Source organism: Phasianus colchicus, chromosome 3, assembly GCF_987193195.1.
Source record: "Phasianus colchicus chromosome 3, bPhaCol1.hap1.1, whole genome shotgun sequence".
In the NCBI taxonomy this organism is placed as follows: Eukaryota; Metazoa; Chordata; class Aves; order Galliformes; family Phasianidae; genus Phasianus; species Phasianus colchicus.
Genome location: NC_143438.1, coordinates 66,642,364 through 66,714,452, shown reverse-complemented (window position 1 = coordinate 66,714,452; position 72,089 = coordinate 66,642,364). Strand labels below are relative to the sequence as shown.

Genomic DNA, 72,089 nt, shown 5'->3' with positions numbered 1-72,089 from the left:
TCCTCACTGAGTTCATTTTCTGTGTGTTAGTGCAGGGTGTACCCACAGTCTCTGACTGATCCTCTGCTTGTCACCACTCAGTGTTAATGGCACCTTCTGCTTTTTCTTCAAGCAGCAACCTGACAGGCTTAAATGTAGATGGAGGGTTTTCTCCTTGAAAGACGTATGAGCAGATGATCCCACCTGCAAACCTCTACCTGGAGAATTTCTCTTGGGAGTACCTCACTCCTTTCCCATGTGTTAGAATTTGTAGTACTGTATTGGTACGTGGTGTATCCTCATCTGGATTTAGCTCTGCCAGAAGTGCAGAAAGAGCTCGGCCCTGTGGGAGAAGAGTGCTTTGTTTAAAGAAGGGCTCTCGGGCCAATTAAGGAGTGGCATTGACGAGAGGCTGAGAGGGCTAGGCTTTCTCGGAAGGATTGCTGTGAAGCTGGAAAGAGTGGGAGGTTATTCAAGTGTGTAACCTTGTTTTACCTTCTTTCCCAGGCTGCAGGGGACCACTGCTAGAGACAAAATGCAAAACCCTTGGGCTGCTAGGAATATATAGGTGTTATCGAGATTATCGATTATAGCGTTTTACGTATAAACATGAAATAAGAGGCTGTAAAATTCCAAACCCAGTTTCCTTTTCACAGTACGTATTGTCTCCTGTTTAGTTATGCCCTGCCCAGTGCTTAATAGGTTTTTATACTAAATTAGCGACTCCTACGTAGAAGATTACTACTGTGCGTGCAACTTTAGATCTTCTAATAAATGGCAACTTTTCTCAGCCCTTTAATGGTTATTTCACTGACATTCGAATTACTTTGCTTGCCCTTACATAGCTGGCTCTTCTGTGTAGAAAGACCCCTGCAATTGCTTCTGTCTCACCGTCTTCATCTTGAATGAACTTCAGAAACAGAGGGCAATAAAAGTTTAGATGCTGTGTTTATACTCAGTCTTATCTTTCCATTACCAGTGTCAAAAGTATTAAAGCACTAATCTTATTCAATTCATGCAATACATCTGTATTAACTTTTAGAGACTGAAAATCCACTGACTGCTCCTTAGAAGCAGGTGAATGAATTCCAGGAACTCAGGAAAGCTAAAAATTCAAATGGAAAAAGCCTGACCCAGAAGCTGATGCATGGGGATTAGAAGTTCGGGGCTATATTACAACTTGTGCTGCTCAGTAAGTCATGCTTGGCAATCGCTTAGCCGTATCTGTTTTGTCAGCTGTGAAAAAGCAGTGGCATTGCTCGTTCTCTTTTCTTCAGGACAGAGTGGTAGCTGGAAGTTTTCTATATAAATGACAGCTACTGTTGTTTCTCAAAAACTGAAGTTGTGAGACATTCAGCTATTTTTATTTCCTACAAAATGATGGGTTTCCAAAGACAGACTGAGAGAGGCAAAATAAGCTTACTCCTATAGATAACAGATATCTCCTGAGCACCAAGTATTTCCTTGTTTACCCTATTAAAAACAAACAAACAAACAAAAGCCAACAACCAACCAACCAAAAAAACCCAACAACCCCAAACAATCCAGAAGCGAAAACGTAACCAGAGAGGTGGTAGAGAAGAAAGAAAATGCAGATATGACTTGATCCCATGACCCCTCCAGCTCCTTAAATTGCTTTGGATGAACTGCGTCTGGCTGGAAATCCTCAGGCGAGCATTTTGTGTGGGATGTAAGACGATGTGGTATTTTAAATCAGCAAAAACTATCTTCCTATATCAAAGAAGCTGGATTCGAGTGCAGAGTAAATTTAAGGAGCTGGTAAATACTGCATAAAGCCAGATACAAAGCTCTGGAAATCCATTCTGTGCTTTGGCATAAAGGAATAGCTCATCAAAGTGACATTTTTTTGCTTTTGGAAAGAAGCTGTCACTAGTTCTTAGGCCTATTTCTGTTCAGCACTCCTGTCTTACACTCGTAGCATGACAGACTGTATTAGGATCATGCTAAAAAATGATGAATCCTGACTGTTGCCCTCCTCAGTCACACGTCAGCATGTGAGTCCCCAGGTGACAGGAGCCTTTCTAGGCTTACTTAGCAGTGGGAAGCCTGCCAGGTCTTCCCTCACAACAAACAAGCCCGAGTGAGCACAGATAAACTGAAATCCTTCTTCCTGTTTTATATTGTGTGCCTGTTCACAGCCATTCCTTGCCAGAAACTCCCAGTTTGGATTGCAATATACTCCATGCTGAGCTGAAGCCTGCAGCAAATCACGTGCAGGCTGTGGGCTTTCTGCTGGGAGGCAACAAAAATGATTTGCAAAGCCCTTTTCTGGGGTGTTACATGAAAGGCTATAGAGATGGACTGTGGTACTTGCCAGGTGACTCAGTGTGCTGAGGCTTTTGCCCGGCTTGTAAATAAAAATTAGGCCAGTCTCTTTCTTCTGGAGCCAGAAGATGAAGGCATTAACTCATGCCTGCAATATAGTAGCATGACTGCAGTAATAAATGTTGAAATGCCAGTGTCCGGTAAGATACAGGCATTTGAAGGTGTCTTTTGGGAATCTGAAGAATTCATCTGAAGAAAGTCCTTATGAAGGAAGTGCTTGGGTATTTTATGTCATACTCACTCATACCATCTTGTCCAGTCCATTTTTTTCTTTAGCAAATTCATACAAATTATTCATACAACATGAAGGCATAGACCAAATGGCTTTGCTTTGACCGTGCTGTGTGCAGCCTGCCCAAGCCTTCCCAGGACCCCAGAGTTCAGAGGCAGAGGTTGTTTTCCAGCTGTGCCTTGTTCTTCAGTATATCACGTAACACAGCTGTATAACACAGCAAGAATTCCCCAAGTGCCTGAAACAGCTCAGCACTTGGGGGCATTCTGCCTTACTTACAGAGCCCTCAATCACATTGCGTTCCTTGGACCTTTTCAGAGGCTTTTTCAGGCTGCTTTCTTCAGGAGAAGCCTCCAGGAAAGTAAAGGGAATAACTGGATGCAGTTCTGCACATTTCTGTGCTCCTGCCTGACAGGGCGGCCCCAGCACAGGAGGTCTCTGCAGATCACTCTTATACCTCTGTGTTGGAAATGCTTCTGGGAGGTCTCCAGACAACCTTGTATTTCTCCAGGGTAAGCTGCAAAGTCAAGGAACAGACAGTAGTAATGGCTCAAATGCTGATGGTTTGTGCACTTCTCCGTTTTGCCCTGCGTTTACAGAAGAAAGGATTTTGAAGCAGAAAGGTTGGTGGGATAGCCTTGGGGAGAGAATGGCAGAGAACAGGAAGGAAGGCTAATGTGGATCAAAGGAAAACTGAGGCTGTGAACAGATGAAGAGCTGAATTGTTTGCATTGTCTATTGCAAAGGTACGGAAACAACTGTCGTCAGATGACAAAATAAGCTGCATGCTAGTGCTTAAAGAGTTTGGAAAGAGGAGAACAATAATCTCAGTAAATCACAGTTTTGTTCAGTAAGCCAGAATCAGATAAACATGCAAAAACTGTGGCATGTGATTTAAAACCAAGATGGTGCTGAAACAAATGTGTATGGATGTCTCTATCAATTTTGATGGGCAGTCTCATCAGCTAAAGGGGAAATAGAGGTGGTCATTCCCAGCTGTAATAATGCATCATAGCATGATTTGATGATTGTATTTGTGCAATCTGGTCAAGCGAGTGTAAGGAAGTGGAAGAATTGAAGTGTGGTCTATGAGTGAGAGTGGTTCATGGGGCCCAACACAATGGGGAATTTGATGCACTGGGATAACTGGTACTATCTCCTGATCACTGGCAGCCATTCCCATGAAGTTCTCAGCCTTACCTGCTTCATTCTCAGTTTCTGATACAGTGTTTTGGGACACATTTACTTATCTACATAGCTATGGGATTTCCTTTACCATAGGGTGAACAGTACAGATCCACGTTCTACTAGTGAAAAACTGGATCTAGTGAAAGAGAGTATGGAACCATTTTGGTAATAAGGAACATCCAGTAGAGAGAACTCACAATTGCTGACTTACTTCATGTTATGCATATGCTATTTATAGTGCAGATAATAACGTGGTAATGCTAGTTTCTATTATCACCAAGCCTGTCTTCTTTATCAGGGAGACCATTTCAGAGACTGAATTTCAATATTAAAAGATGAAATGAAAAGAATTGTCACCTATTATTGTTCGGTGATGGTTATGTAAAAATGTGTGGGATTGTATGGTGATTTAAAATTGTAACGAAGGGGACTGAAGTGTGTGCAGTACGAACTGTTTCACATGCTACACAGCAGGCAGATTTTTTACTTCATAAGGAAAACATCAATTTGATTGAACAATGTGCCCTCTATAATGTTGTTGCCTATCTGTCTGTAGATTGCCCCTTTGAATTTCTCTGGGATTCATTGCGTCTTCTGTTAAGAGGAAATTATCAACAACAAGAGGAAATCCTGTACTAGTACTGAATAGTCCTTATTTTAAAGGTACTTCCCTTCTTGTGGGAATTGTATATAATCAGAACAACACTCCATAAAACCGACAAATTATTTTAGAAGGAGACAGGTCAGCCTTTTATTTAAAAGGTCTGACGTTATTCTACAGAAGAAAATCAATTGTTAGAGTGGATGACATTCTCTGTGAGTTGCCTGTGCTTCACAAAGGTGGGGCAAAGTTTAGGGCACTGGTAACAGGAAGTCTGAGCTCCTTAGAGACGTGTTTTCTGGAGCACGCAATGACAAAATTGCTGGTTTTGTTCGCAAAAGTAGCAGGAGGAGTGATAATGATTAAACTTTATCCTCTTAAGAACTTACCTCGGTGGGGATGTGAATGGTGCACACACCCGCTGGACAGAAATAAATATGTTTTAGTTCAGTGGGAAAGGGGGTAAGATGCATTGGGCAGCAGTGCTGTGATGCCATGCAGAACAGCTGCTCTTTTGAGCTCCCTTGCAGGATGTTCCTGAGGTCCAGCCCTCTGTCTCTCAGTTGTGACGGCATGGACCTTCTGTCCCCACATAGCCAGGGCAGGCTGAGCAGGAGCACATGCAGCCCCCACCTGCAGCCAGGGGCTGGGCTGCTGTACCCCAAAACTTGGGGCATCACCTCAAACAAGCACACTGATGGGCACGGCTGTAGCTCTAAAGCTGAGTTGTTGTCATAAATCCATACCTGTTGCAAAAGGGAGATTTGAAATCCCACAAACTCCCCTTGGTCTAGCCAGCTGCAAGTCAAACACGTATTGAAAAAAGTTCAAGCTAAATCTGCTACGGAGCTTAAAAATCTGCGGGTTGTTGTTCTGTTAGGCAACATCTGTCAACTTTTGATCCCTTCTCTGGGAAGTAAGGAGGCTCCCTGCTTCTCCATGGCGCTGACAGAGGTTGTAGGGCTCCCTGCACAATGCCTTGGGGCAACCTCATCCCACCTGTTTATCAAACTGAAGCCTCATTTCCCAGCCCTTCAGCACAGCAGCAGCCCAGGTTGAAAGCACAGCTTCAGTGGCAGAGCTGGCTGAGAGCCACCGGGACCCAACACTGGGAATTCCCATGGTTTGCCCCCAGGGACAGAGCTGAAGGAGTGACGCATTAGGTTTCCGGTTAGAAAAATCCCTGCCTTTCTTTTTGCTGTTTTACACAGCATTAATACCCTCATAATGTGCTAGCCAGACAGTCTGACTTTGTGCATTTTTTTAAGCAAAAGGGAGCTGTAATGAAATTGTTCTTTAGCTTTCATTTTGGCTGTGTTCTTTCAAATGAAAAAAAAAAAAAAAAATCCCTTCTTATTCCCAGTTGTTATGCTAGGAGTACAGCCATCCCTCCACAACATTGTTATTGCCTTGAATGAGATAGAAACCCATCCTGTATTGAACAGTTGTTGAGAAAACTGTGATTCAAGCTTTACACAATGAAATGCCTTTTATATCAGAGTCTATTGGGATACAGCCTATTTAGCTCAGCTATCTGCACTGCATTAACTTTTATATCCTAAAACTCCCATCACAAAGGAGATTTTTATGAGATTGTATTTGACACACCCCAAATGAGATTCCTTTAATAAGTATGTCTGAAGCCTCTGACTGCAAAAGGCTAGGAAAGACTTTGCCAGAGGCTGATGCCAGCTCAGATTTAACTTTCTGGTGACAGTATCTACTCATCTCTTATTTGGATGAGAGAAACTATTGCAACAGTGCTGTTAATCCTATAGGACAGTGAAAGATAATGAAGACAAATTTGTATCTACAACCTGTACACAGCATCTAGTCCCACTCTGTTATGAGACTGCAGAAGTTGCAAAATGAATTGTAATCCAAAGGAGTAAGCAGAGTATGAGTGGAAAGTAGGGAAGCTTTTTGGAATGAAACCTGACTAAAAAGGGTATTTTTTGTGAATAAGCCTCCTTCTCCCCATCTCCGTGGCTTCTCAAACTCAGCAGCCCTATACTTGCATCTCCAAAGTGAAGTGATCTCTGTCATATCCCTAGGAGGTGTAGCACTATGTTTGGGATAGAGAAGCAGGACTCAAAAATGTGAACCTGAAGCAGCTGGTTGAGGTCTTGGCTGACGTGGAGGGACCTGGTTAACTCTTCATTTTTTTTCCCTTAGTACTTCTGCAGCATTTGCTGGACTGAAAGCACAGCTGCTCTTGACTTTCTGGAAGCCACAGATAAGGAGTACTTCTTCAAATCAGGCTCAGTTAGTCTCCATGTCAAAGTTCAGACAATGAAGAACACCAGCAACATTTAGCAAACCTTTTCCTAGTCTCCCATAGCACTTGTGTAAAGGGAAGAAACAAAATAATCCAGTTCCCGCAGCACCAGTCAGTACCCTTAACAGTAGGACTGTATCTCACACTCTGAAGTCTCCTAACACCTTCAGATATTTCAGTGCAGCTAGTCCTGTTCACTACTCCCTGATGAAAGACAATCCAGCCTGCAGTTGGAATGGAACCAAGTTTTTAGGCAAAATTAATAGTCCCCTTAGATTCATTTTTGTGTATTTGACTTCACGACTCAACACTGTATTTTTAACACAGCCTTTTGTGTATAATGTATGAGGTCTTAAAAATTATTTGAAAGCACAGATTCCTCTGTAATACCTCAAATCATCATGCATATGGTCGTTAGTAGTAGGGTTGAAGGTCTTGGATCTGCTACTTAGATCTCTTCCACTGAGAGGGATAACTGGTGACACAGGTAGGTTATCCTCATGTGGACCAAATCTATAGCAGAATCTAAGGGTGACGGAAGTATCTTTCTGAGGCACTCTTTACTATGATGATGGTGTACACTGCGCTGCTGAAGGCTCCATTAGGATGGCATAGATTGCCAATGTGGGACAAGGCCATGATAGGAACATAAAGAGGCACAAGATGGAATCCCAATGGGAAACCTTGCAGTGATAAAAATGTCTGAGGTGGGAGTCCACAGATAGAGTGCAGCTTTGGGAAGGAATTCAAGTTGTGAAAAGAAGCTGGTTGAGACTGTGGAAAGAGGTTAGAGTTGAGGAAAGGCTTGTGTGTGAAGGGAGAGGAAACTCCCCTCCATCCTCCTTATTTGCTAGAAACGTCTTAGCTATTAGCAATACAATGTGGCTCATAAGTAACTTGGATATGTGAAGTAGGGAACATGAGAGATAGGATCACAACGGCTGGGCTGAACCCTTATTTAGAATGGCGTTGCTTCTATTCGTGAGATGAACATAATTACCTGGATGAGAAACTGGCAATAAAATTATTTTCCTGTTGCACAAGGTGGCCCAGATCCTGATGTGCTGCTGGTATGGCTGTGCTCTTACAGTCTTCACTGGACATAAGCAGTATTGTAGTAGACTTTATTTTTTCCCTGGCTAATTTCTTGTTTTCCTTTTGTGGCCTCTTCAGCTCTACTGCCAGATACCAGCAACAATCACAAATATGTAGAATTAAATAAACAACTAGATGCTTTGGCAAAGGATTTCTGCCTACACATGGTTCAGTTACCTCAAATAGCCAATCTGTATCTTTCACTGGTGGCAAGAACTTATTCAAGAAGTGAACACGGAATCCTTATAACCTTGGGGAAATTATCCCTTCATGATAGTGTCTGGAGACAGCTTGTAATTTGGACAGGAGACCTGTTTAGAGATTCTTGATAAGAGAGAAAGACTAAATCTCTTTTGGGTAGAAAGAAAAACTCATTTCTGGAGGACATACAAAACTTTGTCAGTTATGTCTATGCTTAGGGAGAGTACAGAAAACAGAACATATTAGTGTCTCTGGAACAATTTTGGTTTATGCTCTGGCTTTCACAAGACTGGAAGAGGAAGGCTGTGAGACAGCAGAGCAATTGCTGTGTTTAGCTGGGCTGCCTATGGGAGCAGAGCTGTGCCTTTGGGGCCGGGTGTGTTGGCTCTGCAATAGCAGTGGAGCTGTTTGGGTAACACTCACATATAATTTTATGACAGAGAGAGAAAATAGGTTTCTATAGAAATAATTTTTACAACTCTGTTGATTTAACAGAGAAGGAGAGTGCAATGAGAGTGCTTTTGTTCCAAAAAGGACTTTATAGCATACATTGTCTCCTGAAGTCTCAGTGGCTTTCTGCAGATCGGGGCTGGCTCTGTTTGCTTTTCCTTCCTGTCCCTCTAGGGCCAGCAACTGTGGCTGGGCCCAGTTCTAACACATAGAGCACAAGGGAAAGAGGATTTCCTTAAAAACCCAAAATAAACCAAAAAAGCTGTGCAGAGTCTTGGCAGAATGCATAGAAATTGAAAGTTCCAGCCTGTTGTTTTCATGGAGGTTAGAACCCTATTGCAGTCCATGGGTGTCTTTTCCCCCTAGCTGTGGGATCAAATGTTACATGGTCAGAACTGCAGAATAGTTATTTCAGTGCCCCTGAGCATGGAGATTTCCCTTACAGAAAGCAATATAGTGTCAGAAAGATCATTATTTTCCAGAGTTGTATTGGCATCTCTATGAAACAAGAATGCTACACTTCTGCAAACACCTATACCAGAAAGTTTGTGTTTCTGCTGATGAAATAGTCACCATTATTTGTTTTAACTGTTATTAAAAATGGAAAAATTGTACTGCAAACCCAGTCTGAAAAGTAAAACACAGTGAAAATTGTCACTCCCGCTGGCTTACAAACAAGTGTATATAGAAAGTAACAGCAGTTGTGGGCATCACCGCAAATCCTCCTCTTGGCTGCTGAACTTACTCTTCTAATCTCAGAGATAACAGCCTGCGCATCACATGCAGGGGATGACACGGTGTGACCTTAGAGTTTGAAGACGTGTGCGTCTCTAAGGTGTCAGGAGGAGCAGAGAAAGACCAGTGTTACATTTTTTTCCTAGCAGATGCTTCATTCTGGACAAATCATTGAAGAAGTGAGATACGATTCAAATCATGTACACTACTGGTGTTGAAAATGAATCATGGCACTTGAATGAGGCATTGAACGTGAAGTGGCAACGATGCTTTGACTATAGAGGAAGCCTGATGGCAAAACACAGCATTGCTGGCTCGAGGATTTGCATCAGTGCTGGCTCTCACATCATTAAATGACAGAAAGTGAGCCCATGTCCCTTGGAGGGAATGTTTGCCATCTACTTCCCTCTGTTGACTGAGTTACTGAAGTACACTACACTTGAAGTCAAAGCTCGCAGACAATGAGGTAAGATTGAAAGGCAGACAATAGGCCAGATTCTTGGCATTGATGGACTGGTGGAGCTTTGCTGAAAATATTACCATGGCTCAGGATTGGCCCACTTAGCTCATAGTTCAAGCGGCCAACTTTGTACAGGGCCATGCTCTCAAAAAGAAAAGCCATGTCTTATGTGTATACACATTTGTAGGTTCTTCTACCTCATCTTTTTATGTCTAAATAATAGCCACCCCAAGTCTAAACTGGCACTTGGCAAGAAATAAAGGAGGAAAATGAAGCAGAATTACAGTTTTCTTGTTTCAGATGCAGTGTTTCAGGAGAGCTCCAGGACTATTTCTTTCTGTTCCTGAAATATCAGTACACTCACACTGGCTAAAAGGCTCTGTTTCCAGTTCTTCATAGAGTGCTATGGACATGTAAAATGCATTATGGAGAGATACCTTTATTGAACTCTAACAGCTTGTTTGCACTGGTATCACACTGGTGTGCCTAATAACTATTACACTCTGCCTTAACCACAGAGTATATATTTCTCTCTTTCGGGCAGAAAGAAATGGCAGCAATGAGTCATGTTTAACACTTATGTCATTTGACATGAAAACCATTTCCACCAGAGACTAGCAAAGCTCTGGTTTGTAGTTTCTTTTGTTTTCTCACCACTTCTCTGGCATCCTCCTATGTGACATGTTTCAGAATGCTAAAAAGGATGCTCAGAAGGTGTAATATCTACATTATTGATTTTCTGCTGACAGAAGATTGTTACTCTGAGTATATTTCAGCTCTTTCTCAAGCATCCCTTCAAATTTGAACAGATTTGTGTTTGCCTGAGATGTTGCAAAACAGCATGCTTGTGCTCAGAACCAGACCTCATCCATGACAAAGGCACAGCCGTGGCCTTGACACAATCCTTTCTTGGGCATATAGATGACTTTCTGGTGTCCCCTGATTCAGTTAAAAGAGCAGCACAGGCTCTGTACTGCCTTTTGAGAAGTGAACCGAAGGGCCACATCTCCTGCTAGACACTTGTCAGAGCTCACCCTGTGCTGAGACGCTACTTCCACAGAGAGAGCTTAGAAATACTGTGGTTCTCTTTAAGAGAAGGTTTGTAAATCTCTTAAGACTTTTTGGCAACAAGATGTGATCATCTGTCCGTCTGCAGAATGTATTGGCTGGCCAGCTCATAGTGGTGGTCAAAAATAGCCCTGAGATCTCCTGAACATGCCAAGGAATGCTGCAGCCCTCTTGGAGGCCTTTGATCAGAAGCACAGTCTCATGATTTGCTTGGCTCAGCAGATACATGCTTTAGGACTCTGGTTCTGGCTGTCATCCCCGGGCCTCATTTATTGTTATCTTTACTTCAGGCCTATTCTGGTACACACATATACCAGCAGATTAGCTGTTCAAAGGTCAGTCATTTCTTAGCACCAGGGCAAACCAGGTCCTTCTTTCATTCAGCTCCTATCCTCACTTGTGTTATTCTGCTGGGATCCTACTAACCGTAAGTGACATGGGGTCACTACTGAGCTCTGCTGCTTCCAGCAATTTCTCCTTGTCCCATCGAATGTTCTGATTGATATGGCCTTTGGGAGCACGCTGAAAATGCACATCAGTAAAATGGGCCAGTATAAAGATTCTTCAGGTGAATCATTTACAAATATCTTCAAAAGGACTGATAAAGAAACTCCGGTAGAGTTCTTATGGATTGCTTAAAACTGTGATGAGTAATCTTTGCTGTTGTTTTCACAGATTCCTAACTAAAATCTATACATATCTCCCTGCCTTCAGGGTTAGCACCCAAGACGAAGGTATACATTAGACATGCTGTAAGGCTGTGGTTTGATTTTCTTATCTGGTGAAAGATTATTTTGTGACTGGGAATACTGTAAAGTAGGCAGTGCCATCATGCTTTCATAATGAGACCAATGCTGCCTGCATTTGGCACAAAAAGAGTTGCTCTTAATACACACACTGCTCCTTAGGTATACCATTGAGATGCAGGTCTCAATGGAGAGAGACCTGCTTGTAGTTCTTGCACCAAATCTGCTATTTTGATGACTTAATTTATGATACAAGGATTATTGGACTTGATAACCTCAAGGAAAACTGGAAGGTATGTCATTTGTGACAGAGAATGGAGAGGTACAACTCCTGAACCAAGTCCCACACAGGGTCACAGGCACTAAACCTTATAACTTCTCTTTCTTTGTAGGTGGCCAATGACAGTATTTCCTTTGCTGGGTCTGTGTTTTTGTTTGTTTGATTTATTGTTTTCATTTGGCAGTTAGATACAAGTATAATCCGAATACACGTGATGAATGGATGATTGCCATAGTTCCAGTTTATTAGCAATGTACTTTCCATTTTAGGTTATGATGTGGCATCTAGGTGAAAAGAGGATGTTATCTCAAGGGCCATAGCATGTGCCCTATTTGATTTACTCCAATGACTCTAAATGTTTCCCTTTCACAATGACTCAGCTTTTCAACTGTGAGATCTTGAATGACATATTTGGAGCTTGATTCAACATTATGGAACAAATTCCTGTTGATATCAGTGAATATTGAGGTCAGATTCTTTATTAGCCATGCGACGATCAAACAAGTGACCACACATCTTCATTGTTACTTCATCCCTTCCTGTGATATTTATTATTTTTTTATATATTTATAATATTTAATATTTATATATATTAATTTGTTATATATTAATTTTTAACTGTGCTTTTTAAAGCACGGTCAAAATACAAACATTTATGAGTGAAAATATTTCACTCTGAGGATGTGTTTATTTGTGGCTACTGTAACAGTAGCAGTTTTTCTTTGGAGTAATAAGAATTGAGAGAATGTTTCAACATCAAAAATTAATTCAGTATTCTCTTATGGATGAAAACATGAACGATCAAAACCGATTAAATGCTAATATAATGCAGAACATTTGCAGCAGTTATTAACAATGTCCAATCAAAGTATTTCTTATATGTTCATAACACCACAGTTATTTCATTACAACCCACACATTCCTCTTTGAAGAATACATGAAAAGGGACTCAGTTTAAGTAAAATGATGGCTATATAATGAAATTGTGATTTATGATAAAGAAAAGGAAAGAAACTTGTCCTTAAGCAATTTTGCAGATCCACATCTGTTTTTTGAGAGGCAAAGTTAATTCTTCAAAAAGTAAAACACTTCTTCAGTTTGACAACAAGTATTGAATTCTGTGCAAATCCTTGTGTGTGACTTAAACAGCTTTTCATAGGGTAAGCATTGTACAGTTTCAAGAGGCACACATGAATTAATGAGGTCCAAACACTCAAAATTATGTGTTGCCTTGTTACGTTGCTTCATCCCCTCATGCAAATCCCAAAGAATGACCTTCATTTGTCATGAAACACTCTTATCAGGATTTGTTAGTATTGTCTTATTTTACGGTATGATGAACTAAATACCCAAGATGGGGTGAAACAGACATGCTTTAGAAAATGTCTGCATTTTTCCTTCTCTACCATGCCTCAGGAGAACTCTTCTTCCAGAAATATTAAGCAGTTTGTAGTAAGGTGGGTCCTTCCTAAGACATTCAGTAGTCCTCAAGAAATTCACAGATTCATGTTCACCTGGCTGCTCTACAAAATGAAGCCCAGTGCCATGCACAAACTTGTTCAGAGAATGAGTAACTTCTGTGAGCAACTTGGAGAATTACATGGAGGACTTGGGTTGTGAGAGAGGCCTGCTTAACTAAGGTAGGAAGCATGTGAGTTATGTGAAGCATAGGTAAAAAAACATTAGTGACACTTCAACTTCTGCTTTGAGTTGCCCTGATTCTAATACCCTTCATAGGAAGCCTGCTTCCATTGATTTTCCAATGACAGCTTAAAATCTCAGGCCTGTGTGATGGCAGGACTTGAAGGCAGGAAATTTGCACCTGAATCACCTACCCTTCTGGCCTACTGTTGGCAGCAGTGGCTGTTTTGTGTCTTGCAGGTATCACAGAATCATAGAATATCCTGGTTTGAAAAGGACCACAATGATCATCTAGTTTCAACCCCCCTGCTATGTGCAGGGTCACCAACCACCAGACCAGGCTGCCCAGAGCCACATCCAGCCTGGCCTTGAATGCATCCAGGGATGGGGCATCCACAACCTCCTTGGGCAACCTGTTCCAGTGTGTCACCACCCTCTCTGTGAAAAACTTCCTCCTAATATCTAACCTAAACCTCCCTTGTCTCAGTTTAAAACCATTCCCCCTTGTCCTATCCACCCTCATAAACAGTCATTCCCCCTCCTGTTTATACGCTCCCTTCCAGTACATGAAGCAATGTGGCCTTCAGATCATGAGCAGATCATTTCTGTGCAGGACTGTTGACCGCTTCTTCTCTTCTTCATGAAGAATTGTTTAGAGTGGTCCCTTGTTTGAGAGTGATTTTTTCTGATTTAAAAAAAAATATATAACTATGTTAAAATAATTTTATGATTGCATATGGGGTTGCTAATACTTCACAGACTGTATTACTTCAGTTACGAATCATACTCAAAGCTTTCTCCAGTACCCTGCAGCACTAATTGCAGCACTTGATATTGAAAGTCTACGTTTATAATTTCATAGTAGGATTTCTTAGATTTAGATGTAATAAAATATCTGCAGTTACTGATGTGGTTACCTCACTTGACATGTAGCAGCTACCCCATGCAATGCAATGAATAACATGAATATTCATGGAATCACCCACACAGACATTTGCCTTCGTATTTCCAAAGCCTATTGCTTCATCGGTGTGATTTATCTCCCTCTGCAGGCATTTTCTCAGAAACTACCCTCAAGATGGTAAGATTCATGAGTTTACCTAGTTCTGTGGAAGTCATGAGTTGTGATAGCTCTTCTCTAGGCATTCTGATATCTCAGATTCGTAGTCTTTTTCTAAGCATCTGCATAAAACTACAACTGCTCTAGCTACTTGTAGCTGTATTTTCAGCCAGCCCTTATCTGGCCAAGTGTAATAGATATAATTTCATACTTCATTTCTGTTGCTTTCCTTTAAGACTGCTGTAAACGCAGTGGTCACTAGAAGAACGTTACTGGCTTCATAGTAATGGAAAGATGTGAAAGCAAGTTTTAAGCCTTTTTTCTAACACAAAAGCTTTTCTGTGCTTCCAGTCAACTACAGCTTCTAACATAAGACTACCAGAAATTAAATAAGTCATCTTTAACACCAGAATAATGAATAAATCACTGAGCAGAATAAGGAGAGAGACTATGTTTTCCCATGTCACACAAACAGAGAAAGATTAAGTTTATGGGTTCTGCTCCTCTGGGATTTGGTACTGGGGTATTTGATTTCTGCCACAAAGGAAGGAAAGCTCAATACTGCATCAGCAGAAATGCATACACTGCTCGAAACACTGTGCTTCTTTTTTAATCGTTCGTTTTTGTTTACACTTCAGATCTGCGCATCATTCAGTTACAACTGACAGCACTGTGCTGAGTGTAGGACTTCAGAGATACAAAATGCATAGGAGCTCTTTACCATCCTGAAATACTTGCCTAATTTCTAGCTTTTGTCCTGCCTTTAAGCCCATTAAAAATAGTCTGAAATGTGGTGGGAAAAAGAGAGAGAGAGATACAGACTACACCTATATGCTTTATTCCCCTGGGAAGCAATTATCTTTGTTTTAAAAACTTCTTGCCTTGTTCTCTTTGCCAGGAGACTCAGATGAAGGCTACATGGAAAATAGTTGCTGCATCTGACCGCATGTTGGTCACTGTGTGCTACAGGACAGGGCAATTTTCCCTCCGCTATAACAATCCAAAAGTTTTCCATCTACTTCTCCTTTAAAAAAAAAACAAAACAACAGAACTGATGAGCTTCTTGAAGATGAAGCAGATAGCAGACAGCACTGTCAAGTGAAATCAAAGACCTGTGCACCTGTGTGGCTCATGTTCATGGGTTGTTATGGATACCAGAACTTTTCACAGGCCTCAGACATATCAATAAAAGAAAATATCCATCAGGGATGCTACATACTACATGGATACTACACTGATACTACACAGTTCTTACTCAGGCAGCTTCAGAGGTGCAGACCGCTGGAGGCTGGAAGCGTTGCCTGAGCCTGCCCTGTCTTCAGACTCACCTGTGGGCATCTATCATTATCCACCAACTGTGACCAAATAGAAGCTGTGACCAGAGGGACAACCAGTCTGCTGCTCTGGGAAAAAAGAGTCAGAGTTTGGTGCAGGATGAGGTGTTGCCTCGGCTCCATCTGTGCAGCTGTGGTGGCTCTGCCTGCCCTCCGTGGGGACGGAGCAGAGCCCATGAAGCTGCGCTATGGCAGCTGAGTGCTTGTTCTGGCGTGCCCTGGGACTCCCACTGCAGTCGGGAAGCTCCTGTGTGAAGCTGGCTGAGCTCAGCCAGCTCTGAGCCCACGCCAAGGAGCTCAGGGCTGTTTGGATCCATCCTCCCACATGGGCTGCAAGGGCCAGCAGATGCCTTAGGCAATGCAAAGGCCTTTCTGTAGCCAAGTCTGCTTGCTACATCTATGAGCATTAAACATGTCTCGACATGGAGGCCAAATGGTGCCAGCAGCTCATGTCTGCCTGCATACCTGCCTGCCTTCAGAAATTATTTTGAGCTCAAAGCAGAAATAGCACACCTGATTTTACTCTCAGGACCCCAGCTTAGCTACTGTGGCCCCTTTTCCTGCTGTGTCCCAGTGGCAGCTGGCAGCTGACAGCCTCCTCCTCCCCTGCAGCACCCAGGAGGTGTACTCTCCTTCCACTCCAGCTGTGTTGTAGGATGTAGCTGAGTGCATGGGTGCATGGACTTGAGTTGACACACTGTCCTGGGCTGAGTCAAGCTCCCTCCAGCACTGATAACAGGTCCTAGGAGCACAGCACAAAGACTTGAGCTGGCTCCTTTTAAGGACATCTGAAGCCTAGCAGAAACATTTAATTCATGAGCAGGCTGTTTTATGAGCAAGCAACTATGCTGCTCCCAAACCTATCCCTGGAGGCAGAAGACTTGCATTTATCTGGCACTGCTCCCAAGGTAATACCTACAGTGGGTAGGTATTCAGGTAATTGGATCACTGTTGACTGAAAGCTGTTTATATGCCACTGTAATCCACTGCTTTTTCATCAGTTGCAAAGGATGATATGTAAAACACAATACATGATGAATCTGGTCACCTCTCTGTCATCCTTTACCAGGCCTCTCCAAATTCAGCTATAAAGAAGTTGATATTACACTTAAAAGATGTTTATAATATATATAGCATCTTTTGTGTTATATATGTCACCCCATTCCATTCCATTCCATTCCATTCCATTCCATTCCATTCCGTTCCGTTCCGTTCCGTTCTGTTCCGTTCCGTTCTATTCTGTTCTATTCCATTTCGTTCAAAACATATATACTCAAATCCAGATTTCAGTACAAATAATATTGCATCAGTCTTTATGATGCTCTAAAGCAGGGCTGCAGGATATAACACACAGCTGGAAAAGTATCTCAGAGCAAAAATCACCACACATTGTTACATGTTAAATAATCGGAGTTTGCCCTCTTTCGGTCACAAATAGTTGTACAGGAGGATTTTCATGAGCTTGTGGATTTTATGGAAATTTTCATATAAAAGACTATTTGACAAACTGGATATTTGAGAAGTTTTTTTTTTTTCAGAACATATTTTGTTATGGCACAGTCACATTCTAAATTTTGTTTAAAAATCTGTTTCAACCAGAACAGATAAAAAAAATTGGAATTGTTTTCTTCCTCAGCTGTTTCCTTACACCAGGCTTACGTGGGTTGTATCTGGGATAATGTTTTTCCCATACTCCATCTTCAGGAGCTGCTCAGGAGCTTCCTTTCCTGGGACCCATTTGACCAAAGCCAACGTGTCACAGTAGGAAGACATTTTCAACATCCATGTACTGGATGGAAAGGTAAGCTGGCATCACGCTGTTGGCTTGATGAAGTGAAAGTTTGCCCAAGTAAACTATCAAACATATGCCTGCCTTCGTTTATTGTGGACAATTGAAGGATTAATTTACCATTATTTTTCCCAGTGGAAGTTTTAAAGCTCAGATACTACTGAATACCCAAGGCATAGGCATCTTCTTGTACATCAGATATCTTCCTTATCCATGGGAAGTACACAGCAGACTCTTGTTTCTACAGCTCACAGAACCTTGAGTTGCTGTAGGCTGGATTTTAGGCTTCTCCATCTTCAGTCCTGGTTCTCAGTATTTGTAGAGGGAGAAAAAGAGTTCAGTATTTCTGAATGGTGACAGCTCTAAGGATGACAAGTCTCTTGCTTCTGCTGGAAGTTGAAATCTGCATTTCAAATGTCAGAACTGTTCCACGGGTTACTCCACCTCTGATTCATGTAGGCTTTTGGTGCTGGCTTTACTTCTTCTTCCCTGTATTTCTGAGGTTGCTTTGTATCATCTCCTATGACTCTCATCTGGGATGGCTGTTGAATGTCACCCATTTCTTCCTAGATGTTTGAAGTCGCAAAAATGTAAATATTCTGACAGTCACAAGTTTCTAGTGGTACTGTTGTTGTGCCACTGTAATGCCACAGTTGTAATGACTGTATGCAGGCTACTCCTCACTCCACACCAAAATGCCAAGCCCTTTTTGGCTTTACATGTTTGTGCCACCCATGGTTGTGCCACACATTACACCATTAAATCTGGAAAGGTCTGGGATCAGCCTTCAGATTTCAGAGCCACCATTTATTTACCTTCATCTTAGCTTAATGTGGGATAGAATTGTTTTCTTCAGAGCCATCTGTTATGATGCTGTGCTTTGGTTCTAGGAGAAAAGCAAGCATATCAGACACTCGGAAGAAAACAACTGCATCCCAGCTGAAACTAAGAAAACCTTGTTTTAAGACCTAGTGTGAACTGTGAGGCAGATGAGCTGAATATCCTTCAGAGAGAGATCCGTGCAATCCCGAGTACTCAGGTTATCCCTGTTCTTAAAACTGACCACTGCACGGCACTGTTGCACCACTGTCGCTGCAGCACCAGCCCCGAGAGCAGGAAAGCCTCTCAAATTCTTCCGCTCGATGACAACAGCCCCCTGCTGTATGAACAGCTCAGAACAGGGCACGTGCTGCAATGTGGGAGCAGGTCCTGCCTCTTCCCATGCAGTCCTCTTTTCCTCTACCCAAAACATGGTGAGAACATAGTGTTCGACGTGATGGGATTTGAAAACTGTTGGATAAGATAGGTGCTTCATGCTGTGTGTGTGTGTGCATGTATCCTACAGCAAACCCATCAGGACCAAAGCAGGTCTGGTTCTGGGGGTGGCATTTGCTAAGGACCCTCCTGAACATGGACACCTTTGTGGGGGAAAAGAGATTTGTACCATGGAAACAAGGTAGACTGCCCTGCTTGGGCCCTGCACCACAGGTTTGTCCTTGGCTTGTTGTCCTGCTAGCTATGCAGAGCAAGCAAAATAGGGTCTGGAACACAACTGGGTCTTGTTGAGTCAGAGGGCAGGAAGAATTCAGTATGTAACTTGCTGTTAGGAAATTAAACCAGTTTCCAAGAGACCTCAAATCAAAATCCTGAACCTTAAAGGCAAATATAAGCTTGACTGAGATTCCTTTTCACTAGGGCTTAAAGCAAAACACAAATTTTGAAGACTTGGCAATGCTGAAGCTTGACATCCAGTTTCAAAGTTTACTGTTTGACTTCTCTGCCAGGCTTCCTCCTAGTAATTTTGCCTGAAAGACAAGTAATTTAGGCTGCAAAACCAACTTGCTCTAACAAGTTGGACTGCTGCTCCCACTCTGAGATACAGAGTTCCTTGCGCACAGGGCTGACCTTGCAGCATTGTGTGTGGATGAGTTCCTACAGCTTTTTGACCAAAGGCCAAGTCTTCCAGGGACATAACTTGGCTCCAAAATAATACAGGCAGCATGGGTCAGAAACCAACTGTTCAGATCTGGAGCTTCTGGCCCATCTCTCCAAAAGAGCAATGACTCCAAAAGAGCACTTGCATGACTTTAAATCAGAAAACTAATCCTGAAGGTAATTTTTGATTAACTCTCTAAATGCTGTAAATGGAGCCAGATCCAGCTATATATCTCAGCTCTGCAGCTCAGCAGATCTATTTTATGTTTTTCAGTAAATCCTATACATTAACTCCTTTCACCCTGAGAATCAGTGTGTTAGTACCCAGAATCTTAATGCAGTTATGGATGTATGTGCTCAGGACAACTTCATTAACTTCTCTTTCTTGAAATTCCTTTTTTTTCAGTACCGAATCAGGCTAAGGGGTGCACATACATGTACCAATTTCTTCTGTAATAACTTAATGCTAGAGTCATGTGCATAGGTTCAGTTTATATAGTAATCTTTAAAAATAACCATCCTAAGCACTGGAAAACACATAGCAGGAGCTAGACCTGCATTAGCAGAGAAATAGACTCGATTTATTAATAGGTCTTATTGAAATCTCATTTCCATGCTTTTATGACTTTGTTAGGCTTTCACCTCATACAGGCACATGCCAGAAGTAATGGAGCGAGAGAAGAGACAAGCCCTTTTTCAGTTCACAGAACCCCAATTCTTTATTAATCACAGCTTGCTCACAATGACATACAGGAAAATAGCACTAATGAAGAGTAGAATATGCAGGCAGCAACCTCTGGGTGGGGGGCAGGGACAACTTCAAAACTGCAGCTATTTTGGGGACGATGTGTTAGGTTTCATGATACTGTACTTGGCACAAGCACCCTGTCTAGTCATTCCTGCTTCAGCCCTCTTAGTCATAGAATCATAGAATCACCAAGGTTGGAAAAGACCTCCAAGATCATTCAGTCCTAGCTGTCGGTCACTAGGGTTGGCTAACACTGAAGAATAAAGGTCATGACAAATGGAAGTCAGCAGTGTGGAAAAAAAAAAAAAAAGGTAACATCTGGTTCACGGGTTCCCAGTGAAATATTTGATTGCCTCTTTTACTGTTACACATGTACTACAGTAGCATCAGAGAAGTATCATAGATCATGGCACCTACAAATAAAGCCACTTGATGCTATCTATTAGTTGCTTCGTTAATAAATTTTCAAGTGGTAGATTAAGCTCACTTTACAATTAGCACTTGTATGGCTGTTTGGCATCATTTAGAATTTGTCATAGCTTGATGGTTACAATGTGCCTTTTAAATTCATTTCAAACTGATACCACTTGCTTTCATCCAGTTGCAAAGCTGTTATTTGTTGCCTCTTGCTTCAGAAAGCAGAAGCACCGAGTAGTGCACATGGTGATTTAACTTCTGTTATACAGCATGCTACAGAGTCCTGTAGCGCGAGTTGCATTTGAAGAAACTACATTTTAAGAGTCTCTTGTCTTGGACAGCTGAATGTGAAGTCACGACACCTGTGATCTAGTCACTGTTTCAACAAAGCTCATTGATGGCAAAGCAGTCTAGGTTGTTAGGCAATGACTGGTCTCTAGCACCATAGAACTACTACTGACCTCGTGGTGAGTTGGAATGAAAGTCGCAGGGAATGGAGTTAGACATGAGGTGCTTCAAATGGACAGATCCAGCAAATTCAATCGAGTGGAAATAGACAACATCAGAAGCCTGTTACAGGACATGTAAGATTATGAAATAACTTGCATAATGCAATACTTGTATTTTTTAACAAAAATGTAAGTATTTACAAAATAAGATCCAAGTTTTTTAAACATCAAGCAAATCATTCTGCAAAGAGACCGCATTGGTTTTGTTTTATTTTTTGTTTCTTTTTTAAAGTTTTTATTGAGTTCTTGATTTTTTTTTTTTTTTTTTAAACCATGTCATACATTTCCCATACTGATATCGCATGATCCATAATAATATAGGCAGGGGGAGTTTACTAATGGTGGGGATGGGTCACATCCACCATTGCTGTTCTCAGCCAGACAGTTCCACCTGGAGCTCCTTGTTTCTACGGACCTCTGCAGCATGCCTCTCCTGGAAAACATCAAGAAAGGAAAAATCAAACCTTGTTCTCATCCTGCATGCCAAGGGAGGTTCCTGTTGATAACATAGCTGAGCTATCCTATCCTATCCTATCCTATCCTATCCTATCCTATCCTATCCTATCCTATCCTATCCTATCCTATCCTATCCTATCCTATCCATCTAATTCCATTCCATTCCATTCCATTCCAACCTCCTTAGACTGAACGATGAAGTTAGCTATCCTCTCTGTCTTTCTCCTGCTATGATGAAGCTGGGGAGGAGATACCAGAAGTCAATGCTGCACCCTTCTCTCTAGTTATATACATGTTGTCTTCTCTTTTACTAAACCAGTCATGATTAGTTTAGACTTATTTGAGCCACTGTATATTTAGATACTTCTGTGAAAATTGGTCTGTGGTCAGGAACAACAGCTGTCAAATGAATTTAGGAAATGTTTCATTCAGGGTGTTTATAAAACTGTATAATTTTTGGCAGCTTCAAGATTTTAGGGTTTTTGATTTGTGCCTCTCGTTTTTCAGCTGTCAAACCATCAGACTTTTACCATTTCTATCTGATCAGTGAAAAAAAAAGGTTAGAAAACTAAATGATAAGTCACAAGGTGACTAGAGAAGCAACTCATCTCTAGCTGATTTCTGTTTAAGGCACTTCCTAGATATTTTCATACATTAGGGGATATTCTATGGGGATTAGTAAAAAATTCAATGAATTCAACAAGAATCTTTTTATTTATTGGCTGAGTTAAGCTATGGATCATAGGCCAACACAGCTTACTGTATCATCTGAGTCTGTAAATCACAGTTTCTTATAAGATTCATAATTTTAAGTGCCAGATTTTCTAAGGGACCTGTTCCTCAGGGCTGCAGTTAATTGCAGAATGCAAAAGTTATCTATGATCTTATAGGAGCTCCTAGACACCATGAGGCATCCACAGTTCTGGTCACTCCTGAAGATATCTCACATCATCTTTTCCTGCATAAGTAAGAGTTGGCTGTTGTGCTGGCAAAAACTATATAGCCATATAGCATTTAATTTTTGGTCTGTACAAATATTCTCAAGTGAGTTATCATAGTCTTTGTTAAAAAACCTTTGGATTTCATGAACATTTGCCATGATATTGCAGAGGAAGAGGAGATTAACAGCCTGTAAATATGAGCATAGAGTTGAGATGCTCCAGCTGTCTGTCCCATTTCCTTTTGGATCTCAAGGATGGCTAATTGGCTTTTCCCTTTGTTTTCATCAGCTTTGGGATACGTGCCTGTAAACTCATTTATTGAGAAAATAAGTAATATGAGTACAGTTCTTAAACTCCACAGTTATTAAGTTTGCGTATTCACTTAAAACTTTGGGAAACAATGATTTCTTTTTTGCTGCGTGACACTCTTGTTTCCATCAAAGAAAGAGGCATTTAGAGAGATCTCACTGGAAGTGACTGGGAGCTATTTTTTTTTTTCTATTAATCATTTATTTGCAGAAATATTAGAAAGTTCATTGGTGAGAGAAATAAATGTAAATTATCTTTTTCTTAACTCTTCTAAACATTAATTCTCATGTCTTCCTTTCTTGTTTAGGAGGGGTGATTTGGAGAAGGGTACATTTGGTTCTCAACTGTGTATTTTGTAATTTACTGGATTCTCAAAAGGAATTCCTATGGCTGTACCAAAGATCTTCAAAGGAAAGCTTACACTGTATTAGTTACAAGACTTATTGGAAGAATAGGCACCTATTAATGTATAGGAAAGAATTTTTCCTGATTTTTTCATTCTTTCCCCTTTAGAAGTCAAGAACTATACATACACAGGATAAATGTTTAATTTGACCACTGAAGTTCCTCTTCAGGGAAATCTTATCAGTGGATGTAAATATCTGAAGGGAGGATGTAAAGGGTTGTAAGACAAGAAGCAGTGTACACAAATTGGAATACAGGAGGCTCCCTCTGAACACCGGGAAGCACTTTTGTGCTGTGCAGGTGATGGAGAACTGATGCAGGTTGTCCAGAAGTTGTGGAGTCTCTTTCTTGGAGACCTCCATTAACAACATGGATGTGATCTGGGCCCCCTGTGTTGGTTGTTACTGCTGGAGCGGGGGCTGGGCCAGATGGACCCAGTGGTCCCTGCCAACCTGTGATTTCCCAAAAGTGGCTTAGATAGGCGTGAGGGACTCTGGTTTAAAACTAACTTAAGTTTTGCAACTGAGAAAAGAGCTATGCACAGCATCTCTTTGAAATACTGATTAGATGCTCTTCTCTAGTCCAGAGTGAGGAGTGATGGTGCAGTTACCTTTTCTTGGAGACGTTCAATAAGAGCAGCTAGATTAGCTTCACGGTTTTCTTTGATCTGTTCCATTTTCAGTATCAGCTTTTCCTCTGCCATTTTGCTGAAGTTATTGTTCTCCTCCAGAGCTTTCTGAAGCACCTCTCGCTCATGTTCCCTCTTCTCTGCCAGATGTTTCAGCACCTGGGCCTCCTGGGACTGGAAACAGAGAGACATGTGGTTGAGAGAAGAGTCTTGAAAACCCACGTGGAGTGAAACAACCTCCACGGGGCTCTTCACCGAATTTGGAAACTCTGTAATGTTTGTTCATTTGTTTTTAAAAGCATTGCTGGGTAAAATCACTTCTGTGTAGAAACCAGGTTAGTTTCAATAATGGGCTGAGAGGCGCTGGCTAAATGTAGGGAATATGCCCTAGGGAGCAGCAGAGCAGTGTTCAAATCACTTCTGTTAATGAGAAATGCTGTCCATGGTTATTGATTGCAGTGGTTGCTTAACCTCTGAGAGCTGTGGTCCTTTAGGTGTGAATATTTTATTTGTAGAGATACAGCACTGGGAGCTGAAGGGAATGATGTTAAAAAGGAGCTGTATTTTTTGCCCAGGTTGGGCAGTCCTTTAGTATGTGTGAATGGTTAGCAACAGGCTTTGAAGTTTACCATTGTGAAAGATAAACAGAATCAATATAGACAATGTTTTTTTCTCCCAGTATTTATGTTCAGCTTCTCCTCATTAAATATGAAAGAAAAAGGGTGTTTTGTTATACAGAAAATATGTAAGGATTGTATTTTCACTTACATTATTCAAGAAAGATGAAAACTGAAGGAAGGAATTAAACATATTCTAGTATACTATCCTTTGTAAACTTATTTCTCAGAAGCACAAGGCTTGTTATTTATTTTAAATCAAGTTACTAACACAGAACCACTAATCCTAGGAGAGAACCCAGAGAATTTGCAGCTCTGGGCCCATCCTCAGGCAAGTCTAGCAGAAGAGACTGTGTGTTTCAGAGGGGTTATTTGGAAGTTATAAACAGCACTGTATGCTCTTGGAAAAAATAAATTAGAGGGAGCATGAGAGGCAAACAGAAAACAGGGAAGAAATATGGCTCTGAGAAGCTAAGTGTATATTTCAGTGCAGATAACAATACACCGCTGCCATTTTTATCCATAAAAATGATTAGCTTAAGACCTAAATTAAGGGTTTTAACCAGTAATTACAATTAGCAGTAATTAATGCTATTAAATTATATCGTGAGGCTTTTAATGGAGTGAAAAAGCTGCAGTTTTCTTATATGTGGAAGATCCAGCTAGAAGAAGAAAACAAATATATTAACAAAGGTAGGATACACGTACAGCCAAATATACTGAAAAGGCAAATTAAGCAGATTCTAGAAAAGGCTGCAGAAGCCAGGCAGAACATCTTGCAGCAGGACTGGATTAAAACCTATCTGGCTTTCAAAGGCTGGAACAGCTTGCTTGAAATCAGAGATAAAGCTACTTTTGTCACTCTTGGCCACTCACTGGATTTTCTTTCACCTCCAGCCTGGTTGTAGTTCTGGACTCACTGCTCAGCTGTGACTTCTGGAGCTAGTTGATGGGAGTGCTCCACTGAGCTGTTTGGTACCTTGCAGTGATCCTCACTGCTTTTACCACTACAGCACATGTTGAACAGATAGCAATAGAGCAATTGAGTCAGACAAAATGATTGATGTGCCAGCAAAAACATGTTGCAAATGAGAACAGAAAGTCCCATTATATATATGAACAAGAACGTGGAGATTTGGACAACAGATATGTCTAAGGATGCATTCCATAATAAAAAGTAAGGGACTGTGCTTCTAAGCAGCATTTTTTGAAAGAACACTGGCTTTCAGTGGGAGATATCTAAACGCCTTTAGGTCTTTGGGGTGCATGCTTGTTTGTCAGGATTTGTTTTCTTCCACTGAAACCTTTTGCCTTCTGGAACTACTTTCTATTATCATAAATCCATGAGAAAAGTGAAAAATTAGAGCTCCATAGCAAAGTACACACAGTTCTAGAGGCCGTGCTGGCAGGCAACACTTTCAAAATTAATTTGGTCACTAATGCAAGATAATGAAGAAAATACTTACTTGCAAATTAATGCAGTATTTTCTGAATGTAAATTACATTGGCATCAGAAAGAGTCTAAATGAAAGCTATGCCATGCTTCAGGAACTAACTGCACATTTCTAATGTTCTTTACGATGTACCTTACAAGACATCCCTTTTCCTCACACAAAATGTTCAGGGTACTTGGAAGTTGTTCAGAATAAAGGGTCTCCTCCTCATCACAAAGCACACAAGGAGGAGAGTCTCATTTACATTGATGTCCCTTTTCTAATGCCACTTACACCAGCTGTGAGCCTGTCTGTTTCCCCTGCGTTCAGATCACTGTTGAAATACCCTTATGACAATTTTGGAACCCAGTCAATGCATTTTTGTACTGGATTGTCATATGACTTTGTGTTTCAGATACATTTGGCTAAGGATCTTGGCCACCCAGTCTGCTCAAAGCCTGCTAGACATCCAGAAATTGCTAAAATGAATGACTCTTGATATCTAGTGTGCCTGGAACTAATGGACTCTCTTTGTTGTTGGTGTTGGCTTTTAACTGATGCATTTGGACAATTTTGACGTGGGATCTAACACATGTAGGAAGTTTTTATTCCATATTTATTTTTCAACATTGTATTGAAGTGCTGGAAAAGGTATTCTCATATTCCATTTTCTAAAGCACTTGTAAATGGTTTACAATAAATGCTTCTAGTAGAGCTATTATGAGAAAATGTGTATACAAATTTGGAAATGGGATGGAAGATAAAGAAGATTAAGTGTAAAATGGTGGAGAAAGGAAAAAAGAATACTCTGGGTGAATATTCAGAAGAATTAAATATGAAAAGGTTTAATCAAAACAGCTACAGCTGCAGCCTCTAATGCTAGATGTAGAGGAATAAAAATCATAGAATCATAGAATGGCCTGGTTTGAAAAGGACCATAACAATCATCTAATTTCAACCCCCTTGCTGTGTGCAGGGTCGCCAGCCACCAGACCAGGCTGCCCAGAGCCACATCCAGCCTGGCCTTGAATGCATCCAGGGATGGGGCATCCACAGCCTCCTTGGGCAACCTGTTCCAGTGTGCCACCCTCTGAGTGAAAAATGTTGTTAGACATTCCTGGTATAGATACTTTTGCTCCCAGAAATGTACTACTGTGCTGAAAAGATTGCAGGCAAACTCCTTAAGACATTCATGTCACTTTCTAGAGGACCATATGCAATCCCAGTTTTCAGAGTCCTTCACAAGGAAATCCACATCTCAGCTGGCCAGAGATAGATGCAGACAACTAAGCATTCTAAAAGCAAAATTATTTATGGAAATTGTATTTTGAAATATGTTATTATTATTATTACTATTATTATTACAGTAAGAAAATTCCACTTATCTGAGTTGGACAGCCTGGTCTGGTGGTTGGCAGCCTTGCACATAGCAGGGGAATTGAAACTAGATGATCATTGTGGTCCTTTTCAACCCAGGCCATTCTATGATTCTATGCTCTTATTTTCTCACATTTATCTATTTTTCTTTGATGCACACTTGCCAATATTTAAGTCATTTATGCAGAGATAAAGGATTATACTTTAAACAAGACATAGGCTTGCACAAATGCTTTTAAACTAGGAATTTCAGCTTGAGTGCAATTTCCTGACTCTCTTAGCTACTAGGATGTAGGAGACGCACCATGGAGACATGCTTTCTGGAGAAGAGAAGGCTCATGGAAGACCTTATGACCTCTGAAACTGCTTGAAAGGAGGTTGTGGTGAGGTGGGGGTCGGCCTCTTATAACAGCAATAGGATGAGAGCTAATGGCCTTGATTTGCACCAGGGGAGGTTCAGGTTGGATATTAGGAAAAATTTCTTCCTTGAAAGAGTGTCCAGGCACTGCAACGAACTGCCCAGGGAGGATGTGGAGTCACCATCCCCCTGGAGGTGTTCAAGAAATGTTTAGATTTTGTACTGAAGGACATGATTTAGCAGGGGAATACTGGGGGTAGTTGGACAGCTGGACTAGAGGATGTTGGAGGTCTTTTTCAGCCCTATGATTCTATTATTTTATCAGTCAAGAGAATTTCACTTTCCTAACATATTTGTTCACTTGCTGGATTTATTTTAAATTAAATTATTCAGTAGAAGCTTCAATAACTTTGGTATTATTCAGTTATTGTGTATTTAAGATATACTACAGGGTAGGATTAAAGCTCCTACTGCAATGCAAATGCCAACATATAAATTCCTAGTTCTTAATTAGAAGGAATTAATTATGTGATGTTTTCAATAACAGAAATGAAGTTGCTTTCCTGCATAAAAGCAAGGAAATGGGCACAAATTGATAGGAGCTAGATGATCCTTTAAGTCCCTTTCAATCCAAGCCAGTCTATAAGTTAGATCTCACTTATGGCATATTCTTCACTGGGGTGTATTTTTAATTATTAGAACCACTTCTGATTGTTGTTAGGACACTGTCCCAGACAGTGTGCCAACACACAGGGAGAGAGAGTTCCTCTCCCAAAGCAGTGACTGTCTAAAGGGACAAGGAGAAGAGGAGGATGTTCCCCCTTCATGGGGTTACAGAGCAAAAGAATGCATGTATTGCTGCAGATGATCTCACCAGTTAAAAAATTCATTAATGAGCACTGCCTAATTAGCAGAGCAGGGCCTAATTCCTAAAAAGAGTGTAAAACCAGAGAGTATTTTTTATTTAAAGGCAATTCTTGTCCATTAATTATACTTGATTTTAATGAGAACTGTGCTGGAAGGACATGATCTAGAACAGTTATGCCTAATAGCTGATGTACATAGATAAAAAAGCATGATAACAACTGCCATGCTGGATCTCAGAAAACATCTGCCTGACTTGTCCAGCAGCAGAAAGCAGAAGATGCTTTGGGAAAGTGTATATGAAGTTGGGTGATTCTGCCTGATTCTTTCCTATGCATTTTCCTAGCTTCCACCAGGTTACCTGTTTTCTGAGGCAGATTTTGTATCCATATAATTATTTCTACAAGGTACTTCTTTACCAATGTTGCTATTGTCTTTTTGAAATAATTAATATTTAAATAACATCTAAATAGCTTATAGTAACAAATTCAAAAACTTGATTAAATGATATATGCAAAGGTAATTTCCTCTCTCTGTTTTAAATTGTTGTCTGATTTTGTTGAATGTTTCTTCCCCTTCGGATGTGTGAAACAGAATATAATTGTTCCTATTTATCTTCTCATTACCATTCATGACTTTAAGACTTCTGTTTTATCTTCCATCTGTTGTCTCTCTCCAAGCTGAGAAATAGACTGTTTAATTTATCTTCTTATGGAAGATGTTTTATTCCTGTGATTGCATTTTTCACTCTTCTCTGCATTATATGCTTTTTTTTAGACTAAAAATGCAGGCAATGCTTGGGATGTAGGAGCACCAAGGATTTTAACAGTGATGTAATGAGGTTTTCTGCTCTGTTCTTGGTTCCTTTGCTTGCAATTTCTGCTGCATTGCTAACGTGGAAGATCTTGTCTATTAAATTAACTCATTTAGCTATATGTTCATTCAAAATGAATGCAATAATGAGTTTTCCTTTAGGAAGAAATGAACAGTAATGAAATCAATGAAATGAAATCTCTGGAACATTCAATTTCTATTTCCCACTAAGTATATGCATAATATTGGGCTTCTTAACTGCTGCCATTTCATTCCGTGTTTGTATCTTTACTTGAGTATATGTACTCGGTACAGAGGTACTTCACAGACTGTCTTTGAAGCTTGCCATCACATGGATGTGCCACAGCTCATTCTTCTGGGCAGGTGCTAGTGCATATGATTATCTCTTTCGCATGCAGACATGTCCTTCTACTGAAGAGAATGCCTTGACAGAAACAAAGACTGAAGCTATAGCACTAATGTGCAACATCTGGATGATTGAATTGTTCCAGTTAATGAGATCCAGAGTTTCACCACAAATAAAAAGTAAGGGACACTTTTAAAATAAATGTCATCAATCCAGATTTATTGACTTCAGAGGATTCACTTCTAATCACATAGAGCTATAATGGCTCCAGATCTCTTGACAGGAACCCTGATCTGGTCTGATAGAAGCCAAAGGAGAGCAGAGAGCCCTTTTGCTGCTGGAGATACCCCATGTTCTATCTCTGGCATATCTGTTGTCCCTGAATTTCTGTATACATTGTTGTCCACATCTACAAAAGATTCTGTAAATTCAGGGGACTTTCTGCTGCAGGCAAACTGCTTCTGTGCTAATTGCTATGTAGACGGTCTACCAGCCTTTCTAAGCTCTTTGTGACAAGCTTAATGACTATAAAAAAGGAATTGTCTGTTATGTGTAAGATCATAAGGGAGAAAAGATTCAGTAGATAACTCCACAAGGCCTATTTACAGCACTACTCAGACTGTCTGCTAGAAATGCCTCTCTTAGTAGCAGTGCTACGGCAGCATCTTCAATCAAGTAGTCTGGTGAGCAATCCAGAACACTCTTTATTCAGGGCTGGCACGTCTCCATACTGCATAAATAAAAAGTTTAGTTGACACAGATAGGCCTTGTGACTAATTTCCATGGGGCCTACATGGAGTCAATATTTGATAGCCCCGGCAGTAGCTGTTCAAATTGCATATCTGTCTCTTAAATCGAGACTGAGCCAGCTTTCAGCAACTATCATAGGTACTCTGAATGCATCCTTACACACAGAGAGAAAGCACATACATTTGAGTCCACTGGGACTTTGTGTTCAGAACTACCTGTATTTTATGACACATGCTTCCTAAACATCCGAACTAGCCAGGTTTGTTTGCAAGTTGCTGAAAGAAAATAATCTAATCTGTTGATTTAAACATGTTAGTAGCTTTTGTTCATGCTGGCACACTGTGAGTCAGTGATGGAGATGAGAGACATACAAATAGATAGGAAAATTGGATGTTATCCTGCACACTGCCGGGTATAATTACTAATATTTTCTTAAGGAAAAATACCTTTCTCCTCTCTTCGGCAGCCTCCAGCTTTTTCTGGATCTCCTCAAGGGAGAGCTCTTTCTTCTTTGGAGAGGCTAAAGTTCGTGGTGCTTCCGAGACTGGGGATGGTGGCTTTAGGATCAGTTCAAAGGCCTGGCCCGAGGCACGTTTGTTGATCTGTTTAACTTCCATGTCTGCACAATAAAGTGAGAAGCGGTAAGCACTTCAATACTGTGGTGGTGTTAAGGAGAGAAGCAGTACAAAAATTAGTGTAGGATCAGAAATACAGACAAATGATTTAGCATCTTTGCTGTGGGCAGATTATAGGCTGAAAATTGTCCTTGGGAGAAGTACATCCCATTTCACCTGCAATAGTTTATTTATACATGAATCCTATAAAGATAAAAATTTACAGTGGTTTTGGAAGCTTACTGGAGTTCTTTGTCATTTCACACTCCCAGTGAATGCTGCCCAAGCTGATTAAATTTTAAGCATGCTTTCATCTTTTCTGGGTTTCTTTGGGAACTATGATGTCAGCTGTGAAGACATGTAATTCTCACATGGGAAGCACTTCTCAAAGTACTAGGAAAAATACAGCTCCGTATGAAAGATATGGCTTTAGGAGTTTAGTCAGTTGCTATTAGGAAAAATATCAAGCATCATGAGTAATAATACACAATCAATAAGAGGCAATAGCCCAAATCAGCAAAATAAGTGGTTAAATAAGCAAAATATTGTTTGTCTAACATTAGGTACCAGGATGGTGAACTGAGTTAGCACATTATCTGACCTGCGGGTGAAAGTTACTCACCGTCATATTTATAGATGTTCATGTTGCGAGGTTCAGGATAAAAACAGGAGCAGATCAGAGAGAGCATGGACAGCTCCTTCATCTTTTCCTTGTAAGCTGAAACAAGAGACCTTGTTAGCAAACTCCCCTTCTTCATCTTCTTCGTGAATCTCTAACTGCGATGACTGACCACGGACCAGCAAATCTGCCTCACAAGCCACCTGGCAGATTTATCCAGAATATTTACTTTGTTTCTTCTGAACATGGAGTCTTTACCGCATCAAATATGAGATGTTCAGTACTGAATAAACTGCTTCTGTTGTCATGCATGACCTCAGCCTTGGCTCAAATGCATGCAGTCCTCTTTTGGTTATAGAAAGTGAATCTAGCTACCAGGAAATGTATTTAGCATTGGAAGAGTGCCATGACCCCACTATCTCCTGGCAGGTGGAAATAAATGAAGCTCTTACAAATTTCTATGACGTCTCCAAATGCAATTGGGAACGGCTCTGAAACGTTGCCCATGTGTTGCCATAGGCAGATGCTAAACTCATTATCTGCGACAAATGAAAATGTCATCCAGATAATTAAAAATAAAGCCAGAAATGAAGATCCATTTATAAAATCCTTAGCATAATGTCCTTAATATGAGAAAGTACTTGAAACAAAGAAGCATTTCCCTGTTCAGTTCTTGTATGGTTACTTTGCTTCCATACTCAGGCCTACTGAATATCAGCTGATGCAATAAACACGCTTGCAAATTACCTTCAGTGTTAGCCTGCAGTGCCTATAGAGCCCAGTAATGGACTGAGAAATGGTGGTACCAATCCTTAGTCGTTACATAATAGTCTGCATTTGCCTGTCCTAATTGCTAACATCTCAGCTTATTACCTGGAAATTAGAACCCAGACGAGAGCCAGGCCTCCCGAGTCCTGTGGCAATACAGTAGCTGCTGCACACACAGTGCAAGGTACGTATGTTGGTGGGGCTGCTTCAAAATTGACCCTGGCACACACAGATCACTGCTGCTATTAAAATCATATCTACAGAGTCAGACATATATTTGCAGCCAGCATATGAAAAACAAAACTTACAATGTAACTGGGTCTGAAAGTATTGCATTTAACAGATTAGATCAAATTAATCCTTGATATTACAGTAGGAAAATTAGAAAGCCCTGTGATCTTGAAATAGTGGGTGCAGATAAAATTGTCATTTAGTATTTCTCATGGCTGCTCTTCTGTCTTTTAAATTGGTTTTTTTCCTACTCAGAAAGACCCCTGTGGTTGATGAGGTCTTGAGAGCCCTTAGGTGATGCTCAGAATGGCGGTATTTGAATGATACATCAGTTTAAGAATGGATTTCTAACCACAAGTGCATGATTAATTAAGTTAACGAATCTTTGGACACTAAATAACCCACCCAAAGGACATACGGCTTTACAGAAACCACTGGTGAAAGCCAGCATCTCAGATCAAGGTTGTATGGAAGATTTTGCTTTCTCTGAACTAAAATTGCTAAGGACGTTTGGACTTGACAAGTTTTTCTTTTGAAACCTAAGTGCCAACTTGCAAGGAATAACTCAGATATCCCCTGAAGAGTCAAATGACATTAAACTGATGTCTATTGATAGTCAAACATAATGTTATATTCATTTAAGCCCTCATCCAATAAAGTGTGTGACCACATGTGTAATTCTAAGCACAAAGGTGTGGCTGTACAGACTATCCTTGGAGGAGGGCTTGACCAGCCAGCTGCCCACACCACCAAAACTTCATCATGGAGGTTGTGGAGAGATCCTGCACGAGGGGCTAGTCAAAACATAGGAGGTTGTCTGTTAAAGACGGAGCCATTGATAATATGAGCTGAAAGGTTAACATTGTTGTAAAAGACCCAATGAATCACTGACACAACATATAGCTCGAAATATCTTTGTAGGAAGAGGCATGCAAAGAGATGTCCAAAGAATCCTGCCTTTTGGGTCCCCGTTATTATTTTTTCTCCTTGCTTGACATTGAATATGTCTTGTTTTCTAGCAGCATTAAAAACCATCAGAAAAGGGTGTTTGTTCTGCTAGCTTGTCATCTGCAAAACATGGCTGGAGAAAGATAAGAATGTGCACAACTCTCATTTCTTTTAATACAATAGCTGCACTGAAAGCACACTGCTGAAATGATTGTCCTATTCCATTCTGAACACGGTCAGAATTAGGATGACTTTCCATGCTTTACAGGTATTACATTTTGTTTTTCAGGGTATTGATTTAGTCTCTATTTGCCCTACAAAGTCCTTCAACCACAGTTAAAACATACCTTGAATGTTCACAGCAATTTCTGGAGGCTGCTGCAACTCTAGAAACCAAGCAACACGTGGGTGACATGGGCCAGCATAGGAGGAGAAGACCTATTCTACCTAGGCAGCCATTGGGAGAGCATGTTGTACTCCTGCAGTGTTGTTGGGTAGCTTTGTCTATTGGAAAATTAAAGTCTGAGGGTCTCAAAGGAATGGAAGACCTGCACACCTCAGGTGTCCAACATCAGTGTTGTGAAGATTTCTCCCCCATGACCAGACAAAGATCAACATATGTGGTAGGAGGCATGTACTACTCAGCTGTTCTTTCCTTAAAATGCCATGCATTAAAGAAAAAGTAGTATGGTTGGCCCAGTGACAACTATGCAGGCTCCTCTAGATGATGGTCCGATTGGAGTGGCTGGCCAGTGTCACACAGGGAGCTCATGACTGAACAGGGGGACAACTGATTTCCCAAACCCTATGGAGTTAAGTGTTGTAGCCACAGAAACACATTCTCTCTAAAGGAAACATTTTACATTTAAAAACAAAAGATGACAGTACAACATTTATGCAGACATACACATACACAGGTCTTCTTGTGTTAACTGAAATAGGTACCCAAATGTTCTGTTATATAGTGGAGCTTTTAAAACCTCATAAAGAGACTCAGGGATTGCAACAAAGTTTATTTTCCAAAGGTGTTTCAACTGGCTTACTAACAATACAGCTTCTTGTGCAGTCATGTAGGGTACATATCATTGCATTAAATGTGCAAGTTAAATAAAGGCAAGTAAATGATAGTAATCATAATAATACAAAAGCTTTGATAGGGAAATTGCTAGGAAAGAAAGTGTTGACAAAAGATTGTAATAGAATCTTCTCAGTTATAGGCAGCACCATTTAAATATTTAGATGCATTAAAGTCTGGCATGAACTCAGAACACAGATTTTTGATAAAAACATACGAGATTTCAGTATTAGCAATCTTACAATTTTTTTTTAAAGTGAATTCCTTGTATTCATAATTGCATAAAGACTTGGAAATAGTACCTAATGCCCTTAAAATCTTTGACAGCTTCAGAGAAGAATCTCAGATTTGACTGAAACACAAAAATTCATGATTTTTTTTTTCCTGAGTGAGTTCCAAATGCATCTTAATATCAGTTTGAAGCAAATAACACTACCTTTTGAAACTTCTGAAATTATTTCTAACGGCTGTGTTTATAAATTATGAAACCAATCCCTGTGTTAGTGAACATTTTGATACTTTTTAAAAATTTTTGTGGGTTCTTTACTGCCGGATCCCCTGCTGCATCTGCATGACAAGCAGGGATGCACAGCAGAATGAAATCTGTGGAGGGATGCAATCCAAAGGACTCCATGCTACATGCTGTAAACATTTTGAGGTTTTTTTCTTTAGACTAGGTTAGTTCCACGATGCGAACAACCATTAGCTCCTGAGCTCAGTAGAAGTGCAACTAAAGGGTATCTTCTGGTTTTCTTTACCTCACAACTAAACCCATTTGTGTTCTCTCAGTTTGCTCTGCAGTGTAAACCAAAGCCTGGTCAATTGGGCTGCACTGATGATTCACTTCAAAATTGCTCTCCTGACTTCAGATTTAGTCAGTTAGATTCCATATTTCTTCACTAAAGACTGGTCCTTCAGCTCACCCCTAGGCTGAAGCTAAGAGGCGAGAGCACTATGCTGCCATTGGAAGTCAGCAAACAGTTATCTACTGCTGGGAGAAGCAGGAACATTAGGGAAAACACTGTTAAAACCACCCTGTCTGCTCTCATCTGTTATCAAATAGCTGTAAGGAATTTTCTACAGTTTACATTGTAACATGAAAATCTTTACTGACTGCTGGGCCATGGGCAATCTGGGTCAGACTTTGTTCCTTGGCAAAGCAGAGTTAGGACAGATTGCTGTGTCACAGCAGAGACCATTATTCATAATCAAGACTATTTTTAACACACGAAAGCAGAGAGATAAGTGTAAATGTTACTTTATAATTAACATCTGATGAACGTAAATCCGTTGATTCATTTTCCCTTACTGAATCCAATCTACATATTATAAAATGTTACTCATTTTTGAAAACTGAAGTGCCACCAGCCAACCTACTCTTGAGAATCTGTGCACCTGGAAGTTTGAATGGGCATATTGCCCATGGCCAAAATGTGCAACCCATAGGATAGTTCAGCTCCATTGCCTTGCTGGGCATCCACAAGACAGTCAGCTTCCCAAGATGAATTACAGTCACTAACTGAAATCCCCTTTTTTTTTTTTTTTCTTAAATTTATTTTGAAGAGAGTGTAAGATTAAGAAATAAGATTCAATGAAGCATGGAATGCAAGGTACAGAATACCTACCACAACCATCCTCTGCACTGATCTCTCAAGAATGTTACTGAGAGAACAGCTTTTTACAAATTTCACTTTGTGACTGCTTTCTCGGAAGTGCTAGAGTTTTTGGTTTGTCATGAAAAGCCACTTCATTTTGTGAACACCAAAAGACACACTCTGTTGACCAGTGATTTTATTTTCATAATTCATTTGAGTAATATTGTGCATACTTTTCTGTGAAATGAAATGGTGTTATGTAACCATAACTGTAACTGATAACTACCAGAAGCAAGCCAAGATAGCCCTATCAAATTATTGTCTGGCATGCATTTTATCCATATTTTCCTTTTCTCTTAATCACTGAAGATAAAATTTTGATTAATCTCTATAGATTTAAAAGAAAGCACACAGAAAAAAACCAAAATTAGTTGGTTTTATCTTTTTTGATTATAAACGGGGCCATTCTTTGTTGACCAAGTCTTTAAAAGCACACTCTTCATTCACTGCAAAGCAGTTTCATGTGGAGAGAATTTGAATGATGTCCCATGCCCCTGAATTTTTGATATTTCAATATCTGTGCTATAAGGGAAGGAGATAGAAACTGTGAAAAGGAAAGAAGAAACAGAATGCAGAAAAGAAATTGTGAATTACTGAGTTTCCTCTGTGAACACTGACAATAAAGCGCACAATCAGTGCAGAAAATGCGATAGAACTTGGACAGATTAATCTGCTTTTGTGGAAACTGAGAATTTTAAAAAGAGTTTTAGGCATTCATTTCTGTAACCTTCATGGACATTTTGAAATCACAAAAGCTATCTAGGTTCCAGCAGAAGTATGTGCAATTCTCTCTGGATAGAAAGCCTTTTTAGAAAAATAGATTAAAATGGTTTGGAGGAGAATCAAGTAATAGTGCTGTTCATAGGAGCACGGGGTGGCAGTGGAATCAGGGAGCATGACTTCTTCAAAACACAAGAACTGATGAGAACAACGGATCTGACCCTTCATACTATCATGACTGTGTCAAATTGTATCAAACCATCAACGCTACCATAAATGAAAGCTCTCACATGGCCTTTCTACAGCACAGGTGGCAGAGCAGTTTTCCTATGGGAAAATCCACCCATAGGAATACACAAGCAGCTCTTTGCTTATGCAGACTGCCCAATAATGCCTTCCTGGACTATTCCAGATGCTATGTCCATAGTTTTTACTTAATCAGTGGGATTTGATTCAAATGTTGTTCACTTTCTGATGTCAGAATGCTAAGATGTGAAGTTACTGCACTGTAATATTTCTGTGTGTGTAATTTTCCCTGGTAGAGCTATGAGAAAATCCATTTACTGAATCCTGGTTGTGCCGTTCCTGAAATTCAGTTGAATTTCAGTGAACTTGCTGGGTTCAAAAAGAAATCCACAGATTTTTCCCTGGTGATAGAAGACCTCCTCCCTTAGTATCTGCCTTGCCTGTGCCATTTTCTCAAGATTCCCCCTGCTCGCCTCAGAATTTTCCCTGCCTCCACACCCCATCTTCCTTCCCCAGTTTTCCTTTCCCCAGGTTCTTCTATAGGCAAAGATGTCAGCTGCTAAAACAGACTTTGAGGAAAATGGAGAGGATGGAAGCAAGGAACGAACTTAAAGGCTGTTATGCTCCTAAGGCAGCATAATTTCCTGCCAGTTAACTGAAAGCAGTTGTTTAATTTTTCATTGTACCTCTTTGGCTCGTTAGACAAATTCTTCAAATTATTTGGCAGGATGCTGATGTTTAAGATGCTGAAGTTTTGCTTACCATAAGAGGCCGCCACACTCATAGGTAGTTCTTGATACACTATTATTGCCTAAGTGTGAAATCCAGGTACGGACCAGTGGTTCACAATCATTTAATACAGCCCCACCCAGTAATCATTCTGCTATCTGCTGCCTCCTACATCTTCTGGAAGCATAAAAGACAATGGAAATTCAGACATAAGTGAAGAGATTCTCCTGAATCAGAACCAGGTAGAAAAAGGCGATGGGCAGTAAGAACTGCACCAGGAGAATCAACCCCCCTTACCTGGCCCAGCTCACCTGCATGAGAACTGCTGTGGTTTTGACTGTACACCTGCCCACTGGGAAAACAGCCTCTTCTGATGGTACTGTAGCAATCTCTGCTCTGTCATGTCTTACAGAAAAATTAAATTCTACTTTTCATTTATGACTACTGGTAAGAGTAGTAGTAATAATGATAGTACATGTATCAGTCTGAGTCTGATCAGACTGTCATTAATATTCCTGTTCTCAAGGAAAATCCCCAGGCTCTCACTTGCAGACTTACATGGATGATTTAAGGATCAAAACCTTAAGCTGTGGAATTTCTGATTGGCTGGATTTGCTTTGCATGACTTAATGCTCACTGTGTAACATATTTCATTTGCCTCATATGCCTGAAGAGCTTCCACACACTCTCTTGCCAGCACGTGGAGCCATTAGAATCCCTTACTTCTGAGAAAGGTCACATATAAAGTGGCTTAAAAAATCAGATACTTCACCAAAGAACATCTGCTAATACAGCTTTGAAGATCTTCCCTGATAAGTGGCACAGAACCTACAGACAGTCCATGCACTGGGTGGGAAGCACAATTTCAAGCTCTTGTACTGAACACACCAGTTTCCTCCAAAGCACCCTGCAGTCAAGGGCCAGTCTATCAGAGATGCTGCTCGTATGCTCCCAAGGTCGTTTCATTATTATGTTGTAGAAACATACAGACATCCAGCTGAGATATGCACTACTTTTGTACAAACACATCAGAGGCAAACACCCTGTGCCAAACATCTTAAAGTGTACGTGAGAAAGTCAGGCAGAGTGCACTGAGGGTGAAATAACCCGGAGCTGACAAAAATGGCCACAGGTCATAGACTCGGTCTGCAGGAAAGCTTCATGGAGAACCCAGTCTCCTGATGTCAGGACGAGTGACTCTCTCATTGGCCCAGGCTGTGTCTTTGAAAATGGTGCAGATGATATGGGTGCTGGCTGGTAGAACAGCCTCTGAAGGAAGGATGCAAATCAAATTTGATGGAGTAGTAATTGGTTAGTTAAGCAGCCTGCTATTATCAAACAACATAATCCCAAGGTATGAAATGGGCTCTGGGTTCTATTTTAGCACAGTAAGACTGGATTAGTGGAGCAGGATGTAACAGAGTTGGCTTCTAACATTTGTTTTGAATCTCAGCCTTGGAACAGAAGCATGCATTCCATTTTTTCACAACAATCTCTTCAGAGATTTCCAATGACTTAATTTTGCATCACAGCAATCCCTAAATGTAGCCTCAACAAACACTTCCTAGGTTGCATCACATTTCTGGTGACATTTTAATCTATGTTGGCTGGAGAGTCACGGCATAATTCTAGGATATTGATCATATTATCACAAATGAATTAAGACTTTTGCTACTGCTTCTTTTCAACTTGACATAGTAGATCTTTTCTGGATACATACTGATATTATTTCAATTATTTTATGGCCTGCTCCCCCCTCACTCCCTGTCTCTGGATTTGGATTACAGTTCTAAGACTCACTGAGCTCCTGGATAAGAGCAACTTTTAGCGGAATTATCTGCAAGTTCTAGAAGTAAGCCATTGATAAAACATCAAGCAAAGGAATGGTTTCTGCAAAGCAGACAGTTAAGAAAGAATGGGTATAGAATTCAACTTTTTCCGTTTCCATAATTAAAGGAATCTCAGCTGATGTAAATCGGAGCACCTCACTGAGGCACAAAGAGATGCATTACTACAGTTTCTGTTACTGGAAAGTCTGTTCCTTGCTGTTTATCTGGGACTCAGATATTTGTAAGAACTAAAAGTCAGATATGAAATGTGTTGTCCTTTCAAATTTTTTATATAATATTTCATATATGATTTGTAACTACAGTCCTCATTAATGCACGCTTTGTGCCACTCCAAGGTACTGATATCCTTAATGTCTTCCAATATTTAAAAGATTGTTCTTTGGACTAATGAAGGCCAAAATATTAGTCATAACTTAAGACACAGAAAATGAGCTACGAATTAATTGTAAGGAGCATATATTTGTTTTAGGGAAAGACAATACTGAGGGCAATCAGCTAAGTAGAGATTTGTGCTTTTATTATAAGGGATAAATGCAATTATAATTTGCAGCTTGGTTGGACTCTTGATCTTTATATCCTAGTAATTAAATGTATTCCTTGCTTGCTGAGTCATTTCAGTGAGTGCAGAACATATTTTAATTATTTTCACACTATAATTACCAGGAGAATCCATTTTAGATACAACGCACTACTGTGAGTTCTGGGAAAGGCACCCCTCAAATAAACCTAGTCACATAGCCTAGAAAACTCATTTTATAATGTCTGGAATAAACATGCAGAAGCACTCATTACATGGTTTATATATGCCTTATATATATGCATAATACTTATTACAAAAGGCTTTTTTTTTTTTCCCTGTAAGTTTATCAGTTGATTTTGAGCAATCTGCATGCATTTAATGTACTTAATCCAAAGCCAAACATGTGTAACCGCACCTTTGTTCTACACAATCACTCCTATGAGCTGCTATGACTACCAGCTAAATGTCAAAATGAAAATGACAATGAAAGGCGACAGTCTGAAAAATCCAATTTTCTTCCGAGTTCTGAATGGAATTTTAATTCTGTGGGACATTTTAAAATAAGGATATCTCATCCATGTGAATAAAAGCATTTGTTTGCTTTCTGTACACAATTACAAATGGTGTATGTAAGTAGATTACTTAAAAATGAAGTGTTTCTATCTTTGCAGTAATACAACATACACATTATAATCATGTTAATTAAAATTGCGTTTTAAATTTGAGTGCCAGAACAAAGAGTAGATGACTTTTAGATCTCCATATAAAACTGTTTGACATTGGAGTTCATAGTATAACTTGTAACTGTGGAGCTTTTTTACTTTGAATCTAAGCACGTAACAACCCTGTTACAGATCCTCTGATGTTCTGACTCATGACTATCATGTGGCTTAAATCTCCCTTTTCTAAAAGTAATTATAGTAATTCGAGAATTCTCTCAATTAGGTATATATGGGAGCAAGAGGTTGTATTTATTTAATTACAGGCTATTCCAAAGAGCCAAATTTCTAGGTTTAGACAGACTTTGACCCTGAGTTAAGAAAGTCTCTCTATGTAGAAAGTACATCTAGGATGTGTTTATCTTTGGGGAAACCTTTGGGTCTAAAAATATTGTCTTGAGATTTTGAAGGTCTTTTACAGTACTGCACAGAGGAAGCACTAATGACATCAACTCCCTGATCTACCATGTTGGTACAAACAAGTTTTTGTAAAACTCACTTTTTTCATTTGGTGTTATCTCATAAGAAGAGGACAGTGGATTGACTGGAAAGCAATATTTTGGCACATCCTCAAGTCTAGAAGACTTGAGGCTACTCCTAGACATTTCAGTGATCAGCATGCCCACAGTACGAATCTATTTTCACGGCATTTAAGAACATAGGATAATTTTCTGCTAGACTCGAATGCAGCCCTAAAAAGACTACAAATACATAAATGGTATTTCAGATAATGTTTCACTGCATAGCTACATAAACCCATAACTGTTGGTGCTTAAAGATGAAGTCTTAAGCCCTAAAATAGGAGTAGATACTGGGCAGTGACCATTTTGGGGGTTTTTTGGGCTTTGAAAGTCTGACATGGAAGATCTTTTTTGCAATGTCCTCTGTCACTCCTCTAAAGAGATCCATGAGGAAAATTGAGGGGGAAGCCAGCCAGACGCAGGGCTGTGTGTGAATGAACAGGCTGAGACACTGGGTTGATTGTACGTATTTGGTGTTGTGAGGCTCCACCTGAGGTACTGCCTCCAGTTAAAGGGAAACATGGACAAAGAGGAGCGGATCTAGCAGAGGATTACCTGCAGCACGTGAAGCCTGTGAAGGCTTGTGGAAGGGATCAGATTTGTTTAGTTGGCAAAGAGGACTCTTAAGGGGTGACAGGCTAGTTCCTTAGAACTAGAGGGATGATCTGTGAAATGGCAGAGCCAATCCCCCCAACCAGGGACTGCCAGATAACAGAAGGAGCTACAGCCACAAACTGTGGCTTGGGAGGTTAGTTGTGAGATTATCCATGGAAGATTTCAGAAGCTGGCTAAATGAACCCGTGATGGTCCTGCTTCATGTAGCAGGATAGGGTAAATGACCTCTAGATGTCCCTCCAACCAGATTTTCAGTTCCCAGAGTAAGCTCATCTTATGCTCCTGTGGGAGATAAGGCTTGCTAGTAGCTCCTTCCTTCACTGGTCTCCATCCTACCTCCTTGCCAAAGAACCTCATGGTTTCTTTTTGCCATGTTGCTGTGATAGCACAAGAGAGACACCCCAGCCCACTTGGCTGCTGGATTTCAGGTGTAGTCATTACCACTTCTCCAGTCATCCTATCTCTTTGTGAAACACAGTGGTTCAAGTACCCTTTCAGGTATGCAAGCAATAAAACACACAGAACAGATGGAGGCAAAAAAATAAGATACACAGAAGGAGATACCATCATTGTAACTATTTATTTATTTATTGGCTTTACATCACTGGGGGGGATTTTGTATGTTTTTTGGAGTCACCATCTCATTCTTAGAACTAATGCAAATAAAATAATAGTTTGTGTATCAGTGAATATTAACTCAGGTAGCACAAAAAAATCCAGGGTCTTTGCAAGTTTTGTTATTAAGCAAAACCACTAAATCATGTTAGAAAGAGAGCTTGTGAATATAACTGTGTTTATTTTAGTCAGAAATTGCCATGATTTAAATTAGTTATGGTCAAGCCTAAAACCAAATCCACATAATAAATCTAAAAGATTTGTTGTGGAGTCTCTTTCTATGGAGATATTCGAGACCCTTCTGGATGCCTACCAGTGTTACCTACTGTAGGATACCTGCTTTAGCAGGGGGATTGGACTTGATGTTCTCTTGAGGCGCCTTCCAAACCCTGTGATTCTGTGATTTGATTGGACATGCACTGCCATTATTAGTAAAGCTTATTAGTGCTGCGTTAATCAACGAAGTAACTTCTGTGAATTGATGGATGAAATCTTCAGCAACGTTGACTCCTGCTAGGTGACAAGCATTTCCCAATTTGTCATATCCTTTCTTTGTCTGAGGAAAAATACATGCTATGCATGTATACAACAGTAAAGCTCAACCACTGAGCTGTGGAATTTATCAGTAAGTCTCTATAAGCTTATCTAGAAGACACAGTCTCTGACTACCAACCCTCTACTGTCAAGAACTTGAACTGAAAAAGAATTACAATAGTTTGAAGTTATTGTCAGTCCTGAGCTTCAGCTGATTAATGCCATGTTTCATTATCAGTCAGAAATCCCAGACTTTTCTGCAAGTCAACCTAAAAGTTCTTTTGACTTTGAGTGGGAATTTATCCAACAAATGCTTTCTCAGGGGCTAAGATGATTTTTTTGAGCTATCTGCAAAATGTCTGTTATTCTGTGGCTCTCAGATATTTTTCTGCATGACTCAACTATTGATGCACCTATTATTACTAATGAACTGATAAGTATTTCTATCATCATGTCCTGGCATGTCTTCAGGCCTATCTACAAATATTGGATTGCCTAAGTTAAGAAAATAATTATACCACTCAGCAGCATATTACTAGAGTTTATCAAATAGGCAAAGATTATAAATCTTATTGATTACTTTAGTCAGAGGATGTGTAAAATGAATAATAATTAAATACAAGAATGACAAACTCTTCTTTGAAACCATGCTGATGGTGCAAACAAGTTAATATATTATTTGTAATTCATAAAACTGTCTGAGAGAGAGCAATTGGTGGGATATTTTTCTTACAATTAACACACAAAAAAAGAGCAACCAGTGGTTAGAGGAAGCCACCTATGTAAGAAGAAGCTTTGCTCAGATTTGCATAATACCAACATGCAGACCTTGAAGATGTAAAATAGATGCATAGCTGTATAAACTACAGCAACTTCTACAGATTTTAATAACATGACTGCTCTGAATCAAGTCTTTCATTATCCATCACAGTTTCTCAGATTTTTCTACTTTTACAGTTTTTCAATTTAGTGATTTTTTCCTGTTTTGAAATATCACTGAAGTAATAATTATCTAGATATCATTTGTTGTGTCAGTCTATTTATCTCTTTGTACCTGTCTGTCTGTCTGCCTGCCTGCCTGATTCTATTTACCTGCTGTACTTCTCTGCTGCTAAATTAACTCCATCAGCAGTTGATTCCTGTCAAGATGCACTTTTGATGCCTGTGGTCTCTGAGGGGGGTGCCTGGCTTATTTAGAGTAAGGAGACTTGCCTGCAATACCTACATTTCGCTGTGCACAACCACATCCCAGCATCAACACTGTTGTTAAAGGCAAGTCAAAACTTCTTCCATGTTCATTCTCAACTTGCTTTTTGTAACAGCCTTACCAAGTTTCCAGGGCTGGCCTGCTCATCACATATTTCAGTGTGTCTGAAAACTAACTGGAGCTTATAATGCCCTGATTTTTCTCTTCTGCTGTGTAATCAAATTCCTTTTCCTGTATTAAAAAGTCTCTTTTCCTGTATAATCCATTTCTCCTTTATTAGTGTGTTTGGCTCTTATATGACTATTCAAAATAATGAAGGAGATGCTTCCTTCCTAAGCTGCTTCTGGAGATTTAAAGGGAAAAAAATCATCATCATACATAAATCAACATGGGGTCCATTACAGTAGATGTGTACTGGTTTAGGACATCATTCCAGCAAGATCAGTATTCCTGATCTTTGCACATCTTATCCACTCAAATGTATGACCTATACGTCACAGTGAGAGCTATTTCCCATGTAGTGCCATTTTTTAAATTCACTTCCATGAGAAAGCATAGGAGACCTTGTTCCACCATCACGTGGATAACTTATAGTGATTTGGCCAACAGTTTTGTTGATTGGAGGGCTGCCTGCTGCTGAATTTGGGTGAAATTGTTAGCAAAAATCATTTCACCATTTCAGGGAAGATGCCTACAGAAAAATAGAGAGCTTGCATATGGCAAACTGGACAAATACTGCATTTGTTTGAAAACCTCTACACTCTGTGCCAGGAAATCATTCTTTCCTTGAAAAATCTGCCCAGGCTGGCAATGGAATAAGTCATTGAAATATCTGTTTTCAGGCTTCCCTCAGGACAGGGAAAGACATGTCCAAAAATGTACAGCCAAATTCTGTAAAGATACTTTGTTCTGGACACATCTGAATGGACTGAGAATGATACTTCAAACACTGTTCCTGTGTTTGGCCTGTGGGCCAGAGAAGTGCTGGAAACTGGAAAAAGAAAACAACTATTCTGTGGTGTCAGCTCCTCTGTGTCTGGTCCCTCAGAGCTGTAGAGGTTTATTGAAGGACCGCTAATGGCTGTGTGAAGGGAAGAAAATTGAATCTGCGTGGTAGAAGAAATGGCCAATAGCAGATAAATGAAAATAAAAACAAAATATATTTAAAAAGGTAAAGCTTGTTAAGGGACGGAATAATTGAAGAAGGACCCAGAATGAGGACTGGATAAATAGACTGAGTTTGAGAAAAAGGGCATCAAGGAGATGGACTGGGAGTAGAAATCAGTGGGTGGGAGGCATGGAGCAGATGGGAAGCTGCAATTTGAATGGCAGAATGCTCAGAAGGAAGTTCAGTGTTGGGAAATCAAAAATAGAAGTGGCAGCTTCCTGACTGCCAGCTCAAGCTTTCCTCTGAAGAATAAATGGCATTGAAAAAGTATGGGAATATTAGAACAGCAGCTCAGGGACAGACTGAGGTTTATGTGATCTAGTATTCTGTTTCCAGTATACTTTTCCTTAATTTTTGCTTTTTTTCCAGGAATGTCGCTACATAGAAACTTATCAAGTGAAATTTTGTAAGCTTTGTGTTGTAGATTGTTTCTGTTTGATTCCCTAAATGGCCTAAGTTTTATGCTATGGCTCAGTGTTTATTCTCATTATTGCAAGTTTTTATCCTCCTTGACTGCACTGGTCACCTCTGATGCAGAAGAGATCAGGATAGCAGAAGAGCTGAGACTGCAGAATAACACTGGTGACCTACACCATGTGATAATTACAACTTTGCAGTGCACATGAAAATACCTCTGCCATATTTAATCCTGTTTTTTAAGACCTTCCACCACTAGAAGGTGAAAGTCTTTGCACTGTTACACTTCTTGATGATTCACTTCAAAAAACCGTGAATACGCTTCAGAAGGGAATAACTTGAATCCTCCATTTCTCTTAAGCAATCTCTATAGATATTCTACTTATAAAATAATCAGGTTTAGCATTAGGACATTGTTTTCCCATCAGTGAGTTATTTGACTTGAGGACAATATTTTATTAATAAATATTAAACTTTTATTTTTTAAACCACAATGATTGTGGGGATCTTTCCTATCTACAGTGCATAATATTGAAAGCTGCCTGCCTGGAATCCTAACAGCATCAAAAATACCTAAATGGATAGAAAAGGCATTAGCTTAAAAATAGTCATTTGTATTACATTTACATAATAAATTGAATGAATGCCAAGACCTGGAGACACAAAACTTTATATTCAAGCCATAATAAACAATGACTGCTGGGTGACAGCTGTGCTTTCTTTTCACATGTGAATGATGTAAGAAGTAAATATATCAGAACTGTTAAATTTGATATTTAATAAATCCTAATAAAAATTGTTTACAGAACTGAATTTCACTTCAAAAAAATGCATTTGAAAAAATGGTGGAAACCAATTAATGTGTACTATTTTAACTTAAACATTTCCCAGGAAGATTTCTTACAGCTCCACTTAGGTAACTGGAGAACAAAAATACTGAAAAATCACTAATTTTAATATACTATCATAGATAAGATGTAGGTCAATTTTTTTTTGTGAATCTTTGACCTTTATGTAGTCTGTATAGTTTTTGAGATGAAAAATAATAACCCTAATAATTTTAGACACTTAGGGAATCTTGCCAGGGAAATCACATCAGTCATTGTCAGAGTGGAAATCAGAGAATATAATAAAGCCAAAGCAAAAATGGTCACTGATGTTTTCAAAAAAACTTTAGAAAGGATCAAAAATAATACCAAGATCAGAAGTTACAGTGGCACAGTCACCCAGTGTCTAGTGAACATATTTAAATGTAAGAAAACTTAAATATTAAAAAATACCTTAGCATACCTTAAAGTGAAACATACCCCAGCTGAACCTAAATTCTCAATTTGTAGTCATTCTATGCTAACAGGTAAAATAACCACATTTACCTGAGATATTCTGTAAGGATTATAAGAAGCACCTTAACAGCTCAGAAAGCTAATTTATCTTTAGACAGAAAGTTGCTTTGTTTTCTCACCTAACTGATATTTTTCTGCAAATTCATTAAGAATACACGTCTATACATCATGGAACATAAATTCACAACACAATGCTGAAATAATTATATAAAGTTATGCCTATGTTAATGAAGAGAAGTCAAATCATAAAAAGAGTAAGGGATAAATTGAATAGGGGAGATGGATGTCTATATTGGCATTTAAGAAAAAAAAACTGGCTTCAATCTCTACAAAATTAGAGGATTTAACTGGAAGGTCCCTAACTTCTACCCAAAGAGAATCAAATTTTGTTTTCAGGTCCTGCAGCTAACTGTTCCTACTTTTAGTCCAGTGGCTGTATCATGTATGTATGTATGGATGTGCAACATCCAACAATGGTTCCACGAGCCAGGACTTCCCAGGTACTCAGTGGGACTCATCTTCCACCTACGTGCCTTCATGTCCTCTCTCCAGTGTGAAGCTGTTCCTATGGGTAAGAGGACACAGCTCAGCTCTGGCACTCTCCTGGGAGCCACACTAGGACCAGTGCCACAACTGGAGACCAACCACCAACTGTAGGGCCAAAGAGGATGCACTCATTGCCACCTCTCTTTCTTCCTGCCGTGATGGTGAAGACTCCAGTGACTGGTTTTGTGTACTAGAATGAATGCATAAATTATGCATTTTTTTCATGAACAACTTGGATTAGACAACTACACCTATGAAAAATGTTTCTAAGTGTGTCAATCAATGACTAATGTTTCATGTAGATGCTCAACATCAGTTCAACTGTACATCCTTTAAGCTTGAATTCACTTCATTTGTTAAATTATGCATTATCAGAAAATGAAAACATAATAAGTGGAGGAAAATGAAATAATTGAAGAGCAGCTTTGTATGCTGGCTGCTGCTCAGACACATTATGTCTTGAACGTTTTGCTCCCAGGAACCATTGCTTCTGCATGACACCTTTCTTCTGTTTGAGGATGCAGGTCTGTGCAGACTGAGGTCTCAAGAAATTTTAGTTTCTTAGTCTTTGATAGTGGTGGGCCACTATAGTAATGCCTAGAGTAATTACTTAATTTCTAGAGTAATGTCTAAAGTAACAAACACTGCCTTCTTTACAGCCATGGGTGCACCTTCCAGGACTGAAAGGTAGAACTGCAGTCTGCAGCAGCACACTGACCCATTTCCAAGTGAGATCAACAGTATCTTTTAATAAAAAGAAAAAAAGCAGTGGATCAGAGTGCTTCCACAGAAATCACTGACTGTGTACCCTATGAAAAATAGTGATTATTGGCCATTCCTCTGAATTATCTGCCAGATTTCTGCACTCCCATAGGCTCAGCATTGAACTCCACTGAAACCAAGGAGACAAGACTTGCAGATTAGTTTCATCTACCATCCTTTTTATGGGTACTGCTGAGGAAGGTTGTCTACAAGCCTCCTGATGACAGCAGTAGTTTTTATTTATAAAGTTGTCTGGACAGTTAACACCAGATCTTTGAAGGCAGGGTAAGTGATCACTTCTGGTTTGTGACACGATATTCACTCCTCTTCAAAGAATTGTGCAGAGCTGGCACTGGTAGTGCCAGGATAAAAAAAAAATTGAGGCCTGATATTGCAGGTTTAAAGACAAATGTAGTCAATACATGTAAAGCCTTTGGGAAACATGTTCAATTAGAAAAAAGTCTTGTTGGAGGATTCCGTTTCCAGCTGAGTTGTTGCCTACTGGTCAGACCACAGAATTATCAGCTGGTGATCAACATGCCGTTTAACACTCAATTCTCTTTCAGAGAATTAATTTTCCAGCTATTGCAATTATTTGCAGTGGCACCATTTTAGGATGCCTTGTTTAAGGCATAGGGCTTAAATAAGCCTAGGGCTTTTTTTTTTTCTTTTCTTTTTTTCTTTTTTTTTTTTTCCAGGAGCACTGAATATCTCCTGTTCCTTTTGACTCTGTGCTTCTAAGGCAGCTGAATTAGACTTACATGAAAATGCTCCATGACCAGACCTACCTGCCATGAGAAGCCTCTGATCTCTGCTCTTCAGCCTACATGGTAATGCTTATTTCTCACAGGAGGCTTTTAGGAGAATTAATCTCTTAATTTTTGCACAGTCTTTGAAGACTAAAATGTCACCTAAGTGTATTGCTGGATATGACCATCCAATCTCTCTGCTATAATCAGTCTTTTAATTAGTGGTATTAATTTGAAAATGGAGAATTCTTTTCTGAAAAAAATGAATGTAAATGTCACCTGGGAAAAATCTAACCATGCCATTAGATTACATGCATAATTATGGTAAGAAAAAATGTGTGCGAAGTGCAATCTAGAGAAACGTGCTATTGTAGTGCAAATACCAAAGAAATGAAAAAAGATTCCAGGCTAAATTAATTAATTAAGAGAAAACCTGAGAAAAATCAATGTGAATAGATTATAAAAATACATTATTAAACTGAGAAGTGTTTAGCTAGATAGAGCTTGTATTAGAACAAGAGAAGATGGATGTAGAGGCAAAGAGAATACTTTGGGAGTGTTCAAGCTACTGATTTTTATTTTTATTTCCTCTGAACATTATTGGATATCTTCCATAAGGTGATGGAATAGGTGATGCTCTGTTCTCCTGTTTCACATTTCACAGGGTAAATAAAGAACTGCTGTGGAGCAACATAAGCTCTTAACCACATGGACTGTTAGTGAAATTATTACTGCCTGAATTTGCAATAGCAGAAAGAGTAATCTACTTTTTTAAAAACAGGAAAAATGTAAATAAGTGTTAACCTTGAGTACTCACGTGAACTGTACTGGCTAGCAAATTTTTATTAGCATAGCAATGATCAGAAGAATGATCAACAGATTAATCGAAATGTTTCTTCTGCGAGAGCCTGATAAAATTTGGAATGATGATATCTGAGTCAAATCACATTTCTGTCAACATTATAAGACAACAAACTCTCTTTTCTGAATCTCATCTACATTAATTCTTATTTTGAAGTAATTTTATATTAGTCTATTCAAATATGTAAATTTCTAACAATTAGTATACTGATGACTTGTGTCCACTTATTTACAAAAGGGGAAGAAAACAGGTTAAAACCTTCACTGAAAGCCCGCACAATATGGAAGGAAGCTTTTTTAGTCTGCATGCAGCCTGGCACTTGGCCATATATTGTTTAACTTGAAGCTTGTCATTGCTATTGATGTCCAGACGACTACGCGTGTGCAATTGTTAAAGCAATTGTTTAAGAGTACTGGCAGGTCAGGGCAAAACGCTTAGCTCTTCGTGGTAGAAAGCCTACTTATTAAAATAATTGAACCAGTTAAAATCAACAACCATACATATATTTATAACTTTGTATGTATGTTTACATACTGGGATAAAACAATAATGCAGTACTCCATAAATAGACAAACTGAGTAGCAGCAGTGCATCCATCAAGCTAAGTGCTTAGATCTGAGCTTGTAGCTAAAACACAAAGAATAGAAGAACAATACTCTGAAGCGCTTTTACAGTGGTTTAATCAGTCTTACTGAAAGGCAATGTGGGGCTGCCTAAATATTTATGTTGCCATAAATTCCACCTATTTGTCACCTCATGGACTTTCTGACTGTCTCCAAATTAAAACACTCCTTTAACACATCATTCATGTATATCCTGTGTATTTCTGTTAGACCAACTGCTGTTAAAAACAGTGAGGACCGTAAACAGACCATGACTTTCTGTATGGTAACTGCCTGGACAAGTTCTCAGAACAAGTATTCTTTAAATTAAACACAGCAAGAAAACAGCAGAATAGTGATTTCAGACACATTTTCTTTTTGTTTGAGCAGCATCACTGCCTGTTCCACCCTCACACTGCCATGTACGTGCTCTAAGATGGATTATACAACCATGTACACGGCCTATCAGGTCTGCAGTGACCCCACCCAAAAAAAACCAGCTGATTTAATGCTCTAAAATGCGCCTCTTGTGTGCTATCCATATAACTCAAGTTTTATATGGAAGTAGGAGTCAAGAGGAGCCATTTAAAAGTCGCCACGTCTTCTGCAGTCACATTGTATGCATTTTTTTTTTTAAATAAGACACACACATATGCACATGCATGCATGAGCCTGGTGGGCATCATTCCTACATTACGCAAACTAAACAGAAAGAACTTCATGAGCATCCAGGGTACAACAAGCTCCAGAATTTCTTGTAGCTGTTGAAAATCCCATGTAAGTCAATGGAGTTATCTTTGAAAAGGTTTTATTTAATAGAATCTTAAAACAAAATTTCGAACGCTGAATAATGATCTTTATGGCAGAAGATAAACACAGATTATCAAGACAGGTATTTAGCACCTGCCTAAACTGAGTTATGTGAAGAGTTCTGTTCAACGCCACTGGGGCTGTTCACATGCTCAAACCCAGACACCTGCTTAAGTGTCTTGCTGGAGTAGGGCCAGAAACATAATGGTGGGCTGACTTAAGTTGATTAGAAATGTTCCATTGGCTCTGATGATAGCAGGGCCTCATCTTTATTGCCACTTTGCAAAATACAGTGCTTAATAGGGAAAAAATGATCAGGCACTGTGTAGGTCTCTTAGTGGTCTGTTGGGTAAAGCTTGGATACAGAACAAGTGCAGTTTATTTAGCAGAAAATGGAAGCACCTTTGACTGAGAAAACATCTACTCTTCCACGAGACAATAAAATTTCTTCTGTTGAATAAAGCCTCAAAATAGAGATGAAAGGGTTTATTGTTGTATGTTGTCTACATTCAAAATCTCCCTGAAAATAACTACAGTAAAGAAGAATGAAGTTTAAAGAAATGGTGAAAAGAAAGAAGCTTTTGCCTTTATGAGTTTTAAAGAGCGAAGATGCTTTTATTAACATTCACTTCATTTTTAATGAACACTGTTGTATTTAGTACTTTCAGAAACCTGAGCTAGGTAGTTCTATTGGTTTTAATTGCTTTTCTATGCTGCTTGTTAGCCAGGTATTAGTAGGCAAAGAGGAGTGATACGCCAGCCGGTCTCTGGGCAAATCTAATGATTTCCGCCATGTCTCTTGCTGCAGAAACCTCGATATTTGTGCTCTGAGAGATCATTAATCAAAGGCTGACGAGCCCTTTCTTTCCCACTGACAGCACTCCTAGCAGGGCCTTCTGCAGCGGTACGTCTCTGGCAGACGACAAATTATCAATACCGATTACCAGATTGCTGCAGCGGGGAGGAGAGGGCGTGCTCGCACTGCAGGGCTGGCCACAATCCACAGCCCTCATCTTTCCCCCCCCCGCTGTTCGGGCATCCAGCTGTCTCCTGCCCTGTCCCCAGGGCTTCCATGGCCAGACTAAAACGCCTCCCATCCACACCGATTATTCCTCGGGAGCAGAACATCAGCGTTCAGAGAAATAAATGCAGAATGCATCACATACAGTGCCAGAAGGGCTCGGTGCAACTTTGTGCACCGTGATTGAGAGTGATGACAGTGCACAGAGTGGGAATCTGAACGGGATTTGTTTCTCGGGAAAGGATGGTGTTGAAGCTCTCCATCATCGTTTCATGTGATTTGTGTGTGCACGACTTTAATGGTGAACGTCTGTGAAAACTTCACTGCGTCAAACATAGGTCCTGTCTCATTTCACAGATGCACCCCCACCACCCAAAAAAAGAAAAAAAAAAAAAGGAGGAGGGGGGGGGGAAATAGGAAAACGCAGGCAGTGTTGGAGTTTGGATGCTTCCAGCAGCCGTTTCTCCCACACCCTTCTGTACCGTATCTCCCACACCCTCACTGCGCCTCTCCGCTCCCCACCCACTCTCCAGCCGCCCTCAGACAAAGGGGCAGGGGCCGGGCTGTCCCCCCCACACACACCATTAACCTCCCCCCCCCATTCCTGCCGCCTTCCCCGGGGCTGCCCGGACGAGCGCCCGGCGGTCAGAGCAAGGCTGGAGCCGGGGGTCCCCGCACCCACAGTGCGGGGAGCGGGGCTGCGAAGCGGCAGGGCGCGGCTCCGTCAGAGGCGGATGGGCAGGGTGGGGCTGCCGGGCTTGCAGCTTCCAAACGCGAGCTAACAGCAGAGCCCCCAGGGAGAGAAAGCAGGGTGGGACCCGCTAGAAAACAGCCATCGACGGTGCAGTGACCTACTTCCCCCTCCCCGTTCTCCCCCTCCACCCCCCCCCGGCAGACTGCAGGTGCGGACTCCTTCCCCTCGCCCCCCCGCAGCCCCCGACGCTGGGCTGGGCGCGGCCGGCCCGCAGTGCGCTCCGCAGCCGCCGCCCCCCCGCACCGCACCGCACCGCACCGCACCCCGCCCGCTTCGCTCCGCGATGCCATCCCCGAGTCCCTCTCTGCCCCTCGCCACGCGGTGTGGTTCAGAAATAAAGGGCAGCGGTGCGCCCGCCGGCGGGGCTGCTGAGCGGTGGGGACATCTTTGCGAGGGGGGAGAACTTTTCCATTCGTTTTCCCCCTTTTTTTTTTTTAAAAAAAATATATTTCTACTTTAATATATATATTAACATTATGTACATATTCGGTGCCATAAGATAATCTTTGAAATAATAAAAATCGTTTTGAGAATAAGGCTGTGCTCACACTACCAACCTCACCCATCAGAAAATATTTAATCTGATCTCAGGACGTTAAAAAAGCCCCGCGGTCCCACCCTCCTCCTACCCCTCCCTCAACTCTTCTTTTTTTTCCTTTTTTTTTTTTTTTCTTTTTTCTTCATCTTCTTCTTCTTTCTTTTCTTTCCTTTCCTTTTTTTTTTTTTTTTTTTTTTTTACATCCATCAAATAAATAAAAAAATACGCTTAGCGTTTTCTTGATTTTTCTAAACTTTGGGGCCACTGAGAAGAGCCCGCAGAGCAGGGAGTGCTGCTAGGAAATAGTGGAGGTGGCATTGGAAGGAAAAGAGATGTATTTTCTTACCCATTGCTGTTTTAGCCATGGTGGGATGTGCAGGCGCTCAGAGGTGCTGAAGGCAAAGGGGTCCAGCTACAGCAGTGCAGAGAGGGAGAGAAGACTGAATAAGGCACTGAGTCAGCAGAGTGGGGCCGTGCAAGAGAAGGAGCAAGAGGCAGGAGCCCATGAATAATTATCACTCCTCTACCCAAGCAGATTGGCTCTAGAGGTCCCCTGACATGACTCCTGCAGAGCCAGAATCTCCGGGCATTAAATATTGATCCACCAATGGTGCTGGAGTACAAAGTGCCAGAATGCAGTTTGAAATGGAAATCAGTCCTTGAATGCCTCTCCCCCCTCGGTCTGGCTTCAGTAGTACATTCCATGTCAAATGTTTTATGTCTTACATGAAAAAAGCCTATTGGCGTTGAAGGCTCTGCTGTTGCTACCTGTAAAACAAGCAGAAATGCATTTTAACACACTTTATTCCAAAGCTGTGACAAAAATAAATAAATAAATAAATAAATAAATAAATAAATAGGACAAATTGAAAGGATTTTCTAAACCATTTCAATAGAACACCTGCCTAGGTCATTTTCCCTTCTGCATCCTGTTTCCTACTAGTACATGCAGATACTATATACTTTTATGCTGCATATTTATTTTAGAAATCCCAGAGCTAACCCTGGACCACTCGCTTTGTGCCATAACATGGGAATGACATCTAGAACTGCTTGTGCTCAGGAAGGGTTCTGGAAAGCCCAAAACAGGATGAATGTGCAAAGGAGTTCCAGTAACCACTGCGCATGATAAAGATAGCCATTGGGAAGTTGTGAGCCTGAGTTTCTTGATAAAGAGTGCAGAACGTGACCCAACAGGATTGTTACAGGAAAGGGGATGGATGCATTGTAAGAATTCTTGCCATTCATTTTAAAGATTCTCTTAAGGATGTGGCTGACAACTAAACACATGTGGGTGGTTACCTGATTATTTTGCTAGAAAGATGGCAATGGCTGCACACCACCTAGGGCTGGAAACAGCTGATATCTCTCTAGAGCAGGCAGCATCTGAGCTTATGCTACATGGGGGACAACACATGGCCATCTCATCCTTACGCTGTCCAGCTGAGCTCACTTGCCTTTGCTGGGGCCAAAGGTAGCAGGCTCCCACGCTGCTTGCAGAGAGGCAGCCATTGGGCAATTTTTCAGAATTTGGAGGATGCAGCTTGTGGGGTTGCTCCATTACTGAGCTTCCTTCAGACCAGTCAAAGCGCGTCAGAATAGAGTAGGGCCCGGAGCTGAGTCAAAGGCCAACTCTCTCTTTTGAGTTACTATTGATCATTTCTGAATTGAGGGTACCAGGTTTTTCCTTAAGTGCGAGCAGCAAAGTCTGCAAGTGAGCTGCGGGGGGACGACGAGCAGACGGCCCCGAACAGCACAGCGGGACGCCGTGACTCACCGGCGTGGGAGCCGCAGCGCGGAGGATGCCGCGGCGGCTCCTGCCGGGGCGGCCTCAGCCCGTTGGCCCGCGGGGATACGGGAGCCGGCGCTGTCCGCGGTGCTGAAGACGGCGGCGCTGCGGCCGGAGCGCACGGGAGGGTGGGGCCGGGCAGACTGCGGGCAGGGGCAGGGCGGAGCGGGCGGCGCACATCCCCCCGCACTCCTCCTGTCGCCCCCTCCCCCCGCGGGCCCTGCGCCAGCCCAGCGCGGCAGCCGCAACGCGGAGAGGGTGAGGGGCTGCGCTGCCGGCCCCGCCCGGCTCCTGCCTTCCCGGCACCGAGGGCTCAGCTGCCGGGAGGGGACGCGGGGGGACCCCGGTAGGGCCCTGCCATAACGCTCCTTGTTGAGCTCGGCTTCCCATCCCCCGCCGCGGCACGCCCAGCAGGCATCCAACCCGCCTTGTCGTCTGCTTTCTTTTTTAAATTTTACTTTATTATTTCATTCTGATGTTTCTCTTTTCCGACCTAACCCAGCCTGCCTCCAGCCACCGCCGCAGTGACAGCAGCATCGCCCCGCTCCCTGCCCGCCACCGCCCTTCTCTCTCGCATCACCATCCGCAGGGCCCAAAGGGGCTCACACCGGCTCTCCTCCTGCGAGAGGAGGCTCCTGCCAAGACAGTGGTGCAAGAAATTGGTTGGCAATCACTGTCATGTCAATCACTTGGCACTCACAGGAGCAGTTATTAGAAACACCATATATTGTGTCTGATCTGCCACCACTTTTCAATGTTGTGCTTCACATGTATCTGAGAGGATAACAGAATTAAGCTATAGCATGTTCTAGCAAGGCTACAACTTGTGTTCTTTTCATGGTCTGGGCTTTCTCTTAGTCGACATTAAAATGTATTTGCAGCTTAGCCTACATCCAGGTCTGTGGATGTACAGGCTGTAAGGATACACTTCAGGGCAAAGCTCCTAAACAGCAGTGGGCTTTGGGCTTTCACTGGACACTTCACCTGTGGCCTTGGCCAGATTGCTGAAAAGTCCATTGTTACACATTTTTTTTCACATTTCTTCTTTTCTTTCTAACCATTTGTTAGAAAGAACCTTAATTCTTACCCACTTGGAGACAAGGAAAGGAGGGAGGGAGGTGATATTGGAAAGAGGAATGTTTATGCAGCACTTTGAAGACTGTTGTTGCTAGGTAAATGAACTCCTTTGGCACGGAAAATGCTGTTTGCTCTGGCACCTACAAACAGCAGAGGTGGGAGTAGGTTATGCATCTCCTATTAGTGTGTGCTTTTTGTCTCTGCTGCATAGGCTGAACTTAAATAACTTGAGAAATTAAGCTGTTACTGACTTCTGTACACTTAATATTTGTCACTAGGAAATACAATCAACCTTATTTAAAGCAGCTGGCTTCTTGCTGTGGTCACTCCTACTTCTTCTTTAGGCCTCTCAAAGCAATTTCTCTTTGTGTCCATGCAATTTTTGAAGATTAATAAGTAATTAGCTCCTGATTCACTTATTTAATCTTTATTACTTCCACCCCTTCACCCAAAGCTATGGTGAAAGATGTTATTCAGGTTGTGCAATGAAGTCCTCAAAAGTCAGAGAAGAATGGTGCCTGTGCAACCTTAATTATTCCCCTATGCATATATATTATGATACAGTTTCAAATTATGTACTCACATGCTGTTTTTCCACCAGATTCTCTCTGCATCCCTAATGGAATGGATGGGGCTCCCTTGGTGAGGACTATTTGCTATTTTATTTTTATTTTGTTCTCATAAAACAGAACCATGACATGGTCCTCTGTACCCTTGAAAGCATGGGGACAATAAAGATTTTCTTAAGGGAACATTCAACAGAATAATTTTCTAACATGGGTGAAAAAATCTTTTGTCCAGACTTATTCTTCACAGCAGGTTAAGTATGGATTAGAATAAATTAGCATAGTGTGTTTCAGTACCCTACGTATTTCAATGTGAAATTTAGAGAGAGGCTACAAATATATGAATGTATAATTTAGTAATTTGGATTTTTATTTTCTTTTTAATTTCTGCTTAATTCTATAAATATTCTAACAAGCAAAGAAAAGATTATCTGTGTACTGATGAATGCATTAAGAGAAACAAAGAGCATTGATATATATGTGTAACTGAATCATATATAAAACATGATCACCATTTTCTTCATGAATTACACTTTTCTAATCCTTTCATTTTCCAAAGCAACATATGAGTTATGAAGCAGCAACATACTCTTACATTTCTACTAGCATTTATTCACTTCTGAAATTGTGCTTTTTCCTGGGCATAGCCTTTCTAAAAATCATCTTGTTACAGCTTGATAGTGGTTCAATAAGCCAGCTGCAAACAATGTCACCATTAGTGATTTCAGTCGCTGAACATACCACGCATTGGAATACTGCAGCTTTAGTGTTAGCCTGGTTTCATGCAGGCTTTTATATTTGCACAATTGCACATGGTGTTATATCAGCAACATTCAGAATCACGGTAGGGAAGCTGAATAATGCTATTATGGTATTTGTGGATGTTTTTTTCCAAGAAATCTCTGAGAAATGGTGTAAGCTTAACATGGGGATTGTACATAATTAGACCTCCATCAATACCGTTGTCCAGGAAATGTGGGCTAGAGTGGTGCAAGGCTGCATTACTGGAGTGACTTAGTTGCACCTACAATCTATCCCCTGCTGCAAATATACAGAAAACCCATGGCCTTGTGGAGGAAGAGTGGTAGAAGAAGAAGCCAACTGTGTGGCTCTGAATGAGGTCAGCATATTCTTGAGAACAGGGGACTGTCGAGCTGAATCAGTCCAAAGGCCATCTAGGCATATAGCTGGTAGCCTCTCAATTGTATACCCACCCCTTTCAAGTCCCCATCAGATAATGGGATCTTCTTGTTAATTACATTCTAGTCTTGGCCAAACTGGTCATCAACAACTGCTGAAGGATGCAACCTGAAGGGGAATCCTATGCCTGTGAACATCTTTCAGTTTTCTTATCCTGACATATCTCCAAGTAGACCACCACTGAGTAGCCTCTGCAAGTGCCTGCCTATTTTCAGAATGTTCACAAAAATGCTGTTAGAAGTACACAGTTTGATGCACTCCTCTGACTTCCTAATTTCACTATTGTAATCCTTTAATTCTTCCCTGCCTACATGTTTCTAGATCTATATTCCCATGCATTTCTTTCTCCTAATTTATTTCTTCTTTCATTTCCCGTTTACAGATGAAGAGCTGACATCTGTCCCTAAAATGGCAACCTTATAGGAAAAGCAGCCATAGACGTAGCTCTAGGAGGATTAAAAGAGAGCAAGTGTATATGATACATGTGTGCCAGCAGCCCAAACATATCCTAGATTGTATCAAGGGAAGTGTGGCCAGCAGGTCAAGGGAAGTGATCGTTTCCCTCTGCTTTCCTGAGACCCCACCTGAAGTGCTGCATTCAGCTCTGCGGCTCCCAACATGTGAAGGGTGTGGAGTTGTTGCAGTGAGTCCAGAGGAGGCCAAGAAGATGATCAGAGGGCTGGAGCACCTCTCCTATAAAGGGAGCAGGGCTTGTTCAGCCTGGAGAAGAGAAAGCTCCAAGGAGACCTCATTGCAGCTTTCTAGTACTTAAAGGGGATCCTGCAAGAAAGATGGACAGGGACTCTATCAGCAGGTATAGTGACTGGACAAGAGCAATGATTTTAAACTGAAAGAGGGTAGATTTAGATCAGATACTTGGAATAAATAAAAATAAATTAGAGAAGCTGTGGATGCTCCATCCTGGAAATGTCCAAGTCCAGGTTGGATGGCCCCTGGCAACCTGATCTGGTAAGAAGTGTCCCTGTTCACAGCAAAGAGATGAACTAGATGTTCTTTGAAGTCCTTTCCAACTCAAATCAATCTATGATTCTGTGGTTCATTCTACAATTCGATGATAGTGCTCCTGTTATTCTCTCTTCTATTAAATGTACGCAGTTTGGTTTCTACAAACTTGGTTTCCTATGGTTTCTACACATTTAGTGACTCTCTCCACCCTCTCCATATTATCACTGGCTGTAAGTGAATGCTGGGGAAGGCCATGAGTAGGACAAGCGCATGAAGTTCTTCCCCAGGGATCATTCCAGCCACTTTCTCAGGATATTCTTGAGTTGGGTACAGTTTCCCTATTCAGCAGCCATTTACAAACCTTTCTAAGTGCTTGTGCAGTGTGCTTGAACCCATGCTGTCTTTTACCTTCCACAATGCCTGTGGTGGTCAGTTCTACAGGCTGGCTCCTTTGTAAGGAACATTCTTCTTTTGCTTATTTTAAGCAAATAAACTTTATTTTAAGCATGATAGGTCCTGTCAAGACCTGTTATGTTCATCTCTAGATCTGATATGCTAAGTATGCTTACAATTTGGGGGTCACAGGGTTCTTCACTCTTTAAAACAGAAGGCAATGAAGATAAGAACATCAGATCCAATTTTCCTTTTAAAATGGGAGGAGTTTCAAGTAACCCTGTGGGCAGGAAGATGCAGAAGGAATTAGATTAGACAGGCAAGTGGCAGCTCCATCCATGGCAAGTCAGAAATTCACAATGAAATTTTTTTAGAAGTGACAATATTTAACAGTTCTAAATCACAAGTCATTCCAAAACTAGAAGTCCTAGATTGAAAATGTCCTCCAAGAAGGACCTTTTATTTGAAGTGAAGTCTATGTTGTCACTCTTCTGATTTGGTTTCCTGACTCTAGGTTTTCTGAACAGCAAAATGCCATTTGTAAAGAGAAATAGGCAATAAGGTATGCTGCAAAGGTTTGATTAATTTTGTTCTCTCTACCATACTGTTTGCAGAGATATAAATGCAATTATTCAGGTTTTCCTTTGCTGCTTTTGCTCTTCTTAGGATTGACTAACTTTTTTGTGCCCCTGTTGATTTTAATATTTATTTATACTTTATTTATTATGTTGGTAATTAGCTGTTTCACCATGGTTCTTGTCTCATAAACTTTGAAGAAGATGCTCCAAATATACTACAGATCATTTTCTTTATTAGTCAGGCAGATACTAGGAGAATAAGTGTTATGTTATTACTGTCTCTCAAGTAATGATCCTGTTTCTGATACCAGGCTCATTTTGTATTCTTTTTGTAACTAAAATTTATTTTTACTTTCTCAGTGATTTATCACTGTATAGACAACAGATGACAATAAAGTAAAAAAAAAAAACAACGTTGAGGATATATAAAATAGATTTTGAATACATTAGTTGCATTTGGGTGAAATTCACACTCAGAGGGAAACAGTAGCAAAAAACAACACTGAGAAGGAAGTGTAGGAGAACTTTTCTATTTCTAGTCTTGCTTGTAGCCCATACAGAGTTTACAGGAAATTTCATGCAGCACCTGATTTTGCTCACAGCTTTGTCAGATTTCATTATCTTAATTTGACGTGTTCAGTGTTTCATGTCCATTGATTACTTGTTTTGTTTGAAAAAAGAAAAACAATAACAAGAAACAGCTATCTGAGCTGTTTTTGACCATAAGCTCTAAGTAATGTGATAATATTTTGTTCATTCTGGTGGTCTTCTCTTGGGAACACTCTAACAGTATCTATTCTGCAACAGATAATTGAAATATGATAGACAATTATTTTGGTAGTAGAAAGTTTTGCTGTCTTTTTCAAGGTAAAAATCCACTTAATCTTGGCAATATTTTTGTCCTTTAAGAAAAAAAAGTGCTTTATGCAGATTTTAGAGACACATTAAAATCTCACTAGAATCTCTGACGTTTCTATGCCACTGAGGATGCTTTATTTTTTTAATTGTATCTGTCTCATCTCTTGGGACTGAGAACTTTTAAGGGAAATAGGGAATGAGATGGATTAAGTACTATGTAGAAAACAAAAATTACAACTGGAGTAATGAGAGAAAGCTGGAACTCTCTGGACAAAGAGACTGAGATGAAGAAGCCTTTGGGAGCATGGCTAATTAGGATCTCTGAGGCAGACTAAGGAAAGAATATGGTTGTGAGTTGGGGCCTGGCATTGTTTGCTGAAAAGATGAAGGACAAGGATTTGTGGCATAATGTGGGGATGAGGTTGCCTGGCAACCTTAATTCAGTTCCCATATGATACGTGTGTGATCACGTATTGTTTTTATGCAGGATTTCTGGCCCCAGTGTGGTACAGGATGGACCTGCTCTGAGGATGCACTGGGGCCGTGTGAGCGATGCCTGCATGACTCCTGCCTCATTTATTGCTTGAGCTTGAGAGTAGTTAATGAATGAAGCAAGGGAGGGTAAAGGAAAGTCATGTGACTGAATTAATGCACTGCTGCACAGGATTTTTCCTGTCTAGTGCTAATATATCCACTTAAAACAGTTTTGCAGTCTCTGTAGGTGAAACCTCTAATAGTCTAATAGCTTCTAATTATCTAATTTTAATGACCACCGTTAGAGTCCCGAATCCAATTTGCACAGCATTCACACCTGTGACTGATGCTGCAACTTCTGAGTTTGAAATATTGCTAAACACTTTTAAATTACATCTTTGATGCATCAGACGGGACATGTAAAATTAGTGAACACGTGTGCCCTTCATCTTTCTGTGCCTCTACTCCATATATTTTTGATAGAAATACTGCCTTTTCTTTGCCACTGTGGATTTTTGTGAAGCTAAATTAATTTGCATTTTTTGCAGCACTCATATGTTGAAGTGATGAGCACTATTGAGAAGCCCTGAAGGAAATTAGTAATTCTACCACCATGACACAATTGAATAATGAGCAGTAAACAAAGCATGGGCCACACAGTGAGTTATGAGGTGAAAGCAAAATATTGATTAGCTGTTTGGTGAGTGAACCAGTTATCCTGTGCAAAAATAGTGACTAGATAATATATCAAAATACACAGGTAAAATCAGTTTTTATCATCCTTCTACAGAAGATATTAGCAGGAGGGGGATTAAGTGATATACTGATGCCCCATGTGCCTTTTCCTGTCTCTTGGGCAAGATTGTTTGTTCTGGCTGCTCTTAGGATGTTCTAAGTTTATGATGAATTCTTCAATGGTTATGTTCCTATTTTGAATGGGTAGGGTCCATGAGGGTATGGTTGGGTAACCTAAGGGTAAATGTTGCCTAGGAAGAGCTTGAATTGATGCCATGAAAGACAGTGGCAAAGCATTAACAGCTTTTGGCTGGCTGGAGGCTAGATAATTATCTCTGATTCTGCTGCTTGTAAACAGTAAGCTACTGGCTTAGTAACCCACAACAACAATTTTCAAAGAGAATACAGAATTGTTTCATTTAGTATTGAAGTATATAGTTTTCTTTTGTCTGGTGGTACACTCAAAACTGTTTTTAGTAGTACCTGCTTGTGGTTACTGTAGGTAAAGGGTTCAGTACAAATCCATGTTTTGGATCACGTAACGCTTCTTCCCTTATTTCTTTCAGTGCTGGTTCAGCACTGAAGATGGAATAGCCCATGTTCTGCTTGACTTCCAGCTCTGTGACATGGGTGATGGTTCTGCTGACTGGCATACCAGCATGCATCTGTTCTGACCCTCCTTGGCTTCACTTGTTTTTATTTTTATATTTTATATATGTTTATATTTTATATTTGTTTATATTTTTATATGCAAGGTCCCTGTAATATGCAGTCCCATGTAATGAAGAGCCCCCTTGTTTTTGGCCCAGCAGTATAATTAAAACAGATGTTTATATTTGCCACATGGACAGAAAAGTTAGCAAAAGACCAATGTTACCAGCAGTATATATACTACATATACTTTTTGCTTTGCATAGCATTTTCATTTTTCATGTCTGGAGTTTGAAAGTAATCACTATGTCCAGAAGGAATGAATGTCCTCCAGTAAATCTTCAGACAGAGAAGTAAAAGTGAGTCTTATTAAACCACAGAACTTAAAAAGACCATGAGCTATTATTCATATGAGCTAATTCAACAGCCAATTAAAGCAGTAAATCACCTTTATTTTTTGTAGTGCTGAAAAATTCCTGTCTGAATTGTGATTTCCTTTTCAGTCTAATACTATTAGATTCAAGTCAAGTAAGGCTCTAACTTTAGCAAGAAAATGAAAAAAAAAGAAAAGAAAAGCTGCCATTCTTTTTCAGTGACTCCATGGTACGTGGTCGCTGTAATAACCAAACATGGAAAATCAAATTAGATTAAATCTTGAGTTCGTCAGCTGCATGGGACTGGCCGAGAGTGCATTTTTATACTGCTTTTTAAACTCAGATTTTCTTTTCAAATTGTTCAAAAGTTTATTGAGTCCAAGATCTTGGAGCAGACTTCTTATATTCTTCTTCCAGAGAAGTTGGCCAATAGAGATGTCTGCATGAGTCGTAGTGTTGGCAGCCTACAGATTGCAGCTTCACTCAGCACAAGAAAGTTGATTTTCTCTGAAAGGTGAAAGAGAGACATGGTTGAGAGAAATTCCTGTGTAAAAAATGGGGTTATGAGCTGAGGAGTGAAGCATGCACTTTTTAGGGTAGGCATTCTGGTTGGATTCTACAGTGGCAGTCTAATGTGTACTGCTATTGCTAGACACAGCTGTATTCTGTTCTACTGTAGAATATCAGTTTCCAAATGCTAGTAACTTTCAGAATTAAGACATTTCCGTACCCAAAATTTAGAAAATCACATTTATTTGATGGATTTCAATGGAAACCCGGCTGCTAAACCGATTCTAATACATCTGAAGTATAAGTAACATTTTGGTGCTGACTGAAACTCACATAACCAAGAAAACTGAGCTCTCCTCTTTGTGAAGCTGTTGCACCAAAGTATTGCAGTACATATCTGATATGTGATCATGCAATATGAGGACAGTGCTACTGTAAGATGTAACATCTTAACATGTAAGAACATGACCTTCAGGATAATAGCTTTAAGTTCTTGGATTTATAGATTGAAAGTCAGGCAAGGATCAAATTCCCTTATTAGATATCTGGTTAGCTGTGAGTTCATGGCAACAGAGGATTCATTGAACTAGAAATATTTGATCTCTTTTACCTGAAATCCTTGCTCCACTGACCTTTCTACCTTGACGGGAGGACAAAGCAGAGTAACTATATTCTAACAACTATTTAGCAAAATGGCTCATATTTTCCTAAATGTTTTTTAGAAAGGTACGTCATCATCACCTGAAGGTACTGAAAGATGAAAAAATACCCTCATCTTTGCAGAAAAAAAGTCTAGTTTTTAACTTTTCTGCCTTCGGAGTTTATTTCTAAATTATTTCATCAAGAAGTAGAAAGCTTTTTTTCATTACTTTTCATTTGACATGTTCAAAAATTGTTTTAGTTGCTCTTGCCATAATGTAGCTGCTTAAGATTTCATGCAGATTCCTTTCAGATCCTTTGCTTTACAGGTTATTGTTTTCTGGTTTAGTAGTGAGGACCACCTATTTCTGGATCTATACCTCTGTAAAGGACCATGTTAAAATGCAAATGTATGTTATTTGCAAAATATAACAAACTTATTTATCCATGTAATCACCTACATCTTTATCACTGTGGTTAGTTTTCAAGTTAAGTGATAAAATGAAGCAAATATTCCTTTACATCTGATTTCTAACAGTGTTGTTTCACTAAGTATCACACCCTGCAGTTTGCATGTCTTTGAAGTAGCTCTACACTGATATGCAGGCAAGCAAATGATACGTGATGTTAATTAAGCACTCACTGACATGACCAGGATAAGCAGTAAGTTCTCAGTAGGCCACTGCATGAGCGTGAAAATGTTTTAATGCAAAGATGTCTGCAAAGAACTGGGACATAACGTCATACTGCTAAGCACTATGTTTAATTGTGTGAATAGTTTCATTAATTAGACCTATTGAAGGTGCAGTAAATGTTCCAGTCAATACAGTGTCATCAATTCATAAATTTTTAAGTCTGGAATGGACTATTACTTCTCTTAGTCATTCTGCAAATAACTACTTATGATGTCACCATTTTTATGAGCATTTTTATATTTACTAGCAATAATTTAATAGTTGCATTTACATTACAACAAATGCTGCTTCACATCTGGATTAAAGTAAATACTTTTTTGAGAATCTTTCCGGAAAGTATCTTTGGACAGTGATTTTCCTCTGTGATTGTTTTCTGCAGCTCTCTCTGATTAATCAGCCTTTAAACATGTAATATTGTTATATTTATGTAGGGCATTTCCAAACATTAAAACATCTCAGTGGTTCAGGTTTAAGTATATCTTAGAGAAATCTGCTCAAGGAATATAATGAAAATACAAGCCTCATAGGGTTTTCTTTGATGTTGTTCAAGTTCTAATTGTTAAGACTGAGTAAATATAATATTTTAAATGGGATACCTAGGTACTAATATGGATCAATGAACTATTCCTATATTGCCAAAGCAGTTCTGATTCCTGTCATTGGGTTTTACTTGCAATTGTTTCTCTGGTTAATAGATTTTACAAATGGAAGAAATTCAATTGTCTGAAAGGATGATAAGAATCCTGAGCAGCAAAAGGAATGTAATATCCATCATTTCTGAGAAACCATGTATCTCCATTGCAAAAAATGAATGATTTCAAAAGTAAATAAGGCACATTCTGGAGAGTTCAAATTTTCAATTCAGTAATGCATTTAAATTGGCATTATTAAACATCAATAATAGCAGCAGTGATTCTAAAGTGAATGCTGTCAGCTAATAATATGCTAAATTCAGTAGGTTTGAACTAACACACTACAGCCATGCCCTTTTTATCTCAGTAGTCATATATCTCATCATTGCAGCAGTAGGATAATAGTTTTTCCTGTGTCTGAGATAGTTCTGGGAGCTAAGAATTTGGTCTGAATATACCCCAGAGAAGAAAAGATGACAGCATAAAATTCATTTTTTTTAACATTAAAATGGAAAACCTACTTGAAAATGTCAATTGTGGAATGATATTTCTTGCTACAGCAAGCAATCATTTTTCTCTCCTCTCCTCTCCTCTCCTCTCCTCTCCTCTCCTCTCCTCTCCTCTCCTCTCCTCTCCTCTCCTCTCCTCTCCTCTCCTCTCCTCTCCTCTCCTCTCCTCTCCTCTCCTCTCCTCTCCTCTCCTCTCCTCTCCTCTCCTCTCCTCTCCTCTCCTCTCCTCTCCTCTCCTCTCCTCTCCTCTCCTCTCCTCTCCTCTCCTCTCCTCTCCTCTCCTCTCCTCTCCTCTCCTCTCCTCTCCTCTCCTCTCCTCTCCTCTCCTCTCCTCTCCTCTCCCCTCCTCTCCTCTCCCCTCCCCTCCCCTCCCCTCCCCTCCCCTCCCCTCCCCTCCCCTCCCCTCCCCTCCCCTCCCCTCCCCTCCCCTCCCCTCCCCTCCCCTCCCCTCCCCTCCCCTCCCCTCCCCTCCCCTCCCCTCCCCTCCCCTCCCCTCCCCTCCCCTCCCCTCCCCTCCCCTCCCCTCCCCTCCCCTCCCCTCCCCTCCCCTCCCCTCCCCTCCCCTCCCCTCCCCTCCCCTCCCCTCCCCTCCCCTCCCCTCCCCTCCCCTCCCCTCCCCTCCCCTCCCCTCCTCTCCTCTCCTCTCCTCTCCTCTCCTCTATGTTGCTGAATTAACAAGAAGACTCAGGGGAAATGTATGAGGATATTTGCAATAAGAAAGTTCTGAGTAGAAAAGAAGCAATGTCTGGAAGCTCTCACAAGCCGAATCTATATTAGAAATCCTGTGCTCATTTTTAACAGAATGACTGATTAATCACCGAAATGCATGACGAAGGGATGAGATGGATTTCCAATCTCTCATTTTAAAATTAAGTTGGGATGTCATTCTGGAGGATGCATTTAAGTTAAACATAAAGGTATTGAGCTCAGTACAAAGGTAATGGCCTGTGATAAGTAGATCAGATCAGGTAATCACAAGTAGTGTTCTGGGTTTAAGTACTATGACTCCATGAGATCACATCTTTGATGAGAACTGAGCTGTTGCTTCTGCACTGATCATAAATTGTGCCACTTATAAAATTCATATTGCCCATCCCCTGCACTATTATTATTCAGGTGTGAGCGCTGTGCTTGAGATTTTTTTTTGCAGTAATTCTGGCAAAATTAGTTAGACCAATCCAGTTACCAGAAAAGCTATTGAAGACTGTTGACTTTAATATAGCTTGGATCTTTCATCAATTAACACAGTGTGAAAACTTCCATACCAACCTAAGTCAAATGCCTGTGTAGCCCCTAACTTGCTTCTGATGCCTGCTGGGATGTCAGTAGTTCAAGAAAAGAGCAGGTATAGAGTAGGACCATAGGAATGTAGCTCAATTCTGTTTGGAAGGGACCTTAGGAAGTCTCTGGTGTAACCTGCTGCCCAAAGCAAATCCAGACAAAGAGACCAGGCTGCTCAGGGCTCCCCAGCTTCTGGCAATCACTGGTTGAGAAGTTTTTTAACAAGCACCTAGAATGCTGTGGCTGATGTCCTGTACCCACGAACTCGCCTAAAGCTGTTAATTCCATGTGTCTCAGTCACCGAGAGTAGCTGCTTAAGAGCCAGCCCAACCAGAACCAGAGCAACAGATCTCAAGATACAAAGGGGTTTTGTTTTCCCGGTTTTCCAGTTTTCCCTGGCTTTCTTTTGCCAGGGAAACACTGAGAAAGCGCCGTGACCCTACAGCAACAATCAGCTCTGAGAAGAGAGTCCGATGCGACTGGGCTCTGCAAGGGCAAGCATAGACCACACTCATGTCCCTAAAAGAAATCTCAGGGAAGGCAGCGTTGCTGCCCAGCAAGCACAGGGTGAGCAAACAGAACACGGGTGTCACCTGTGGCATGCTGCAGTAGCTGGAGCAGTCACTCACAGCAGGGCACTGAAGTTCTGCCTGCTGCAGAAGCTAGAGGCGTTCATTCCAATTGACCCTGAGGCCAGTACAGTGGACACCTGACACCAAGCTAAGGCTATAGCCCTGGCAGAGGAGTGTGCACCATCCAATCTGGAGAGACCAGTGCCTCTATCCAGACAGAACTGCTGACGGAAGAAGCAGCAGTGCAGACCCTGGTCTGTAGGAAGTGTTTGGACCCTGCTCCTGAAGTGGAAGCGGGTGATGAGCTCCCTGCATAAGATGTGCCCAGGTGGAGGACTTCCTGCAACTCGTGACTGAGCTGTGGGAGATAGGCAAAAGTCTGCGTACTATCAGGGAGGCAGAAGATCCTGCAGTTGGGTAGGGGTAATCCCAAGCACAAATACAGTCTGTGCAGAGAATGGCTTGAAAGTGGCCTGAGGAGAAAGATTTGGAGGTGTTGGTTGATTAAAGACTCAGCATAAGCCAGAACTGTGCAGTTGCAGCCCAGGCCAACCATATCCTGGGTTGCATCAAGAGAAGCATGAGCACAGATTGATGGATGTGATTGTGCTCCTCTACTCTGCTCTCGTAAGGACCCACCTGGAGTACTGCATCTCGTTCTGAGGCCCTCAACACAAGAACGACATCAAGCTGTTGGAGCAGGTCCTGAAGAGGGCCATGAAGATGATCAGAGGACTTTAGCACCTCCCCGATGGGAACGGTCTGAGAGAGCTTGGGCTCTTGAGCCTGAACAAGGCTCCAGGGGGACCTGAAAGCAGCCTTCCAATACCTGAAGAGAGCTACAGGAAGGCTGGGGAGGGATTTTTTTTTTATAAGGGTAGTGACAGGACAAGGGGAAATGGCTTTAAACTGGAAGAAGATAGATATACATTAGATATTAGGAGGAAATTCTTTACTGTGAGCATGGTGAAACACTGGAACAGGTTGTGGATGCCCACTCCCTGGAGATGTTTAAGGCCAGGCTGGATGTGGCTTTGAGCAACCTGGAGGTGTCCCTGCTTATAGTAGGTGTGTTAGAACTGGATGATCTTAAAGGTTCCTTCCAACTCAAACCATTCTATGATTTATGATTTTATGATGTATTGACTGCATTAAGATCCAGTGATAATGAGTTTCAGAATTTAATAGTACTCTGCATCCTTTTTATTTTACCTTACACCTGCTCTTTACACACTCTTTATCCTTTAAGAATTGGTGAATAATTGTTTTTGTAGCACTGAATCTAGCACAGTCCCCTTCTTTTACACTGATAATAGAAAGAAAATATATCTTTACACTCTTCTCACATGAGGTTAAAATGTGATTCTGATGACATTAAAAATAATGGAGCAAACACAAGTTGTTTTAAAGGTTTTAGCTAGAATGAGTTTTGGCTTCACTCAATAAAAAGATCTACAAAGCAGAGCCTATTCAAAACTGAGCAAGCTGTGGAAAATCAATTTTCCATGGCAGCTTTGGCCTTGCGCAAAAGCTTAGTGGTTTTTATAGTGAACCAAGCCTTTTGTTTTATGATTTGTACTGCTTATAAATTGTGAGGATTGAGCTACTAATTTACAAAGAATAAACCTTATGTGACAGTTTAATCACCTAATTAATATCTTAAGTCAAAAGTTTTATTGTATTTTGTTGCATTTGTGGGATTCTGAACATTTACACCTGAGCAGGAGCTTGTAGCAAAATGCATCATGAATTTATCAAATGTCAAAACCCATGACATCGCTTAAAACTATAATTTTTACAATGGAATGATATTTGAATAATTGTCACACTGTAAAACTGCAGCCCCGTGGGGGCTAATGGGATACTGCATTTCAGTATAGTTCCTGAGGACTATTCCCAAAGCATTAATTAGGAAAATTACCACTAGCTTTGTCAGGATGAGATTGGGTCCAATTTCTTGGAATAACAATCTGATTTGGCTATGAACACTCACGTGCCATAAATCCTCTGTGCCTCAAGGTGCCAACTTTCAAGCCAAAGTATTGTACAATCTGAATGATTCAGTTCTGCAGGCAGCTGACATTAGGACAAAGAGTCAAGACCGTGAGCACGTATTGTTTGCCTAGCATGAGTGAATCTGTCTCTGCCATCTACAGAAGAACTAGGAACAGACACAGCCCCAGCAGGCACCCATGAGTGAGCAATAAGAGGCAGCAGGGGCCGGGGAGAAGGACAGACCTGGTTACACAGCAGTTCATGTACTGCAGCAGAAGAGCATGCTTGCCAACTCCCAGGATTTCATTGATCCCCAGTAGAAAGTGGAGGTAGTGGCCTCCTCGGCCAAGGTTTGCAGAGCTGTTCTCTTATTTTGGCTAAGAACTTTTTTGGCAGCAGCATCTCTAATAGCCAGATGAATGTCCCAAGATGGACGCTAGGCTCAGATTTCACAGGTCTCCTGTCTTTGTTTCCCATATCTTATTAAATAGCTATAAAGTTGTATGTTACAAATATAATTAGCTGCAGTTAGCAAACATCATTCCCTAGATTTGCTCTCTGGAAGTACTGAATATTATATTGTACAGGGATATTTTATACTTCGGTTGGAGCACAGTGATACTAAAGTTGTGGACTTTCACACTTGTTATTGAATCTGAAAGGTAGCCTATCATTGGCTTTTTATTTCAATCAACATTTCTGAAAGCTCGTCTCAAATTTAGGAAACTCTGGAATTTGTGCCTGAAGATTTTTACTTGGTATCAAAGCAAACCCAAATGAAATTTCAGGTTTCCCCTTGTGTATCTCTTTGAAATTCGGAATTCATTTGAAACTTCCAGCAGATACTTTGGAAATTCTGCAGTGTGAAAGCAATGGGAGTGACCCATATTCCATAAGAGAAACAGTAGCCTCCAAAGATCAGCATAGATTTGCACGAAGGAAATGATATCTGTCAGAACATTTAGCAGCAATCTATATTTTTCAGAATTAGACATTCAGGTACCAATCCTGCTCCATTAACTGTAGTGGAGCAGCCTGCTTCACTGTGTTTCATTCTGTAGTTTGTCTCAGAACAGCATTTATGCATGAGTGAGAGAAATAGAGAAGAAAAAAGAAAGACAACCTTTTAAGGTTGAAACTGTCTGGATTTACTCTTTATATCTCTAGAGCTGCATTGCATAATTATTTTTATAGAATAAAAGTAGATTACATCTTTATACACTTGTATATCACTAGCAGTGAAGTATAATATGAACATTTGGTTCAGTTTGTGTTTTGTCTCAGATGGATTTGAATTTAATGTGGAAGAGCATGTGTGTTTATTTTTTTCTTGAGATTGTCAGTGAAAGTGTTCATCCCATCTACCTAGCAATGATTGCTGCAACATGGTCAGAAATGGCAGAAATAATTGTGGGCCCGTTACCATG

The 72,089-nt window shown here is 40.6% G+C and overlaps 1 protein-coding gene across 1 annotated transcript; it reads right to left on the bottom strand.

The window, feature by feature from the left end:
• Positions 1-21,311: 21,311 nt before the first annotated feature.
• On the bottom strand, positions 21,312-54,764 carry STMN2 (stathmin 2). Its single transcript, XM_031590870.2, has 5 exons — positions 54,515-54,764; positions 31,647-31,742; positions 30,857-31,029; positions 23,814-24,005; positions 21,312-21,525 (listed from the first exon to the last, which is right to left on the bottom strand). Exons 1-5 carry the CDS (start codon positions 54,531-54,533, stop codon positions 21,466-21,468), a joined length of 540 nt encoding a protein of 179 aa, XP_031446730.2. The 5' UTR covers positions 54,534-54,764; the 3' UTR covers positions 21,312-21,465.
• Between the last annotated feature and the right edge of the window lie 17,325 nt (positions 54,765-72,089).

What these genes read in the sequence shown, in the direction of transcription:
- STMN2 (XM_031590870.2), bottom strand. An exon ending in CTGCCGAAGAGAGGAGAAAG is followed by an intron (nt 24,006 to 30,856) that starts GTATTTTTCCTT and finishes CTCTGTTTCCAG; the next exon opens with TCCCAGGAGGCCCAGGTGCT. An exon ending in TTGAACGTCTCCAAGAAAAG is followed by an intron (nt 21,526 to 23,813) that starts GTAACTGCACCA and finishes GATGTTTTCCAG; the next exon opens with GAGAGGCATGCTGCAGAGGT.